A 72089-nucleotide genomic window follows, 5' to 3' on the forward strand; every position below is an offset into this window, starting at 1 on the left:
ATTATTTGAGTGTCCATTGAAGATTCTCACCACACTTAAGTGATACACACACATAGAAACCCCGATGTAACTACATGAATCCCCACAATTCCAAAATCCAAGCACATAATCATTAACCTTGCTTGAGTTACCAACATGTTGCTCAAACGATTTCCTCTTTTACGAGAAAGGGTTGTGTTTGTCTCTCTTACACTTGTACTGTAAATTATCTCTTAAGCTACCACTTAAGTTTTGGAGATTAATTAATATAGTTATTACACACAGCTTGAGGGAGATTCCACTTGAATGATATTTAGCTTGCGATAGCACCCGTTTTCGAAATATAGAGAAGAAAATGAATGAGGTTAGCATCCAAATTTCTTTATTTTGCAACATATATACTTCCTCTGCATTTTATTCAGCTCCCAAATAATTCATAACAATAGTTATATTTCATATTATCATGCCTTAAAATCAAAGAAACACATATAAATTAATCTAACCTTTCAACAATCACACCTTTCACAGATCTAAACAACTAATCCATTGATTAAATGTCACTATTAGTTCTCCTTTATCAGAATGTAGGGTGCCTACTAGTTAAAAGTTTCTTTTTACACCTCATTCGTTCTTTTTTTCTATTCTACCCTCATGCTTCTTTTTCTCTTTTCACAGTGTAATGATGCCCTTGCCATTTTGCTATAAGTAATTATTAATAAGTCAATAAGTAATTATATAACAATCATAATTGGTCTGATAATTTGATTTAAGATATAGGATTTAATATTCTTATTCTCCTCCTTCTCATATTGCGATAAATTTTATGTTCATTTTACTTATGAATTTTACTATCATAATTTATCCATAATTTTTATCATGAAATAATCAAAATTCAAAATAAATTACAAAATTTTAGAATCCATTTTATCACAAAATTTACCTGTAAATTACTAAAATATCTAATTACTTAAAAATTTATTGACAGATTATCAACAAAAATATTTATGGAGAAGTTCTAAATTACCGATTGATTTTATTGACAAATATAAATTATAAATTATGCACAAAATTTACAAATAAATCTATCGCTTACAAAAATATCCATTAATAATAAAAATTCTAAAATGTTTTTATAAAATTTGTTGATAAAATCTACTACAAACTTTTATCCATGAAATCAATTTTGTCCATAATACAATGCTTTCAATACGAAATTTATTTATTCTAAATAAGAATATTGTAAAATGTTTGTTTAATAGTGCAAATGTTCTTATTTTATTTTCTTTTATTGAAAAAGGAATGTAGCTCGGTACAATTGAGTGGAAAATAGAGATCCGTGTGGTGTGATACAGTGGTTGAACTATTATTGTATCAAAAATTGTAAATAGTAAAGCTCGAACATTTTTTTTTTCTTAACGAGAATGTAAATATTTAATATAGGTATTATTATTATTATTATCATTTTACTTTTCATATGTTAATGATTTTTTTTATGTTATACTATTTATAAGCTGATAGGGTTCTTCTCAATAGGGAAAAAAGTTGTAAAGATTATGAATAAGGGTTAATTTTCTTTCTATGTTTATTTTAATGATTAATTTTTATCATACAATTACTCAGTCGGTGCATATATCTAACTGTCCATTAAAGTTTATCAAAATTCGTTAGTTCTAAACCTCATTTCAAGAAAACAAACATCAATTTTAATCAATGCAAATAATATATTTATTGATTAAAATATTACACAAAAATATAAAGCCACTGGCTAAAAATATACATGTAAAAAATTTAGAATTATTTACAAATGTTTACAATTTATAATAGAAAATATTTAATAAATGTTTGCATGTTAGAATTTGATAATAAGTTTTTTTTTTCAAAAGCATTAGAGTATTTATTATCGTGGTATGTAAATTTCATACAAAAAATGCAACACATATTTCTATTATGTTTAATAAACATATTAAAAAGTGTACTTTATTAAAAAAATTAATTTTTTTATTATAAAATAGTCAAAATTTATATTTATTTTGATTTTTATATTTACATATATAATTAAATTTTAAGAATTTAATATATTAAATATTATTTATTATATTGTTATTATATTTTTTATGTAAGTATTATTCCAAAATTTATACAAAGATAATAACTTAAGCATCAAAAATCTTAAAAGCTTTACTCCAATTTTGTATTAAGTTGAGTCTAAACTAACAATTAAAACATCATAAATAAAGTAGATTGAATCTCACTGAACTAGTCATGTGAGTGACCAGTCATTACAAGCAATTCAAACTGATAATTTTCAATAAAGAGACTAAAATGTGAGCAGTAAAAAGAAGACTGGAATGGAAATGTGCACTTTCTGGAAGAAAAACAAAAACACACGACAAGAGACGGGTCAACGTTGCCTTGTGTCACCTAACTTTCCAGAGAATCCTAACACGAGCTGTAGGGTTATTATCAAAATAAAATAGAAAAAATATACATTTCTAAATGAACATATATTATTATTATTATTATTATTATTTTTATTTAACCAATACTATTTGCAGCTGTTGTCAAATTTTTCTGCTTGCCGTCTGAGACGGACCTAGGAACAAGCAACAACAAATTTGAATCATCCCTCACGTCATCGTATATACGTTAAGAATTAAATATAACATTATTTATCCCATTCTTTTCTATTTTTTTATCATGTCACTTATTGTATTCATCGATAGTTCTGCTTTTCATTGGTATTTTAGAAAGATGTAGATGTTTATCCCATTCTAGATGGATTTAAATGGTAGAAAATGAAAAGGAAAAGGAAAAAAATAAAAAAAGTAATGTAAATAATTAATATAGTAGAATATAAAATATTAAAGAAAACATGTTTTGAGATACCCATTTGTTGTAGAAAGAAGTAAGGAGATTCGGGATCAAATTAATCCAAATTGTAATAAAAAAAAACCTGGTAAAGAGGTCAAATACAGTTTCAAAGTGACTTTTTTAATCTAACTTTTTTCTATTTGATCAATTTAATTTGACTTTTGGTGTGAAATCACCAACACGTTATCAAAGATTCTAATGATATGTAATACCATATTAAATTATCAACAACTGGGTAATATAAACAAATATGACTAAGAGAGGATTTTAGTATTTGATTATATTATATAGGTGTATTGTAATTATATTTATCAAAACGTGGAAATAAATTTTATATTACAGTTTTCTAGGTACAATATTATCTTTTTTTAGGAAAAGTATTATGTAATTTATTAATGAATATGAGAGCAAAGTATAATATACTAATAAATATAAAAGTAATAATATTTTTTCATTTAAGATTAATCAAAATTTTACGAAAATAAAAAACACAAAATGATTAAAAAATCAAACACCGAATATTCAAATTTTATATTTAATCAAAATTTACTCTATGTAAATTTTATATTTAATTAGAATAATTTTTTTAACCAAACAGCCAGGAAAAGGCACTGAGAATTAGTACGAAAATGTCTCGTAGAATATTATTACCCTTTACCATTTTCAATTCACACATAGAAATCAACCCAGCTTGCAAAATTTGTTGCTTTATGAAACACACTTTGAGATCAACATGCAACCTTCTTCACCATAAAACCAAAGCTCCAGCCTTGTTTTATCCTAACTTGAAAGAAACACACCTCTCTAATTTCTTCACATGGCTTCCCACAACCTCAAAATCCATGAACAGTGCACTGTTGCGCCTCCCTCTGCACCCCAAACATCCCTCCCTCTCGTATTTTTCGACCTGTTCTGGCTCAGGTTTCATCCTGTAGAACGCATCTTCTTCTATTCCCTCCCTGTAACCCATTCAAACCCATCCATTTTCTTCGCCCAAGTTGTTCCGAAGCTCAAAAATTCACTCTCTCACACCCTCCAACACTTTTCCCCTCTCGCCGGCAACGTCCTGTGGCCCCATGGTTCTTCAAACCCCGTCGTTCAGTACAACCCAGGCGACGCTGTTTCAGTGGTGCTTGCAGAATCCGAAGCCGACTTCGACCACGCGTTGGACAACGCACCTAAAGACGCATCAGAGTCACGTTGTTTGGTGCCCCACTTGGAATCTTCGGATTCTCATGCCTCTGTTATGGCTCTCCAAATCACTCTGTTCCCTAATAGAGGGTTCGCCATAGGAATCACCACCCACCACGCCGTCCTTGACGGAAAATCTTCAACTCTTTTCATCAAAGCCTGGGCTTCTCTGTGTAAAACCAATGATGATTACTCTGAGTCATCACCATCCTTGGCTCCAGAATTGGAGCCGTTCTTTGACAGAACAGTCATCAAAAGCCCAAGTGAGTTAGGGTTCGACTTAGGAATCGATTTGGCTGAGATGTTAACCAAATTGTTCCCAAGTGAAAACAGCGACGGAAGATGCTTGAAGCTTCTACCTTTCCCTCCAAGATTGGAAGAACATGTTCGAGGGACATTCGTGCTCACGGGACCTGATTTGGAGAGAATAAAGAATAGGGTGCTGTCCAAGTGGGACAGTGTAGACATAGTTGAAGCAGAATCAAACTCAAAACCAACCAAACTGTCAACTTTTGTTCTAACTTGCGCTTATACTTTTGTTTGCATTGCCAAGGCCTGGCACAGAGTTGAAAAGGAGAAAAATAAGTTTGCTAGTGGGTTTACTATGGATTGCAGGGCCAGGTTGGAGCCTCCAATTCCTGAAAACTACTTTGGGAACTGTGTGTGGGGGAGTATGGTGGATGCGAAGCCATCGGCATTTCTAGAGGAAGAAGGGTTGGTTAATATTGCGAAAAGTACTCATAGTAAAATAAAAGAGATGCTAGATAAGGGTGTTTTTCATGGGATAGGTAATGCGGCTCCTAGATATGCAGCTTTGGCAAAGGAGGGAGTTGAACTCTTTGGAATTGCAGGGTCTAACCGTTTTGGGGTTTATGAGAATGATTTTGGTTGGGGAAAGCCTTCAAAGGTGGAGATAGCATCGGTGGATAGAGCCATAACAATTGGATTGGCAGAAAACAGAGATGAGAAAGTCGGTGTTGAAATTGGGATTGTTCTGAAGAGACCAGTGATGGAACTGTTTGCCACTTTGTTTCGTGGAGGGTTGTCAGATGAGTGATTAACACTGGAATGGAACATGTCATTTTTTCATCACAAAACCAAATGTCTTGTGCATTTGCTACAAAAAATCTCTTTGGTTTTCTTATTAAATGATAGACATGAAGAAGGTGAATACATGGATTTCCGGAGATAGAGAGGAGATACTAGTTGTTCTTTATTTAAAATAGAAGTAGTTGTTCTTAATTTAAACAGAAGTGAAAAAATCTTATGTAATATTTATGAAAGGTTATACATAATATATGATGAATAATTTATTTTTAATAGATAAAATTGTTAAATTATAAATTTGTTTTTATGGTCAAAATGATTATGAAGTATAATATAATTATTACTACTATTATTATAATTAGAAGTAAAACACAAAATAGCTTATATGATTTACCTCTCAAACCCAAACACACAGAGAATAAGTAGGGAGAACCGATTTTCTCTCAAACTACCGATAGTATGGATTCTCATGTGGTGAAATCGATTCCCTCCCTCTACATGCAGACCTCACACCGGTTTCCTCTACACTTGGTTTCTCCAGCTCTCTCTACTCCTCCATAATATATGATGAATAATTTATTTTTAATAGCAACATGTTGTTAATGATAATCAGAAATTAAATGTGGGTGTCAACTTACCTTGGTAACCAATATCTGGTTAATCATGACTGTTTTTCAAATCTGTTGAGAACCTTAGGGCACATAGAACCTTGATACAAACTCATTTTTGTCCTGTTCGTAGCCCATATCTTCATGATGTAAACCCTAATGTTCTAACATATTGATAGGTGGCTTACACCTACTACTAACTAGCACACTGTTGAACCCCTCACACATATTGTTGACAAGAGTGTTAGATTGTGATCTAGGACTGAATCTAGATCTTGACCAAAACCTGGAAGATTAAAATGTCAATAAATATAAATGTCAAAGCAAATATAACAGTAAAAGCACAATAAGGTTTGGAGAAAAGTGATTACATACCTAGGTGGAATTGCAATCAAGTATTTAAATGCGCCTACATTTATCTCTTTAGTTTTTCTCATTTCAGCCTCCCATAGTTGTGGATATGTGGTTATTGCTACCCTCCACATCATACGTTTAAGGTCTTTTTCAGGAAATTTCTTTCTAAAGTTGGAATACAAATGTCTAACACAAAATCTTTGGTCTACCCCAGGTAGAAGATCTTGAATTGTTGGCAAAAGTCCCTACAATTTCAAATACTCATGTCAGCTAACTTATTTGTGATGTAGGTTGTAATTAACATTTGTTATGAGTGACTGACCTTTTTGTTGGTCTGAAATAAATGTACATGCTCCACAAACAACTTCCCCACCAAGGTCTGCAATGAGAAGCTCCAAGAACCAAGTCCAGGAGTCTTTGTTTTCTACCTCAACAACAACATATGCAATGGGAAGAATTTGTTCATTTCCATCTCTTCCAACTGCTGTTAGTAACTCCCCTCCATACTTGCCTTTCAAAAAGCATCCATCTAATCCAATGATGGGTCTACAACTAACGAAGTTATCTTTGAATGCTTTCAAGCATACATAAATTCTATTGAATATACACTCTTCATTACTATTTTCAACCTTTATTTTGACTGTTGAACCTGGATTTGCTCTCAGAAGTTCATGACCATAATCATAGATTCTTCTATATTGTTCCTTGAATGACCCCTCAACATTATATTTTGCCATGGCTCTTGTCCTAAAAGCCATATTTCTAGAGATTCCTACATTTCATTTCCTACTTACTTTGTCCCTAATGTCCATCACCTTCATATTAGGGTTCTCTCTGATAGATTTTTCCATCCTTTGACTCAACCACTTAGAAGTCATCAACTTCACATTACAAACTATATTACAACTATGATCATCAATAACTTTTTTTAGCTGCCATGACTTGGCAGCTGACCTGTAGGCACAATAAGCATACCATTTGCATTTACCCTAGCCCCCCAAACATTTTACACCAACCCTCTTTTTGTCATTCTTCATGAATTTCAAATTTCTTCCATTACTCAGTGCATAAGTCCTAATGGCCTCTGTAAATTCCTTTTTCTCCAGTGAAATAGGTTCCCACTTCCCATTTATAATCCATCAAACTTTTAGGCATGCTAAATGTGGGAAACAAAGTTCTCCGAATGGAATCATCATCGTCCTCACTGTCTAGATCACTATCCAACTCATCTGACACCCACTCAGTGTCAGACAAGCCACGAACATCATGCATGGAATCATCATCAGTTGTCTATGATGACTCACCTATTGGACTGCCAGGTTGTTCTTCCCTCACATTTCGTTTCAAAGTACCAATGTCACACTCAATGGTGACATCAACTAGACTTTCTTCACTCACAGACTCATCTACATCTTCATCCTCACCATGTTCACTCATAGACTCATCCTCAATCTCATCCTCTTCTACATCTTGCAGCTCAAAATCATTTACATCATTCAACCTCCTCTACATCATGTACTTCACCATCCTCCACATGTTCAATTTGTTTTGCAACTTCACAGTCACCCTCCTCCAATTCTGTTCCAACTTGAGCCTCAACCTCAGCCTCACAGTGACCCTCCTCCATTTCTGTTCCAACTTCAGGCTAAACATCAGCCTCACCCTCACCCTCAAACTCATCCTCATAGTGACCCTCAACATCACCATGAACCTCACCCTCAGGCTCACCCTCCACTTCTCTTGCAACATCAACTTCATCAGGCTCACCCTCCACCTCTCTTGCAACACCATGAACCTCACCCTCAGGCTCACCCTCCACTTGTCTTGCAACATCAACTTCATCAAGCTCACCCTCCACTTCTCTTGCAACATCAACTTCATCATTAACATCACCATCAACCCCATCACCATCAACCCAATCAATCATTTTTATTATTTGTGGTTCCATGGTATTATGAACCACGTACAAATGAACTTCATCATTTAACCTTGCTATATTCAGCATATGCATAGCACTCTTATCATCAGTCAATAATTCTAACCTATCTGGCACCACTGACTGACCTCCTAAACTGTACCAAAGTTCTTTTATGTCTATATAACTTAAGTCTTTAACTGAAGCTAATATTCCAAATTAGCACCACAGGTCTGGATCACAAGATCATTCTGTTATCTCGCCATCAAATTTAAAATTTCCATTCTCATCACTAACAAAATGACCACAATGATGGACCACAACTTTAATATGTTCAGCCATGCAATATTATAATTCAACCACAAGCTTTTAACACCTGTACATTAGGGGGAAATATTATTATTTCTCACTATTTACTAACTAAGTAAACAGTTAGACATCAACGAGACAGGGGAACAAACTAACATCCCCACTAAGGAAACACTCAGACAGAAAAGGTCACCACAACTTCTAAACAATTCATAAAGACACTTTTGGGACCACAACACTCTACACATTTCAACAAACAATGACATACCAATCTCGGGACCCATAACCCATACCAATCTCAGGACCCATAATAGAATAACAGTACCAAATCAACTATAACCTAAATGCACAAACATACCACTATCGGGACCACAACTGAAACAAATTCGGGACCACAACAAAGCATAAACAAAGCAACATAACTACATATTCGTAAAGGCAAAAAGCGGAAAACATAGGATACTAACCTTAACTGGCATCCACTTTCAATTTCGTTCCTCCACCACCACGTGATTGTCTTCGTCTTTGCAAAGTCAACCCAACCCTAATTCTCACACTCACTCACCACAACAAAATCCCTAACTCATGAAATCCCTAATTCCCATTTTAGTTTTTCTGTTTAACTTAAAAAAAAAAGCCAATCAACAGCAAAATCCCTCATTCCCTGCCACATATATTTTTTTTTCATTTTTTTCATATAACTATTATCCACGTATTTTAAATATTTTAAATTGAGTTCATTATCTGTGCACCATGTAATCAAAGGCAAAGACGTTACTGAAAAATTAATGGAGATGGCTTAATTGGCTCATTTTAACAAGTTTAAGGACTCGATTGAGACCGAAAAAACATGATAACCCACTTGAGATTGACACACAAATATGAAGACCAAACGAGGGTTTAAACCTTTTTCAAAAGTAATCATTCAGTGTGAATCATTTGTATTTGTAAGATTTGAATGTAATTCATGAAGTTAATTAGTGGGTATGTATGATGCATAGTATTAAATATTTTAGATGTATTAGTTTATTCTTTTGTTGTTAGTTTTACTTAGTATAATCTAAAGTTTTGAAATATATATATATATATATATATATATATATATATATATATATATATATATAATATTATCGGCTTGTGTGTGGTTGAATTACATTAATATAGAAGATATGAATGATTACGAAAGTAAAAATCTATTGTAATTAATAATTACTGCAAAATAATATATTTTTAAAAATATTTTTGGCTTAAAATTTTATGCGAAAATATAAAGCAACCGGCTGAAAATATACATGCAAAACAAAGGTTTAAAATTCATGATAGAAAACATTATAAAATGTTAGCGGTTAAAATTTGACAAGAAGTTTTTTCAGATATTAGTGCATTATACCGTGATAACTCCCTCCACACATGTGTAAACTCAACTAAAAACTCCACCACGTGGTTAGTAGTGATTCATGGAACAATATGCATTTACTCCAATTTTGTCTTCAGTTGTTGAGTATAATAAACAACGTAGATTCAACCTCACACAATTGGTCATGTCGGTGACCAGTCATTACATGCAATTCAAACTGGTAATTTGCAATAAATATACTAAAATGTGGACAAACAAAAAAAAGACTAAATATGAAAACGTGCGCCTTCTGGAAGAAAACGAAATACGACACCAAGGCTGTGTTCGCTTGTAGATTCAGATTGTATTGATCAAGCGAATTTGCGAGCGAAGAATGATTTCGAAATCGTGTTCTCATATATTGATTTGAGACGATGGAAAAGCGTGTTCAAACGAATTTGCGTTATTAGCACGACGCTCTAACCAACTAAGCTAATAAGCCAATTGTTTATTAAGTGCTATTTTTATTTAAAATATTTTATAATTAAACTAATTTTACTTATGCAAACTTCTGAGGTTGGATCTATGGGTTAAATTATTTTTTAATAGTTTAAATATTGGTATACTTCATTATAAATATATTAATCTAATAAAAAAATTATTTATTACTTAACAAATGACATTTATTTATTTTATTAATACATAGTTAATTATGACACTATCAAAATTAGTATTAACTCAAAAGTAACATAATAACTTTTAAAAAATGTTGAAAAATCAATTTCAATCCAAATCAATTTTAAAAGTGATTAAAAAATTATTTAACCCTCGTACTAATTATTAGCATGATATTCTGACAAAAAAATACTTTTAAAAATAAAATATTATAATAATATATGAAATTTATGATGAAATTTGAGAGTTTTTTTTAATTCAGCTAGTAAAAAGAATAAAAAAAATAAAAACATCATTAAATAAGAGCAAAACAAAAAACATAGTTTTAGTATAACTATTTAATTATAAAAAAAATTGAATAAAGTAGTGTCTTTTTCTTTTCCTTCGTTTGAAAGTGAAACACTGTGTAACGAGAAAAGAGAGCGATGATTTGTGCAGCGAAGGTGTTCGTTTGGATGGATTTGCGAGCGACGAAATGCAGTGATTTGCGAGATGGGGTTATTTTTTCCATCTCGCTGATATGAGGAGATTTGCGTTGATTTCTTCCCAAATTACGTGTATGCCCTCGTGATTATGTTAAATATCGCGAAGGAAGGAAGAAGCGTGTATTGTTCGATGTGTAGCAAGGGAGTTGATCGAAGGTTGTTGGATGTGGTTGAGAAGAAAAAGAATGGGGTTGATTGCAGCTTGGTGTTGAGGACAACATGATAGATAAAACTGAAGTAGTTGCGCTTGAAGAAGAGGTGGTTCATGGGCGTGTATTCGGTTCCACAAATCTGGTAACCGGCTCCAGTGGTGAGAAAAAAATGAAGATGGAGTTGTATTCTGTTATTCCACTCTTTCAAGAAATTGCAGAGAAGAATGTATTCAGTTCTACGTTCTTCTCTTCGGTTCCAGCTTTGAAAAATGTGTTGTATTCGGTTCTGGTTAATGCGTTCTCCACTCACCGCCGCGGAAACCGCCACCTTCGCCAAGCTTGTCGCTGACAACACCCTCTCCGCGCACCTCCCAGACTTTTGCTCTGCCGCGCACTTGTTCTGTTATTCCAAATCTCTCCCTTTCTCTTCCGAACGCGTAAGTAGAGACGCCAAATTTGCTGTCTACAACAACAGAAACTTCTCCAACTACGGGACGAGTCGACTCGGTGTACTCCACTCGTTCAAGAACTACTCTGACAACCAGCGTGAAAACGTCCCCCAAAACGACTTCCGCCAATACAGTAAAGCCTCCACAAACCATATTGAGAACACGATATATCTCTCCCTGGAGCTTTCGAATCGCACCCATTGATCACGCTTCTCACTTCACCCAATGCCAAAGTGATGGTCCAATTGCTCTTTGATTCGGGTTTTAGGGTTTTTTTTTTCTGCACTCGCTTGTTTGCCTGCTTGCTTGCTCAAAGGATGCGAAGATTCTACCACGACATCACCGTTTCATGTATAAACTCTATTTTATTATTCGTATTAAAGGAGGTTAATTTTTTTATTTTTTCAAACAAAGTTTAGTATAATTAAATAAATATGAATCACTAATTTTTAAATTGTGGATCTAGTTTTTTTTACCATAAAATTTATTAAATATTTTACATTTTTACTCCTTTAATTTTTTTTTTATTTTTAGTCTATCCCATTAACTTTTAAAAGTTTATTTTGATGCTTTAAATTGTAAATTGGTTTATCTTGGTGTTTTTGGTAATACATATAATTTTTTAATTTATATTAATTTACTACTTGATAGTAAATTATATTACAAACAAATACTACATTTAAAAATAAATTTATTTTATGAACTTATAATTTTTTTACTTTTTAAATTTATTTTTAATTATTATTTTTAATTTTTTACTCTTTATAAACATTTTTACAATTAAATATAACATTAACAAATAATATTTTATATTATTTTAATAACTAGGGGCATTTTAGTAATCTTTAATTTCTACCAATTAAACTAATTTTTTAAATCTGTCACATCAATCAAATCCTACACTAATTCTCACAGATTTTACTTTCAAATCCACTCTCAATTACCCACAAATCCACTCAAAAAAACAACAACAAAAATTACTCTCAAATCTACTTAAATCCATTCAAATCATCTTCCACAAATCCCTAGAAAAGAAAAAAAACAAGAGACAAGTCAACTTTAGCTTGTAGGACCAATCCTTTCAGAGAATCCTAACAAGATAGGTATGGTTATTACCAAAATAAAATAGCAAGAAATATACTTTTTCTAAATGAACATATAATAATACTATTACTTTTTTTATTTAACCAATATTTGTAGCAGTTGTCGATTTTTCCTGCTTGCCTGTCTGACGGAACAAGTTGCATCGCTACAGCAAAATTTTAATCATCCTTCACGTCATTGTAAGTTAAGCATTAAATATAAACATTATTTATTTCATTTTTCTGCTTTTTTTTTATGTTATCACTTATTGGTTTTAGTAATTAATGTACATAGTTAATATAGCAAAATGTTAAATAAATTATTTTGAGATACCCCATTTATTTTTTAGTTGGGATCTAATTAATCCAAAATATAATATAAAAAAAACTGGAATAAGATCAAATACAGTTTAAAAGTGAAATTTTTTAATTTCATTTTTTCCTATTTGATTCAGTTAGTTTGGCTTTTGGTTTACAATCAGCCACGGAATCAAATCACTGATTCCATAGATATGTAATATTATGTATTTTAAATTAATCAACAACTAAGTAATATAAAATAAAAAATATAACCATGAGAGGATTTTAGTATTTGATTACATGATTAGATATGTTTTTAACTTTTAAATTTAAATATAAAATTAAAAAATTTGATTATATCTAAACTAAAATTTGATCTTAAATTTTAAAAATAAATAAATATATTTTTTTAGTTAAAATTGTAAAAACTTATAAAATCGTCTTTTTAAAACAGCTAGTGTAGCTTAACCAGTGAGACTTAAATATTTTAATATTAAAAATTCAAAGTATTAATAGAAATTTTATAAAACGAATTTCATTATTTCAAGTTATACTATCTTTTTAAAAACAATTTCCTCTACAATTCTTTCTTCTCTCTAGGTGTTCTACCTGCTGGGTCATCTTGAGAGAATGCCAAAGTGATCACTGCAACAAGGTTTTATAATCCAGTCGAAAAATTATTGCAAAAGAGTAAGTTAGTTTCTACTATTTTTCTCTACTTTTCATGTTTTTCAATGCATGTGAGAAATTTTCCACTACATATGTCATTTAAGATTTCATCTAAGTGGTTCTAACCACGTATCCTAATCATGACATGTGCTTTGTAGGTACAACTCGCTTAATTGAAGAAGTGGTTTGTAGTATGTTTAATCTGTTGTTATACATACATATATATATATATATATATATATATATATATATATATATATATATATATATATATATATATATATATATATATATATATAGACACACACACGTAAATGGGTAAAAAGTTGTGAAATTGGTTTAAAATGGGGTTTTGATAGATAAAACTCTTATAAAGGAATCAATATAGAAGTAAACTTGGTGTTTAGAGCATGTATTGAGGTCATTTGAGACTTGATTAACATCTTAGTACACTTAAAATATGACTTGTAACTTGTATAATATGATATCTTGATTTTTGAAGTGTGGTTGATATGATGCATTTCATTTTCGGCCAAATGAGAAAAATTGTATTCAATTTTGGATATAAACATGTTTTTGAATCAATCGTAATGTCAAGGATACCATTTTGGTTATTTGGATATGCTTTAGGGATAACCAAATTAGGAAAACCATGTTGTGAAAAATTGATATGAATAATCGATTATCAGACTTGATAATCAATTATTTCCCTCAAAATTACATCTTTTGCTAAAAAACTCTCTGGAATAATTGATTATCAAATCTGATAATCAATTTTGTAGTAGGTATTATGATGATAATCAATAATCAGACCTGATAATTGATTATTTCATTAGGTATTGTTGTATTTGCCTAAAAGTCTCTAGAATATTCTATTATTAGGCCTGAAAATCGATTATCCCATAAGAAAATGGATATTTATGGTTTGTGAACATATTTATGTATATGTTTAAGGAGGATGAATTCGATGGTACATATGATGCTTCATGAAATGCAATTTCGATATTAATGTATGGTATAATTGTTGAAACATGATATGGTGGTTGTGATTATATGTATAATTTTAATACATATGAATGTTTTGTGAATGATAAACATGGATGTGTGTATGGATTAAGTATGATGTGAAAAGAATTCCATAGGAAAATCTTTATGGTTGTTGTGTTGTGTTATGTATTGAAGTAGGGACTTCGGGATTGAGGGATAATTCTAACACTTTCAATAACTTTCAATCTTAAGTAGAGATGAGTGATTATGTTGTAGAGAGAAGCAAGAGGTTCAACTATGGTCACTAGTTTCGGTCATAGATGTTTGACAAATTAACCTTGGTGTGTGAAAGTTTGATGGAATGGTAGTATGGTTTGAACAAGTTGTTTCACCACACACGGGACAAGTCCCCTATGAGTCTGACATCAATACATGTATCCGGATAGTCAAAGTTTAAGAATGTGATATTTTTTTTTCCAAAATGTATATATGTTATTTTGGCACTTTAGCTTACCCTTCTGTTTTTTTTTTCTATTGTATGTGTGTTTGTTTTCTCTTTTGCAATGATCACCTTAATGATGTGAGCTTAGGAGGTGTTTTTGGTGAGCATGACCTAGCTGGTGGCAGAGTTGAAACTTAGAGTAAGATGTTTTGCCGTTCCTTCTTGGTTTTTTAAAATCTATACTACACTTTTGGTTCGGTGTAGTATATCTCCTTATAGTGTAAGACAATGTGTGTGTCTATATATATATATATATATATATATATATATATATATATATATATATATATATTATTTGGGATAATTGTAATGGTAGTTTATATGTCTTTTTTTTATTCAACTGTTGTGTTTTATTAAAAATGTAATATATCTTATAATAGTTTAATACTATGAAAATTGAGATGTTACATTTTTGTATTAGAGTAGTTCGTCTTAGGATAATCTTACGATTGTGGGTTTGTCATGTCTTTTCAAGTTTAAATAGTAGAGTTTATATATTAAACTTGATGAATTGGGGATAGAAAATATCTTTACAAGAGTAACGAGGGTTTACAATGAGAATTATATCATAGATAATTTTTCTTTTGTAATTTTGAAGATTGAAAATAAGTAAGATTAATGGGTTGAGTATTGTTTTTATAGTTATTCTTGTCATATTCTTAAATTTCTGACGGTGTTAAGAGCTCTTAGTTATGTTTTGGTTAGTATATTAGTCTTTAAGGTAGAATGATGACTTTTATTTGTGCAAACAGAATTATGATACCTAAGCTTTCTCATTTCACAAATTCAGATGTGCTTAGTTTGGTAAAGATGATAGAATCCTTTGTAACAGCAATTAAACTAAAAAAATATATATTAATTTATTTTTTGAATCTTCAAATCAAAATGTATCAAAAACATATTTAAAAACTGATTATATTATATACATGTGTATTATAGACGTATTTATCTAAGGAAAATGATACTTGAACAACCATTTTTGACAACATTTAGACACGCGCACACGTGTCTAAATTTGAGTGGTCCAGTTGGAAAAATTAAATGAAAATGGACCACTCAAATTTAGACACGTGTGCGCGTGTCTAAATGTTGTCAAAAATGGTTGTTCAAGTGTCATTTTCCTTTATCTAAACATGAAAAAAAAGTTATATTATAGATTTCTAACCACAATATTATCTTCCTTTACGAAAAATATGTTATTATATAATTTATTTATGAATAAGAAAGCAACATTAAAATATGATATAATAATAAATATAAAAAGCAAAATAATTTTTTAACATTAATTAAAATCGTGAAAAAAAACACAAAATATCCAAAAGTCAACCATCAAATATGGAAATTTTATATTTAACTAAAATTTAGTCTATCTAAATTTTATACTTAATTAAAATATTCTTTTTAACAAAAGAAATTTCAATTAGTCGTATAGTTCCTATTTTGGTGAACGTCTAACAAGTTACTTTCCATTTTAAAACTATTTAAATGTAAATATTTTTATAACAAATATAAATATTTAAAATTAATATATTATTAAAAATAAATTAATTCATATTATTTATAATAATAATAAATTTGGTCATTTTCTTAATCGATCAAATTTATCATTTGTATTTATACTCATATTTATACTAAAATTTAGTGGTTCAAATTCAGATAAATAAAAGAAATTATTTTTATTAAATATATTAATATTATATATATATATATATATATATATAATAATTTTTTTATTCGTAAAGAAACGATATTATTTATTCTAATAAAAATTGAAACTATATTAAATAAAAAATATATAAAAAAATTAAATTAAAATAAAGACAATAACATTTCATACCTACTCTAACAACGTATCTAAAGTTAAAATTTTTAAAAAATTAAAAAACTCATATATTAATTAATGATATTAACACCATTAATAATTTTTTTCCAAAAAAACTTAATTGATATAATGTTTCAAAATTTAAAACATAATTACATTTTTTTAAAAATCAGAGCAACTTAACACACTCTGCCAATGGGAACCATTCGACTAAATAAAAACAAAAAACAAAAAACCAAAAAAAAAACTAAACCAGACACCTAACGTTCAGGAAAAAACTATTGGACACTGAGAATTACATACGGATTCCTTGTCTTAAAGATGAACCGTACCATTTCAATTGAGATCTAGAAATCAACCCAGCTTGCAAAATTTGTTGGTTTATGACAGAGCAATAATACACATTTTCACCTCATCCTCCATCACCATAAAACCAAAGCTCCAGCCTTGTTTTATCCAATCTTGAAAGAAACACACCTCTCTACTTTCTTCACATGGCTTCCCACAACCTCAAAATCCATGAACAGTGCACTGTTGCTCCTCCCTCTGCACCCCAAACATCCCTCCCTCTCGTATTCTTTGACCTGTTCTGGCTCAGGTTTCATCCTATAGAACGCATCTTCTTCTATTCCCTTCCTGTAACCCATTCAAACCCATCCATCTTCTTCGCCCAAGTTGTTCCAAAGCTCAAAACTTCACTCTCTCACACCCTCCAACACTTTTCCCCTCTCGCCGGCAACGTCCTGTGGCCCAATGGCTCTTCCAACCCCGTCGTTCAGTACACCCCAGGCGACGCTGTTTCAGTGGTGCTTGCAGAATCCGAAGCCGACTTCGACCACGCGTTGGACAACGCACCTAAAGACGCATCAGAGTCACGTTTTTTGGTGCCTCACTTGGAATCCTCTGATTCTCATGCCTCTGTTATGGCTCTCCAAATCACTCTGTTCCCTAACAGAGGGTTCGCCATAGGAATCACCACTCACCACGCCGTCCTCGACGGAAAATCTTCAACTATCTTCATCAAAGCTTGGGCTTCTCTGTGCAAAACCAATGATGATTACTCTGAGTCATCACCATCTTTGGCTCCAGAATTGGAGCCTTTCTTTGACAGAACAGTCATCAAAACCCCGAGTGAGTTAGGGTTCAACGCATCACTCGATATTGCTGAGCTCGCAACCAAAAATATCCCAGGTGAAAACAGCGACAGCAGATGCTTGAAGCTTCTACCTTTCCCTCCAAGATTGGAGGATGAGGTTCGAGGGACATTCGTGCTAACGGGAGCAGATTTGGGGAGATTAAAGAATAGGGTGCTGTCCAAGTGGGACAGTGTAGACACAGTTGAAGCAGAATCAAACTCAAACTCAACGATTTGTTCAAAACAAACCAAAGTGTCGACTTTTGTTCTAACTTGCGCTTATGCTTTTGTTTGCATTGCCAAAGCCTGGAACGGAGTTGAAAAGGACAAAAATAAGTTTGCTTGTGGGTTCATTGTGGATTGCAGGGCCAGGTTGGAGCCTCCAATTCCTGAAAACTACTTTGGGAACTGTGTATGGGGGAAGATGGTGGTTGATAAGCCATCGGCATTTATAGAGAAAGAAGGGTTTGTTATTATTGCGAAAAGTATTCATAGTAAAATAAAAGAGATATTAGATAAGGGTGTTTTTCATGAAGCAGATCTAGTTGCTTCTCGATATGCAGCTATGGCAGAACAGGGAGTTCAGATGTTAGGAACTGCGGGGTCTAACCGTTTTGGGGTTTATGAGAATGATTTTGGTTGGGGAAAGCCTTCAAAGGTGGAGATAGCATCGGTGGATAGAGCCCTAACAATTGGATTGGCAGAGAACAGAGATGAGAAAGTCGGTGTTGAATTTGGGATTGTTCTGAAGAGACCAGTGATGGAACTATTTGCCACTTTGTTTCGTGGAGGATTGTCAGATGAGTGATTCAACGTGGCATATCTGAAATTGAAGAAACTCCTCACAAACTTCCCCTTTTCTTCTTTATCACAAAATCAAAAGTCTTCTGCATTTGCTTCAAAAATTCTGTGAGTTTCGCCATCATATATTTACTTTTTTTCAATTGTCTAAATTACCGAAATATTATCTTTCTGCATTCCTATTTTATATAAAAAGTGAAGTAAAAATATCCATACTTAATCATTGATATAATTATTTTTTATTTATACCAATCATATATCATTTCTCTCTATAAATAAAATGGTGGTCCAGTAACATTTTTCTCTCCAAATCACAACCGTTTGTAGATCTGTATCTATGGTTTTCATTTTGATAGGTTATGAAGTGTACAAAGGATTCTTCTGTGAAAATAATAACCTTTTCTTCTTTTTCTTATGTTTCTCTTAGTTAAAAGTTTAATAAAACAAAAGAGAAACAATTTTTTTTTTTCAAAAGTAAACTCGTTTCGTAATAATTTATTTAAATTATATCAAATAATCATCAAATGAGATATAGACCAAATGATTAATCTTACTTGGATCATTTATCGAATCTTCAACGATTAGTCGGTCAACGAGATCAGTCACCTTAAAACAAACCGATCGGCTGTGAATAAACATAATCAATTTTAATATTAATAGAGTGAAGAGTAATTATCTACAATTAAACTGTGATTTGTGATTAGGTTGATGATAATAAAAAGTTTCCTCTGAAAGTTGTAATGAACTACCAACATTAACATTAAAATGACCTGTATATACTAATTAAAATCATTCTGTTGGATTTAAAACTCTTGTTTTACTTTTTGACATGTTCATTGACTACATACGAAAAACTTTTACAAAATATGTAACATATATGTTAAATAGTACGTAATTGTTAGGACATAATAATTTATACATTAGCATATCAAAAGATTGAGTTGATGCAGATAAATTTTTGTGATATAGGATGTCACATACAATATAGGATGTCACGTAAACATAACCATTTTAAAATAAACGCATACTTTAAGTATTAGTTTTGGTAATAACTAAAGCAAAATAAGATCTATAACTTCGATTTTGGATCAATCGAAGTCATAGACCTTTATATTAAAAAATATTTTAAATAAATTAGACTTATTAATCGAAACATAAAAAACTTTTGGATGAGTTTCATAAGTCATCAATGTCACCGTCCTTCTCAGATTTTAAGTAATTATTTAATTTTAAGAATCTATGGCAATGATTCTTGGGTGGAGTGTTGTCATATATCCTTAAAATTAAGGTTTGATTACTCGAGTAGTCGTCACTTTTAAGGCAGTGTGTTTATTTGGTCTCCGCTCTTAAAAAAATGTCAATTTCGTCTTCAATTATGTAAATGTACATCAATCAGGTTCATTTGTGTTCACGCTATGTAAATAACTCACATTAACTTATTGGACATGTTGTGGTGCCGTGACATTTATTTTCTGACGTGTAACCCATAAGCACTCTGATGTGGAAATTTGGGGTTAAGACTTAGAAACAAAAACTAATTAGTGAATGTTTACAAATTGCGGTTCCAACAGTGAAAAAAAGAAGCAATTTTACAAGACTCGCATATTTCCTATTGAGAAATTTCAATTTGCTAGAGAGATTATTGCCAACCTATTTGAAATCACCAAGAACCTTCCTTCTAGGAAAGAGAGGTTGAGATTTACTTGGAAAAAGAGATTTTCCAATAGTAGTAACAACTATTGAACAACGAAATGGAGAGAACCTACCTAACTACTTCATTTCACTAGAGTAATTATACTTGATTCATTGGTCTTTTTTTTTTTCCTTAGATTAAGTCTGTTTGGTGATGCAACTCTTGACCTTGATTGTTATCGTTCTCTTCCACCTTAGAACAAGCTTCAAACTCCTCCATTAAAAAGACATGTGAAAAACACCATTGCAGAATACATTTACACATTTTGACTTGTTGTAAATATGTTTTTCTACAACCACGTGTTTTGTCACATCACCACATTGTTAACGTTATTTCTGAAAAATTAATGAAATATACTTAATTGATGCATATTAACACATTTAAGGACAAACTTGATACTTTTTTAAGAATAAGGACCAAGTAAACATATTGTCCTGAAAATGGAGACCACCCGAACAATTAAAATTAAATAATTATTTAAAATTTGATAAATTTTATGATAGTAGTTGCTTGTAAATCTATTTTCTAAAACTCAAAATTATTTTCTTTTTTTTTATTTTGTATTTATTATTTTGGCTGAAGCAAAATCTTTAACTTTTTGTTTTGATTCTTGACCTAAGCTAAAATCTCTCTTTTTTTTCTTTACTTAATTTTAATATGTTTCTGTTTCAATAGGGATTTTATGAGACCGAGACACTAATCTTTGATTTGTGCGTTCTGCCCGTCTGTTTTCAATTTAGACCGATCAGTCACCTTCAACATTGGCCACTCGGTGAACTTCAGTCTTGACTGCTCGGCCACCCTCTTGGAAAAAGAGGGGAGGTACCTGTAAAAGGCACTCTGACGCTCAAGTTAGGAGCGGTTTTATAAACTGTTTGTTACAGTTAAATATTGAACTCTTGATCGGACGTAAATAGAGCGTAGTGGAGTATGAGTTTCATCCCCTTACCTCAAGCCTAAACTCTTATTTATAGAGTTCAAAGGAATTTAACCAATTAATTTACCTCTTAATGGTCATTAATGCAAACCTTAATTGTCTAACGGTAGCCGTTGCCACATTTATTTGTGCATTAAATCTGCTCAACAGTTGTCGGGATCGAACGGCTGAGAAGCCTATCGAGACCAACCGGCTGAGAAGCCTGTCGAGACCAACCGGACTGAGAAGCCTGTCGAGACCAATCGGTTGAGAAGCCTGTCGAGACCAATCGGCTGAGAAGCCTGTCGAGACTGGCCGGCTGAGAAGCTGGTAGGCTGATACTGATCGGTAGCCTGCGAGTCCATAGTAACATAAGCCCCCCAAGTCCGAGTTAATCGTTCGGCTTTAGCCTAACGGTTAACTATAGGACATATGAGTTACAAGGAGGTTGTTCTCGTTGTATTGAGGAGTTTGCTCTCCGTGTGCTGCAAGTCGTTATATCCTATTTGGGCCGAACAGTTTCATGTATTGAATCTGGCTGCATACTTGACATAGTCCTTATTATTAGAGCTTCCTAGTTGATGAGAGTGAAAACCCGTTTGGTCGAGAGGGATTTTCCTCTCGGTCTGACATCAACTCTAGTGGTCGAGAGGGATTTATCTCTTTGCCAAGAGGAATTTCCCACTCGGTCTTTCACTTCAACTTTGATGAGACGGATTTACCTCTCGGTGGAGTGGGATTTACCACTCGGTCTTTGGCTTCAACTTTGACGAGAGGGTTTTACCTCTCGTCCGAGTGGGATTTATCGCTCGATCTTTTCTTCAATCTGGACGAGAGGGCTTTACCTCTTAGCCAAGAGGACTTTACCTCTTGGTCTTTAACTGTTAGCAAAAATCAAAGATGAAGTTTTGATGATGAACAGATTTGCACAAGTCAAGATCCATAAAGACAAATTGAAGATCTCTGTATTTTATAAAGCTTTTATAATAATCAAAGTTGATGTAATAGTGCTCAAATATGTATTAGGGTTGATTCTTGTAATTTATATTTGATTTATTTAGTTAATCGATTATTCCTGAGAATAATCAATTAACACTAGCCGTTGGGGGTTTCAGATTTGAAAAACTAGCCGTTGTACTCATTATTAATCGATTAATATTTATGTTAATCGATTAAATGCGTTAGATGGCCCGTTTTCGAAGAATGGAAGGGTATTAGGCTGAGTCTATAAAATGGCTCACTCTTTATCTCAAAAATAACTCTTCCCTTGTGCAAAAGATCTCTGAACTCTTTGAGAACTCTGTGAGATTGTTGAAGCTAAAGAAACTCTTGTCTGCAAAGTCCTGAAGTGCTATTGCGGTGACAGAGGAATAGCTTGTTCATCCTTGGTGTGTCCGAGGAAGTGCGTGGAAGAGAATCATCCTTCGTGAAGCATTCGAAGGAGGTGGTCATCCTTTGTGAAGATTCAAAGGAAGTGTAAGTTCGTCTCTTGTGGTTTCAAGAGAGGTGGTATCATCCTTTGTGAAGATTCAAAGGAAGTGTAAGTTCATCTCTTGTGGTTTCAAGAGAGGTGGTATTTCTAAACTCTTACAAATTGTTTTTCTTTGTGACTAATATTTGTAAGTGTTTTGTGTTAGTGAAAAAGGTTTATCTTGTTTGAGATAAGCGACTGGACGTAGGATCCTAGTGATCTGAACCAGGATAAAATCATCTGTGCAAATTTCTCTCAACCTTACTCTCTTTATTTGTCTTTATTATTTGCTTGGTAAGTTTAATTGAGTAGAAATTAAAAGGCACACGTTCGTATTAAAAACCCTCTTGGTTTGTTATTCCACGCTAACAATTCCGCTGCAGCGATTCTAACAATTGGTATCAGAGCTTGCTTTGATAGTCATTCAAATGGCAGGATCACATCAAACCTTTGCAGAGGGTGCATCAATCAATAGACCCCCACTATTCACAGGTGAGAACTATGCATTCTGGAAGGTAAGAATGCAAATATTTATTGAATCTATTGATTGTGAAATTTGGGATGTTATTGCATCTAGTTCTTCTGTTCCTACTAACAATATACAGGAAACAAAGCCCCGTGGTCAATGGACCATTGAAGAAAAGAAAAGAATTCAGAATGATGTAAAAGCTCAGAATATTATTGCATCAGCATTGACTGTTGATGAGTTCTACAGGGTTTCTGTCTGCAAAACTGCACAAGAAATGTGGGACGTACTCAGAGTAACACATGAAGGAACAGATGACGTAAAGAGGGCAAGGAAGAACTCCCTAATTCAAGAGTATGAAATGTTCCGGATGAAGCAAGGAGAAACAATTTCCGACGTTCAAAAACGCTTCACCAACATTGTCAATCATCTCATTGGACTGGGTAAGTCATTTGATACCGATGAACTTAACATTAAAATCTTGAAGTCTTTAGACAGGTCGTGGCAACCAAAGGTGACTGCAATCTCGGAGTCACAAAGCCTCAACACCATGACTATGGCGGCACTTTTTGGAAAGTTGAGAGAACATGAACTAGATCTTGGAAGACTTGATGAAGAAGAAGCAAAAGCCAAAAACAACAAGAAGAGTTTGGCATTAAATTCGGAGGTTGAAAGAAGCAAAGGTAAATCGGAAGATGAAGACTCAGACGAAGAGGAAAATTTGAGACTTATGATAAAAAGGCTCAACAGGTTCATGAAATCAAAAGACAAAGGAAGATTAAAATTCGAAAAGAAAGAAAATCAAGGATCTTCCTCACACTATAAATGTTATGGGTGCGGAGAAAGGGGGCACCTAAAAGCAGACTGCCCAAATCAAAAGAACAGTGAAGACAAAAAGGAGAAAAGATTCTTCAAGAAAAAGAAGGCCTACATTGCATGGGAAGATGACAACGAAACAATTTCCGATTTGAGCGAATCTGATGAAGAAGCAAACATTTGTTTAGTGGTGAATGACGACGCTGAAAGCCAAGTAAGTATATCTAGCGATTCTGATAATTATAGTCAAATTAGTGAAGATGAATTGCATGAAACTTATGCTGCTTTAATAGTAGAATCTGAAAAATTAGATAAAGCTCATAAGATATTGAAAAAGGATTTCAAAAATTTAAAATTAAATTTTGAAAATATTTCTGAAGAAAATAAAAATTTGAAATCAGACTTTGAAAATATTCTTGAAGAAAATAAAAATTTAAAATTAAATTTTGAAAGTATTTCTGAAGAAAATAAAAATTTGAAATCAGACTTTGAAAATATTCTTGAAGAAAATAAAAATTTAAAATTAAATTTTGAAAATATTTTTGAAGAAAATAAAGATTTGAAAAATAAAGTTTTAATTTTTGAAAAGGGTAAATTTACTAGTAGTGATGAATGTGCTTCTTGTGAAAATTTTAAGAAACTACTAGAACACACAACTTTAGGAGAATGTAGTAAAAATAACGAAAATAAGGTTGTTAAAAATAAGTATGTTCCTAAAATTAAAAATAAACATAATAATAGAACCCGTAGAACATGGGTAGAAAAAGGAACAACTTATAGGAACACAAACTTTGTATCATGCTTTTATTGTATGAAAAAGGGTCATACTTCAAATAAATGTAAAATTAAGCATTATGGTGTTCCAAGTGGTAGATTTGTTTGGGTTGTAAAATGATTTCTTTTTTCTAAATCTAACCCAAAGGACCCATACAAGTAGTTGGGTACCTATTGTTTAATATTTAGAATTTCTTTAAAACAAAATTTAAGAAAATTTTATTCCAAGGCCGATGAAACTATTTTTTTTGGATATCTTCTAATATACAAAGCATATATAGTTTTCAATCGGAAAACATTTGAAATAGAAGAATGTGTGCATGTTGTCTTTGATGAAATTGTAGACCTTGAGGCAAAACCTCTTGAGTCAGTTGAATTAGATGCAGGCAATGATGAAGATTTGTAGAAGACAACAAATGAAGCGAAGAATGATGACAATCCTCAAGATGAAGATCTAAACAAAATGTGAAAACAACCTAGAGGATTATCATTACGAAGTTGGAGGCATATCTAAAGGGGTAAACATTAGAAGAAATCTAAGAATCTTTAGAAATATCTTAGGATTGAATTTTTAAATGCGTTCCAGTTTTGCAATTTTGAAAAACTAGCCATATTTTTGTATGCTTTAAAATTCCTATCTTATATAGTTCAATGTATGTTTAAACAATGTTTTATAAGTTCTTCATCCTAAAATTATTTACTTTAAATATCCTATTGTGTATGTTTGAATGAATCTTTAAATTTGAAATATTTTTAACTCATATGCATACATGCTTTTATTAAGGGGGAGTATTATCTTAGGGGGAGAACATCAAACACACCTTTTTAATTATGATAAAAAAGGGGGAGAAAGTGTTTAAAGCTTATTTAAGCTTATTTGCTTATTTGTGTTTATTCACTAATGCACTTTTTCTTCCATAAGTTGTGTTTTATCCAGATTATTACTAAAAGCTTTAAATCAGAAGAATTTTTGATCATCATCAAAAAGGGGGAGAATGTTAGCAAAAATCAAAGATGAAGTTTTGATGATGAACAGATTTGCACAAGTCAAGATCCATAAAGACAAATTGAAGATCTCTGTATTTTATAAAGCTTTTATAATAATCAAAGTTGATGTAATAGTGCTCAAATATGTATTAGGGTTGATTCTTGTAATTTATATTTGATTTATTTAGTTAATCGATTATTCCTGAGAATAATCAATTAACACTAGCCGTTGGGGGTTTCAGATTTGAAAAACTAGCCGTTGTACTCATTATTAATCGATTAATATTTATGTTAATCGATTAAATGCGTTAGATGGCCCGTTTTCGAAGAATGGAAGGGTATTAGGCTGAGTCTATAAAATGGCTCACTCTTTATCTCAAAAATAACTCTTCCCTTGTGCAAAAGATCTCTGAACTCTTTGAGAACTCTGTGAGATTGTTGAAGCTAAAGAAACTCTTGTCTGCAAAGTCCTGAAGTGCTATTGCGGTGACAGAGGAATAGCTTGTTCATCCTTGGTGTGTCCGAGGAAGTGCGTGGAAGAGAATCATCCTTCGTGAAGCATTCGAAGGAGGTGGTCATCCTTTGTGAAGATTCAAAGGAAGTGTAAGTTCGTCTCTTGTGGTTTCAAGAGAGGTGGTATCATCCTTTGTGAAGATTCAAAGGAAGTGTAAGTTCATCTCTTGTGGTTTCAAGAGAGGTGGTATTTCTAAACTCTTACAAATTGTTTTTCTTTGTGACTAATATTTGTAAGTGTTTTGTGTTAGTGAAAAAGGTTTATCTTGTTTGAGATAAGCGACTGGACGTAGGATCCTAGTGATCTGAACCAGGATAAAATCATCTGTGCAAATTTCTCTCAACCTTACTCTCTTTATTTGTCTTTATTATTTGCTTGGTAAGTTTAATTGAGTAGAAATTAAAAGGCACACGTTCGTATTAAAAACCCTCTTGGTTTGTTATTCCACGCTAACAATTCCGCTGCAGCGATTCTAACATTAACTTCAACGAGAGGAGTTTACCTCTCGGTCGAGCGGGATTTACCTCTTGGCCGAGCGGGATTTACCGCTTGGTCTTTTTCTTCAATCTGGACGAGAGGGCTTTACCTCTCGGCCAAGAGGGCTTTACCTCTTGGTCTTTAACTTTGAGAGGAGTTTACCTCTCGGCCGAGCGGGATTTACCGCTCTGTCTTTCTCTTCAACTTTGACGAGAGGAATTTACCCTCGGCCGAGTGGGATTTACCGCTCGGTCTCTAACTTCAACGAGAGGAGTTTACCTCTCGGCCGAGCGGGATTTACCGCTCGTTCTTTTCTTCAATCTGAACGAGAGGGCTTTACCTCTCGGCCAAGAGGGCTTTACCTCTTGGTCTTTAACTTCAACGAGAGGAGTTTACCTCTCGGTCGAGCGGGATTTACCGTTCGGTCTTTGTCTTCAACTTTGACGAGAGGGATTTACCCTTCGGCCGAATGGGATTTATCACTCGGTCTTTAACTTCAAAGAGAGGAGTTTACCTCTCGGCCGAGCGGGATTTACCGCTCAGTCTTTTCTTCAATTTGGATGAGAGGGCTTTACCTCTCGGCCAAGAGGGTTTTGCCTCTTGGTCTTTAACATCAACGAGAGGAGTTTACCTCTTGACCGAGCGGGATTTTCCACTCGGTCTTTTTCTTCAATCTGGACGAGAGGGCTTTACCTCTCGGCCAAGAGGGCTTTACCTCTTGGTCTTTAACTTCAATTTGAGGAGTTTACCTCTCTGCCTAGCGGGATTTACCGCTCGGTCTTTAGTTTCAGACTCTTCTTGAGAGACTTTTTCGTTGAATATGAACTTCTTTAGCAACATGGGGAACGATTGACTGGGCATCGATTGCTTGGCCTTATTTATTCCACAATGAAAGCGTAAGACAATAACAAAAGTCTAAATGAAATGAAACTGAATTTAAACATGACATTAATAAAGTTTTGGATGTTTCTCCTCAATTGATAAATCCACGAACCGATCGTTCCCGATGACGACTGGGACTGCGACTATAGCCCCGCCCCCGCTCGTCCTTCCTACTCGCCCGTTCGGGGCTTCTTCGCGAATATCCTTCCCTGGGGAGGTTGTTTCTTGCTTCCTTTATATACCTACGGAGATGTCCTGCCCGAATAAGACTTTCTATTTCAGTTTTTAATGTTATGCAGTCTTCTGAAGTATGTCCATGATTTTGATGGTACCGGTAACTCTTCCTTTCATCTGCGTTTCTTGGAGATGGTTTCCTTCGAGGTGTGAGAAGTTCTGCGTTGATGGCTTCTTCGAGAACTTTTGCCCTAGGTGCATTGAGGGTTGTATAATGGTGAAACTTGAATGTTCGGGGAAGCTCCCCACTTTTATCGTTACCGTCGAACGGTTGCTTGCCGTCCTTTCTACTTCTGCCTACATCAGCCCCTTGTTGTCGCTTCCTTTGCGACAATCGCATTTCCTACATACGGATGAACTCAACTGCTCTTTCTTGGAGCTTTTCCATAGTTTTTGGTGGTCGTGCATACAATTTTTCCGCAAAATATCCTTGTCTCATACATGAAGGCAAATTGTTGATGATAAAAGATTGATCGATCTCTTAAACTCCCTGCGCGGTTTCAATATACCTTTTCATAAAAGCCTTCAAAGTTTCTCCTTTCTCCTGCTTAGTATTTACCAATTCCGCTGGTGTTATCTCCTATTTCCGATTGGATGCATATTGTCTTCTAAAGAGGTTTTCCACAGTAGCGAAGCAATCCACTGTGTTGGGAGAAAGAGTGTTATATTATTCCAATGCCTCTTAAGTGATAATGAGAAGGCTCTGCACATGTCCGGGTCGCTGTTTGTATAGAATGCCATTGCATTACCGAACGTCCTTAGGTGATTATCCGGATCAGCTGAACCATCATACTTATCCAATATGGGAGGAGTTTTTTCCGGCATTGGGGTTTGCATGATGGTCGCCGTAAAGGGAAATAAACTGGTAGGCCGAACGGTCTGCAGGGGTGTTGGTTCCCTTCTAGCCCGACCGTTCGGGTTGGCGTGATTATGGCTTGCTTTATTAGCATTCTCTCGATTTGAGACAGACCGCTCGGGAGGGACCCGTTCGGCCCTTAGTGCCCCCATCTCCTCTGCATGCCTCTGCTGTATCTCTTGATGTGCATGTGCCTGTGCTTGTATGGTCTGCGCTTGTGCCTCAATTTGGGCTTGTAACTCTCTGATTAAATCGCTAGTGCTCTGCTCTTCCATATTTCTTGTGGTCACCATTGGGTGTCTTCAGCTTGCTCTCATCCCCACGGTGGACGCCAAAATGTTTCAATAGGGATTTTGTGAGACCGAGACACTAACCTTTGACTTGTGCGTTCCGCCCGTCTGCTTCCAGTTTGGATCGATCAGTCACCTTCAGCACTGGTCGCTCGGTGAACTTCAGTCTTGACCGCTCGGTCACCCTCTTGGCAAAAGAAAGAGGTACCTGCAAAAGACACTACGACGCTCAAGTTAGGGCGTAGTGGAGTTTGAGTTTCATCCCCTTACCTAAAGCCTAAACTCTTATTTATAGAGTTCAAAGGAATCTGACCAATTAATTTACCTCTTAATGGCTATTAATGCAAACCTTAATTGTCTAACGGTAGCCATTGCCACATTTATTTGTGCATTAAATCTGCTCAATAGTTGTCAGGACCCCGAACGGCTGAGAAGCTTGTCGAGACCGATCAACTAAGAAACTGGTAAACTGATACCGATAGCATGCGAATCCATAGTAACAGTTTGTATTCAAAAACTATTATTTATTATCAAAATAACTATTGTAGTATACTTTTACAGTATACAGTGGTAAAAAATTGTAAGGAGTTTTCATTATGATGTGAAATTTTTCATTCTTATTCCATTTTCATACACGTTATAATATCTTTCAAAAAGTCAATAACAAGTGTTAGATGTAGAAAGGTTGAACAAGTGTGCATATACAATTCTTCTATTAAGAACAATCTCTTCCATTTTTTAAAAGTTGATACTTGTAAGTTATTCCTCCACTTAATGTTAAGTTCGTTTTAAAATATCCTTATATCATATTTATTAACCTAATTATGGTGCTTCATCTTTCGAATAAGAAATTGTATCACATGTTAGTTAAATTTTAGTAGTTTTTTTTTCTCTCTCTTTCTCCCGTTCCTCTCTCTATAACATATCTTTGTTTAAGACTTATGCTATATCATTAATATAACCTTTCAAAATTAAGTCTAATATAAAATTAAACTTATTCTTTAAATACTATAATAATTATAGAAACACCCACGCGCGTACATATAATTTTCTTACCATACTCATAATTTTCTTTCCAAATTCTGGAACGTTTACCAAAATGTACATGAAGGTTATAAAAATATATAAATAAAATTAGATAGCACCTTAATAATTGAATTTCAGTACTTATGTGCAAGATAAATTGCATATTTTCACATATTAATATAAAATTTATATCATATCAATACATTTCTAATTAAGAAAAGTGACAAGCACATACTACAAATCATTTTTAATATAAAACCGTTTCTGTAAAAAAAAATTAATATCAAACCGTTCCAGTAAGAAAATAAATGTCGATAATAAATATAAAGATTGAATAATTTAATTCAAAATTTATAAGAATGTTTCAAGCCCATAAAATTCAAGTGTCGTAGACTTGTATATGTCTTTTTATTTATAAATAAAGTAGTTAAATGTATCTTTTAAATAAAAAAATATTTTTTTAATTACAAAATAAAAAAAGAAAAATATAAACTTTCTTATCTTTTGTTAAAATATTTCTTAGATTACAATATAATTTAATTAAATCAAAATTTATTATAAGACTTCGGCCTAATTTCTAGATCTATAAGTTTTGGATAAATATTTGACGTTTTATCCATCTTCGAGTATAAGTCAAATTTTGGACAGTACATATCTCGCAATTTTGAGTTGAATTTTTAAGCTAATAATTTGGTAAAACCAATTTTCATAATATTTACTGCATAATCACTCGAGGTCACGTCAGCTTAGTAATAATACACATTTTCACCTCACCATGCTTCCTCGATCGCTCTAAAACTTAAGCTTCATCTTTGATTTATTCAATATTGAAAGAAACACACTCTGAACTTTCTTTACATGGCTTTCCACAACCTCAAAATCCATGAACAGTGCACTGTTGCTCCTCCCTCTGCACCCCAAACATCCCTCCCTCTCGTATTCTTCGACCTGTTCTGGCTCAGGTTTCATCCTGTAGAACGCATCTTCTTCTATTCCCTCCCCGTAACCCATTCAAACCCATCCATTTTCTTCACCCAAGTTGTTCCAAAGCTCAAAACTTCACTCTCTCACACCCTCCAACACTTTCCCCCTCTCGCCGGCAACGTCCTGTGGCCCAATGCTTCTTCCAACCCCGTCGTTCAGTACACCCCAGGCGACGCTGTTTCAGTGGTGCTTGCAGAATCCGAAGCCGATTTCGACCACGCGTTGGACAACGCACCCAAAGAAGCATCAGAGTCACGTTTCTTGGTGCCCCACTTGGAATCCTCTGATTCTCATGCCTCTGTTATGGCTCTCCAAATCACTCTGTTCCCTAACAGAGGGTTCGCCATAGGAATCACCACTCACCACGCCGTCCTTGACGGAAAATCTTTAACTCTTTTCATCAAAGCTTGGGCTTCTCTGTGTAAAACCATAGCAATCAGCACTCATGGTTCCTTTTAGTGTAGGCATTGATGTAGGAAGCTCAGTGAGGAGTAGCATAAAGTCTAGTCTAGGTGCTCTATCATGATCTAAGACGCGGAATGAACTAATCTTGTGTGTGTGATAGGGTAAAAACAATTGGCAATGGCTATGCACAGCAATAGAGGTCACCGTAAATGCATGACTCGCCATAGGTCGACATCAATACCTATATCCGGACTTTTCAAGTCTAGAATATGTATATATGCTATGGTTCTTATTTGATTTTAAAGTGAAATGTGTTGAATGCTGAATTATAATTACATGATTTGATTCTTTTACAATATTAGCTTATCTTTGATTATGTGTTTGTTTGTTTGTTTGTTTATCATCTTTTTGTTTGCAATGATCAACTTAATGGTGAGCACAGATAAGGATGTCTTGTAGTTTATCAAATGTAGGATGCAGACGAAACAGTGACATAGTTATGTTTTAATTCTCAAAGTATAAGTCTTCAATTTAGAAATCTCAAGTTCATCATCAATTATCATATTTGTAACATTTATTTTAGTAGTTTTATATTAGTAAAATAGAATGGTACAATCGTTTTAGTAAAAAAAATAATCTCCTAAATCGAAGAACAAATATAAAGATGAAATAATTTAACTCAAACTTAACATGCTTTAAGTAAAAAAAAAATCCATGTACCTTAAACTCACGTATATCTTTCTAGTTATAAATACAAATAATGTATTTTTCAAATAAGAAAATAATATTTCAATTATAAAATAAAAATAATAAAATATAAATTATTTTATTTTTTTTAAATATTTCCTATATTATAAGATTCCTTAATTAAATCAAAACTTGCCTAATTGATAGGTTTATAGGTCTTGGATCGACTTGTGAGCATTCTATTCACTTTCAAGTATCGGGTCAGATCTCAAACAATCAAAACGGAACACAACCCCAACTTAAAGTTGAAGTGTTAGAGGCATAAAGACCGAAAAAGTTTGTGAAATCCATTTTGGATACTTCCTTGCCAAACTTTTTCACTTGTTTTGTTTTAACTAGTTATCTTGTCTTATAAGTTTTAAATTTGATATCATCTCTTTGCACGTAGTCATTGTCGTAGAAAAGTTGACAAAATCACAAACCCTATTTCTTGAGGCTTGTAGATAACCGTCCTTAAGGACTTACTCACGATATATTGTGCAAGTGTCCAAGGATACAACAGAAACTTCTCATAAATTTCTGAGGATCTCGGAACTAGCAAGGAACTTTAAAGAGAATAAAAGAATAAACCTATGATATAAAAAGGATAAGAAAAGAAAGGAAGAAAACTAAGAAGATAGCTTGAGAAATAAAGTTTACTTTTGAAAGGAGAAGAAAAAGCTTGATTTGGTGTGTTTTTTGGAATGGAGAAAATGCTCTATTTATAGAGCACAAACTTGATAAAAAATCGTTGCTACAATAATGAATAATAAAAATTGAACGTGACACTTATGAATTTTAGTAAGAGAAAAAAAATTGAGCACTTATGAACGTTAATAAGAAAATAAATTGTTGGTCAACGTTTAAAAACTAACATTTCTTTTGCAATAAGTTCTTATTTTACAACAATTCTCCACATATTGCAAAAGAAAGATAAGAAACTTTTATCTTGGGTTTCATAGGTTGTAATGCATTAGAGTTGGTATATCAAGCTATATGAATCAGTCTTAGATCAAGAAACCTAACATAGAGTATAGTTGGTATAGCAAATTATATGAAGCAAAAACACTTGACGTGTGTTAGAGGTTTATCAATCATAATACACCCCCACAATCCTTGTTGTTATCTTTATGTTGCGTTTATTAGCCATGTGTGTGCCCGATATTCATGAGTGCTCTAGAGATCATGCCAAGATCTCATGCAAACGTCCTTACTCGACACTTATATATGTGATTTCATCAAAAGTATGTTGTAAATCATACACCACCCATAAGGATATGAAAATCATAAAGAAAACAATTAAAGCTAAAATTCTTTCACCACATAGAATTTTAATAACAAAATTTAACTTATCATAATGCAGTCTCAAGCACTTTCATACACATCATAAGAATTGACATAATTGATTAAAATAAATTTAGTGTTATCAGAACTAACAAATGACTTGTTTTTACCCATATGAGCCTTATTCATGGGATCTCCAATCACAAAGGTTGGGTGACCATAACTTGTTTGTTTGCAAGTGGCTTAAGTTTCATTCCCCTCGATGTTTGTAATATCATTTGTCTTCCTAGGGGTTTTGTTAGAGGAGTTGCTAGGTTCGTTATGACTTCACATAATTAATGGAAATAGTTCCACTCTTTAGCTATAACTATTAACAATTGGAAATCATAGTGTATTGACACCGATGTGGTTGGTTTCATTCCTAATGGAATGTTTGCTAAGAAGTTTTTCAACCACTTAGCCTCACTACCAACCATCTCAAGAGCGACAAACTCATATTTCAATTTTGATCTTGCAATAATTGTTTGCCTAGCTGATCTCCATTTTATTGTACCACCATCAAGTATGAATACATAACCACTAGTGAATTTTGTCTCATCTGAATCAGAGATCCAGTTAGCATCATTGTACCCTTCTAGTACAACGGGAAATCCACTATATTCAATGACATAATCTATTGAACCTCTTAAGTATCTCATAAGCCTGCAAAGTGCATCCCAATATTATTGATTTGGACATTAAGTGTACCTACTTAGTCTACCTACTACATAAGAAATATCAGATCTAGAAAAGCACATCAAGTGTAGTAAGCTACCAATCATCTAGGCATATTGAGGCCGAGATATAGATTCTCCTCTATTTTTTATTAATTTAGAGTTAGCATCAAAAGGGGTAATCACGGGTTTGAAATCATAATACCCAAACTACTTAAAAAGTTTCTCAATGTATTATTATTGGGATAATAATATATTATCTCCTTTTCTTATGATTCTAACACCTAAAATTACATTGGTTTCACCCATGTATTTCATTTCAAAGTTCGATCCTAGAAACAATTTAGTTCTAACGACAATTTCATTACATGTACCAAAAAATAACATGTAATCCAGATACAAACATATAATGACACAATCACCATTTTCATAAATATCATATTAATACCAAGTATAACAACAAGTGAACACTCTTCTCCAAAGAGTCCAGATGTTTCATTATCACATATATATAGTTCAAGTAATGTATATCTCAAAACACCATTACACACATCATCTCAGCATCAATACTTTCGCAATGGATTTTCAGAATATGTAATAGTTTTAATAACAATGATGCCTAAATAACACATAACAATATCTCCCAACAACTTGCTCCAGGTTAAACCAAATCATAATCAACCCCAACATTCCTTGCACATGTACATATTTTCCCCCACATTGAACATTGATACATCTTATTAAAACTGTTTTATGAGAAATAAAGTAAAAGGTGCATATCAATCAGCATACCTTCCTTCCAAGACTCAATACATGTTTCAATAAACCATAAGCACATAAATATACAATTATCTTTTCCACTCAACAACATTTAACTATCCCACAATCCAAAGTAAATCATTATTAAGGCTAGAACGATTACACCTAAATTGAATTCAACCTTAGCTCATAATAATCAAACAACGGGTAAAACCATTAACCTATTTTCATAATAGTTTCTTGTCCATCAAATCACTCATATACATCAATTTAATACCAAATAATGTAATGAACGAGAAAAATATTTAAGGCTTAATTACTTTGTTGGTCTCCACATTCAGAGTTTTGTATCTTTTTAGTACGTGCTTTTAAAAATGTCTCTATTTGGTCCCAATGTATTATAATTTGCATCAATTAAGTTAACTTCGTGGTGATGTGACTATGAAATCTGATCTTTTTCTTCTCTATCCTCTGCTCTTCCTGCAATATAATGTATCTACTTAAATGTATCTACATGTTAAATGTTTTTGAAAAAGTTAAATGTTGCAGGAAGAGCAAAGGAGAGAGAAGAAAAAGATTAGATTTCATAGTCACGTTATCACGAAGTTAACTCCGTTTATGCCAATTTAGCAGAAGGGATTTGATTGGTGAAAATTATACCACATTGGGACCAAATAGAGACATTTTTAGAAACGGTTACTAAAGAAACATAAAACTCTGAATTTGGGGACCAAGAAAGCAATTAAGCCAATATTTAATTTCAAGCATTCAGAGATGTGAAACAATATAATTCAGATAACTCAATCCATAATTAAACATCATATGAACAGAAATTCGGTTCACAAGAGATCACGGTTTTTCAACTTATTATAACCATTTCTATTATCAAACCAAACTTATGATTGAGCTTTGTATTTCATGAACCCAGATCATGTTTTAAAATAATGGAACCATGCAACATATTCCAAACAAACCGTGAACAATTATAATCCCAGGTTATGGTTCAACCCAAATGAATACAAACCCTATTTTATTATTAGACTCATTTAATCAATAATTATCATACTCGCAAGATACAATTCAACGAAAACATCATTTAATGACAAAGTTAGCTTGAGTAATAAACCCAACATATAAAGAAGATAAGAAAAGAATGGAAGAAAACTAAGAAGATAACTTGAGGAATAAAGTTTCCTTTTAATGGGAGTAGAGAAAGCTTCATTTGGTATGCTTTTTTAACGCAGAAAATGTTTTATTTATCGAGCATAAACTTGGTCAAAAATCATTCCCACAATAACAAATAATAAAAATTGACCGTTGACACTTATGAATTTTAGTGAGAGAAAAAGAAATTGTGCAAAAACACTGATGAGAAAACAAAACTATTGGTTAATGTTTAAAAACTAACATTTCTTTTACAATAAATTCTTATTTTACAACAATAGCTTAGTTTCCACTCTATTGCTCCACTTTTTTTCACACTGTCTTCGGGTCAGTTTTACCCCTTTTGTTAAATTCGATCTACCTTTAATTACATAACAATGTAGTTTGATTTATTTTACTTTCAAAATAAACAACTTCTTAATTTTGTTTTAATTCACTAATAAAAAAATCTTTAATAGACTTGATCGAAAGTGACATTTTAGGTCAATCCATAATTAAGGTGAAGGTGAGTCAGTCGCTTTAAACGAACATCCTGCCTCCAAATAAAGTTTGAAGTCTCTTAAACAATAACTAATTATCTGTTATAGAGTTGATTGAAACTATTTTCATATCATATAGATTTAATGTTTAAAACAATATAATCTAATTTCAAATTTCTACCAACAAAATTAAACCTGAATAGTCAATCATTCACCTTACAATTTACTACCAATAATTATCATAAACTTTTCATTTACTACCAATAACTATCATAAATTTTTCATTATGTATTAATAAATGAAAATTTTTTCAATATTTTTTGTACTTTTTCATATAAAATGAAAACTATTATTTTCATATAATTTTTTAAACTATTTAATTAGTAAAATCAATTAAAATACTATTTATGATATCAATTTCATTTATTATATTTAAAACTGAAATTAATAATAATAATTACAACGATACAATCTAATTTTGATTATATCTACTACATAATAATTCAATTATTTTATTATTTTTATATATAAAAAAAAATAATAATAAAATAAACAACTCGTGCGTAGCGTTTGACTCGAGGTCACCTTAGCTTAGTAATAATACACATTTTCACCTCGACATGCATCCTCTGTCACTATAAAACCAAAGCGTTTATCCAATCCTGAAATAACACACACTCTGTACTTTCTTCACATGGCTTCCCACAACCTCAAAATCCATGAAAAGTGCACTGTTGCTCCTCCCTCTGCACCCCAAACATCCCTCCCTCTCGTATTCTTCGACCTGATCTGGATCAGGATTCATCCTGTAGAACGCATCTTCTTCTATTCCCTCCCCGTAACCCATTCAAGCCCATCCATTTTCTTCACCCAAGTTGTTCCAAAGCTCAAAACTTCACTCTCTCACACCCTCCAACACTTTCCCCCTCTCGCCGGCAACGTCATGTGGCCCAATGGTTCTTCCCACCCGGTCGTTCAGTACACCCCAGGCGACGCTGTTTCAGTGGTGCTTGCAGAATCCGAAGCCGATTTCGACCACGCGTTGGATAACGCACCCAAAGAAGCCTCAGAATCACGTTGCTTGGTGCCCCACTTAGAATCCTCTGATTCTCATGCCTCTATTATGGCTCTCCAAATCACTCTGTTCCCTAACAGAGGGTTCGCCCTAGGAATCAGCACTCACCACGCCATCCTTGACGGAAAATCTTCAACTCTTTTCATCAAAGCTTGGGCTTCTCTGTGTAAAACAAATGATGATGACTCTGTGTCGTCACCATCTTTGGCTCCAGAATTGGAGCCTTTCTTTGACAGAACAGTCATAAAAAACCCGAGTGGGTTAGGGGTAGACGAATCACTCGAGTATGCTCAGCGCTTAACCAAAAGGTTCCCAGGTGAAAACAGCGACAAAAGATGCTTGAAGCTTCTACCTTTTCGTCCAAGATTGGAGGATCATGTTCGAGGGACATTCGAGCTGACGGGAGCAGATTTGGAGAGATTAAAGAATAGGGTGCTGTCCAAGTGGGACAGCGTAGACATAATTGAAGCAGAATCAAACTCAAACTCAACGGTTTTTTCAAAACCAACCAGACTGTCGACTTTTGTTCTAACCTGCGCATATACTGTGGTTTGTATTGCAAAGGCCATGCACGGAGTTGAAAAGGAGAAAAATAAGTTTGGTTGGGGGTTCACCGTGGATTGCAGGGCCAGGATGGAACCTCCAATTCCTGAAAACTACTTTGGGAACTGTTTAATGGGGAGTTTGGCGGATGTTAAGCCATCGGCATTTATAGAGAAGGAAGGGTTTGTTATTATTGCGAAAAGTATTCATAATAAAATAAAAGAGATATCAGATAATGGTGTTTTTCATAAAGGAGATGAAACTGGTCGTAGATATGCAGCTTTGGCACAAGAGAGAGCTGAAATATTAGGAACTTCGGGGTCTAACCGTTTTGGGGTTTATCAGTTTGATTTTGGTTGGGGAAAGCCTTCAAAGGTGGAGATAACATCGGTGGATAGAGCCCTAACAATTGGATTGGCAGACCACAGAAATGCGAAAGGCGGTGTTGAAATTGGGATTGTTCTGAAGAGACCAGTGATGGAATTATTTGGCACTTTGTTTCGTGGAGGATTGTCAGATGAGTGATTCAAATGGTGTTCCAGTAACCTTTTTCTCTCCAAATCATAGACGTCTGTTTGCCTGAATGATATAGGAAATCAAGAAGGAAGCCTCGTGGCAGCCAATTGCTTAGTTTCGTAATTCTGTCTTTATTAATAGTTTCGTAATTCTGTCTTTATTAAAATTCTGTTGCTGTTATCTTATGATTATTAGTTGTTTCAATTAACTGGAGTGAGTTTGGTATGACTTTTCTGGTTGAATAAGAATCTTCTTCTCTCAACTCACCTTTCATAACTTAGGATTTATTCTTGAATCTCTAAGATTTGAGTTCTTCTAATAACTGTCTCTATCCTTATAACCTCCGTCATCACTGTATCTCTGGTTTTCATTTTGACGGGTTATGAAGTGTACCAATGATTCTTCTGTTAAGATAATAACTTTTTCTTCTTCTTTTCTTTCTATTAGTTAAAGTTTAATACAACAAAAAGAAATAAATATTTCTTTTTAAAATAAACTCGTTCCATAATAATTTGCATAAATAAAATTCTTTTCATTTTAATTTCGAAAATAGGCATGTTTTTTATTTATGTTAAAAATTCGGTTTTCGAACAACTACTTGAAATAGCTCCCACTCCACTTTTTTGTTTTTTCAATTTTAGAACCAAAATTAAAATAATGAAACTAGAATTTGACTTCCTGGCAAGTTAAATTCTCGGTGTATTCTCATGTTGAAATATCAGTAGGAATTTGATTTTTAAAAAGCAGAAATTTTCAAATTGTAAAAAAAAAGGAAAAGAAAAACTCGTGGTACGTAAAATTAACTATTATCTTGAGAAGCCCTCCCCAAAAATCAAATTCTCAACCTATGAACGATAAATGTGTTTAATTTAAAATTGAATGAAAATAAATTTATGGGTTAAATATGTTTTTATCCCTTTTAGTGAAATTTGGAATTAGTCCCTCTTTAAAACTTTGGCCTAATTTAGTCCCCAAACTTTAAAAATGTGTGAATTTAGTCCTTTGAACTAAATTTTGTTAGGTTTATTTGATGTTTCAAACACATTTCTCAGTTAACATTTGAAGCAAAAATGTGTCAAAATTTGGTTAAAAGGACTAAATTCACACATTTCTAAAGTTTGGGGACTAAATTAGTCCAAAGTTTTGAAGAGGAACTAATTCCAATTTTCACTAAAAATTAAGGGATAAAAAACATATTTAATCCTAAATTTATTTAAGAAATTATTTTTGAAATATATACTTTTAAAAAGAATTCGAAAAAATAAAATATAGATTTGACTAGACCATAATAACCTATTAAAGTTTTTGGTTTTTAATTTGTGTATTAATAATATATTTGATTTTTCTTCTATCTATCTCTTTGGTAACTTTTTTATACCTCTTTTTTCTTTATCAAAATCTTTATTATATTTTCCACTTGTTTTAATATATTTTACCTTCTTCTTATCCTAGCTCCCAAAAATAAATCATAGAATAATGAAGAATCGACCGATATTTAATTTTATAATGGGTGACTAAGCACAAATTCACAAATTTGTTCTTTTGGATATCAAAATTGAGAATATTTATCTGAAGTTTTTTTAATTTTATTTATGTTTTTAATTAAGTGTATATTTAACTTGTTATACAATCTCCCAACTTTGAGTTGAAATGTTTGAGACATAAAGACGAAAAAGTATGTGAAGGTCATTTTGAATACTTTATTGTCAAAAAAATTTTATTTGTTTTTGTTTTAACTTAGTTGTTTATGCTAGACTGGAATGAGATAATTATTGTTCAAACGAACATCTGTTTTTTTCGTCTCCTAGTGACCAATTGGTTTGAGGGGTAAAATGCAGAATAGACTCTGATGCTTAAGTCAGAATTTTTTTTATGAAAAAGTCAGTTTACCTCAAAATTAAATATCGATTTATAGAGTTTCCAAACTAATTAATTTACCTCTTTCATTAATACTAATTTTAACCCGTCATCAATAATCATTACTGTATTGATTACACTTTAACTCTGTCCAACTATTATCGTGACCGAACGGCTATAAAATTATTTTAAGTAACTTAACCGTTCGATTCATTCGACTCAGTACACCTGTGAAACCGACCGGCAGGTCTAACCCTACAATAAGACTGTAGTAAGAGTAGTTTTAATTTTGGTATCATTTCTTTCCGGTAGTCACTTTAGTTTCTAGTTTATTGTTCCACTTTTTATAGGTAAGTTTCTCCCTTTTTTTTATTAAATTTGATGTATATCTTTATATACGTAACAATTTATGATCTCATTTATTTTACTTGCAAAATAAACAACATTTTAGTTTTGTTTTAGTTTACCAATAAACAACGTTAGGTTTAATTTAAAGTGACTTTTTAGGCTAGCCCACAATTAGATGGATTAGTCGTTTTAAACGAACATCCGGTTTAAAGTTTCTAATTTAGTTGGGTGATAATCCAACTAAACTATTTGTTTGAAAATGTTTTCATATCACATAAATTTAATGTTTACAAAAATGTAACCTAATTTCAAAGTTTTACTAATAAAATTAAATATATATCAATAACCACTCATTTACCTTATCATTTATTATCAATAACTATCATAACCTTTTCATTATATTTCATTAAATAAAAATTTTATTATTTTATTATTATTTTTTTATAAATGAAAACTACTATTTTTTTCATATAATCTTTTAAACTATTTATTTGTTAAAATCAATTAACAATACTATTTGTGATCTCAATTTCATTTATTATATTTAAAACTGAAATTAATAATAATAATTACAACGATACAATCTAATTTTGATTATATCTACTACATAATAATTCAATTATTTTATTATTTTTATATAAAAAATAAAAATAATTATTAAAAAAAATAATAATAAAATAAACAACTCGTGCGTAGCGTTTGACTCGAGGTCACCTTAGCTTAGTTATAATACACATTTTCACCTCGACATGCATCCTCTGTCACTATAAAACCAAAGCGTTTATCCAATCTTGAAAGAACACACACTCTGTACTTTCTTCACATGGCTTCCCACAACCTCAAAATCCATGAAAAGTGCACAGTTGCTCCTCCCTCTGCACCCCAAACATCCCTCCCTTTCGTATTCTTCGACCTGTTGTGGCTCAGGTTTCATCCGGTAGAACGCATTTTCTTCTATTCCCTCCCTGTAACCCATTCACACCCATCCATTTTCTTCACCCAAGTTGTTCCAAAGCTAAAAAATTCACTCTCTCACACACTCCAACACTTTTCCCCTCTCGCCGGCAACGTCCTTTGGCCCAATGCTTCTTCCAACCCCGTTGTTCAGTACACCCCAGGCGACGCTGTTTCAGTTGTGCTTGCAGAATCCGAAGCTGATTTCGACCACGCGTTGGACAATGCACCCAAAGAAGCATCAGAATCACGTTGCTTGGTGCCCCACTTGGAATCCTCTGATTCTCATGCCTCTGTTATGGCTCTCCAAATCACTCTGTTCCCTAACAGAGGGTTCGCCATAGGAATCACCACTCACCACGCCGTCCTTGACGGAAAATCTTTAACTCTTTTCATCAAAGCTTGGGCTTCTCTGTGTAAAACAAATGATGATGACTCTGTGTCATCACCATCTTTGGCTTCAGAACTGGAGCCTTTCTTTGACAGAACAGTCATCAAAACCCCGAGTGAGTTAGGGTTCAACTTACCACTCGGTTTGACTGAAAACAGCAACGGAAGATGCTTGAAGCTTCAACCTTTCCCTCCAAGATTGGAGGATCATGTTCGAGGGACATTCGTGCTCACGGGAGCAGATTTGGAGAGATTAAAGAATAGGGTGCTGTCCAAGTGGGACAGTGATAGGAATAAGAAAAGGTGGTTAGTGTATGAGAGAAGGAATAAGTGCAACTGACTATAACAAACTAACTGTCTAGGACAGTTAAGGGGGGGAGCGTGTAAGATTGTATAAATACTGGCTGGTTAGAAGAGTTATGGGTTGTTGATTGTTTAGATTGTTAACGGGTACTTACTTGTTGAAGAGGGTTATGCCTCTGGGTGCTGTTTGTACAAACCTTTTACTGTGAATACAATTGATTTCTTCCAATCTTTCTGTGTTTCTTGGAGTGAAAGTGAGAATTGATATTAGGTTCCCAAGTCTGGAACCTAACATTTGGTCCGACCTGCCGGATACCCAATCGGAGTGTTATCGCACGTAGAGATGGAGGGAAGAATGGTGGTAGTCGAAGGGCACTTAGAGGCGGTCGAAGTGGCAATAGCAGAGACGAAAGCTGATACGGGGGCGTTGCGACAAGAGACGGCGGCGATACGCCAGGATGTCCAGGCAATCTTGAAGGCGCTTGGAGAACGTCACCGCAATAACCACGGGAGGCAACAGGGGGAGAGTGAGTCGTCGGTGAACGATAATGGTGGTGGTCCAAGCGGCGGAGGGGGAAGAAATGGAGACGGTAACCAAGGAGGTATGAGCCAATGGAGGAAACGAGTCGAATTACCAGCCTTTGAGGGGGGCGAACCTTGGGTATGGATTGGCAGAGCAGAGAAGTTTTTCGAAGTACAGAAGGTGGCGGAGGAGGAGAAACTGGAACTGGCCTTTATCAGTATGGATGGCTACGCCGGAAGCTGGTTCCGATTCTGGCGAGAGAAAACCAAGAACCTTTCTTGGGATGGGTTGAAGAGAGCTCTTGGTATCCGTTTTGGAGGAGGAACACGAGGAACGGTGTATGAAAGGCTGTCAACCATACGACAGTCGGGACCGGTGGAGGAGTACATACGCGATTTTGAAGTTCTGGTGGGGCAGACGACCCAGATACCCGAGGAGCAGATCATGGGGTATTTCCTGTCCGGTCTGAGGGAAGAGGTGGGCTATCATGTCCGGCCACATGATCCACCGGATTTGATGACCGCCATGCGAGTGGCGAGGGATGTGGAGAAATTATGCACGAAGACCGGAGGAGGGTGGTTATCCAAGAATCAGAATTCTTGGGGGAAGGCGTCGGGTTCGGTGACGGTGCGAGGAGGAACGGCGGAAAGTGTGGGGTCTGTTAATAAAGACGCTACACAGGGACGGAATAAGGGGCTGGCTACTAGCGGCGGAGGTGATCGGACTGTTCGCAATCTACCTTACCCGGAGTATCTTAAACGAAGGGAAGAGGGTCGTTGTTTCAGATGCGGCGGACCCTTCAGTCCCGGCCATCGCTGCCCAGAGAGGGGCCTCAAAATGCTAATTGTGGTTGAGGAAGAGGAGGAGGTAGAAGGCGAAGAAGTGTCGGAGACGAGCCTTGCGACAATGGAGTTGTCGGCACTGTCCGCCGGAGGACTGACGACACCCAAGACAATGAAGTTACGAGGACACATCGGACAAAGAGAGGTATTAATTCTAATTGATAGTGGCGCGAGCCACAATTTCATTGATCGACGGTTGGTGGAGGAACTGCGGATGACGGTGACAAAAACACAGCCGTATTTGGTGAGTCTGGGGGACGGGCAGAGGAAGAGAATCAGTGGCTGTTGCGAAAAGGTAGCGTTGGAGATAGGAGAGGCTCAAGTTGTGGAACGTTTTTACATCTTCGAGCTCGGAGGGGTGGAGGTCATCTTAGGGGTAGAGTGGCTAGCAAAGCTTGGGGAGGTGACGGTGGACTGGAGAGTTTTAACGATGAAGTACAGACAAGGAGATAAGAGGATAATTGTACAAGGGGATCCCACGTTAGAGAGGAGGGTGGTGGGCCCCGAAGCTTTAAAAAAAATAGATGAGGTGGCAACATGTTTTTTGGTCTGGGAGTTGGGCCTGTGCGAGACCCATACAGGCAGCCCAAAGTGTTCAGGCCTTACGGAAAAACAGAAGCAGCAGATGGGGGATTTACTAGAACAACATGACGTGGTGTTCACGGAGCTTGAGGGGTTGCCACCTAGCAGGGAGACGGTGCATCAGATACACCTTAAAGAGGGAATTGGTCCGATCAATGTCAGGCCGTACCGATACCCACATGTAATGAAAGATGAGATCGAGCAGCAAGTTTCGGAGATGCTCCGATCGGGGGTGATCCGTCCGAGCCATAGCCCGTACTCCAGCCCAGTAATTTTAGTCAAGAAAAAAGATGGCAGTTGTCGTTTCTGCATAGACTACAGAGCCCTGAATAGAGCGACGGTGCCGGATAAGTTTCCCATACCGGTGATAGAAGAGCTGTTGGACGAGTTAGGGGGGGCTTCCTATTTTTCTAAGGTGGACTTGAAGGCCGGGTACCACCAAATCCGCATGGCCGAGAAGGATATCGAGAAGACGGCGTTCCGCACGCACCAGGGACATTACGAGTTTGTCGTGATGCCTTTCGGGCTCACCAACGCGCCGGCAACATTCCAGAGCACTATGAACCATCTCTTCAAGCCCTATTTGCGGAAGTTTGTGCTCGTATTCTTCGACGATATACTGGTCTACAGTCGAACTTGGGAGGAGCACTTGGAGCACGTTGGGAAAGTCCTGTCAACACTGAGACGGGATCAGTGGGTGGCCAATCGGAGGAAGTGTGAGTTCGGGCAAACCCAAGTCAAATACTTGGGACACATTATCTCTCACAAAGGCGTGGAGATGGACGATGAAAAGATAAAGGCGGTGGTGGATTGGGAACGGCCAAAATCAGTGAAGAGTGTGAGGGGATTTTTGGGTTTGTCGGGGTATTATCGAAGGTTCATCAGGGACTACGGCAAAATTGCCAGGCCTCTAACGGATCTATTGATGCACGTTGCTTGGTGCCCCACTTGGAATCCTCTGATTCTCATGCCTCTGTTATGGCTCTCCAAATCACTCTGTTCCCTAACAGAGGGTTCGCCATAGGAATCACCACTCACCACGCCGTCCTTGACGGAAAATCTTTAACTCTTTTCATCAAAGCTTGGGCTTCTCTGTGTAAAACAAATGATGATGACTCTGTGTCATCACCATCTTTGGCTTCAGAACTGGAGCCTTTCTTTGACAGAACAGTCATCAAAACCCCGAGTGAGTTAGGGTTCAACTTACCACTCGGTTTGACTGAAAACAGCAACGGAAGATGCTTGAAGCTTCAACCTTTCCCTCCAAGATTGGAGGATCATGTTCGAGGGACATTCGTGCTCACGGGAGCAGATTTGGAGAGATTAAAGAATAGGGTGCTGTCCAAGTGGGACAGTGATAGGAATAAGAAAAGGTGGTTAGTGTATGAGAGAAGGAATAAGTGCAACTGACTATAACAAACTAACTGTCTAGGACAGTTAAGGGGGGGAGCGTGTAAGATTGTATAAATACTGGCTGGTTAGAAGAGTTATGGGTTGTTGATTGTTTAGATTGTTAACGGGTACTTACCTGTTGAAGAGGGTTATGCCTCTGGGTGCTGTTTGTACAAACCTTTTACTGTGAATACAATTGATTTCTTCCAATCTTTCTGTGTTTCTTGGAGTGAAAGTGAGAATTGATATTAGGTTCCCAAGTCTGGAACCTAACAGACAGTGTAGACATAGTGGAAGCAGAATCAAACTCAAACTCAACGGTTTCTTCAAAACCAACCAAACTGTCGACTTTTGTTTCAACTTGCGCTTATGCTTTTGTTTGCATTGCCAAAGCCTGGCACGGAATTGAAAAGGAGAAAAATAAGTTTGCTTGTGGGTTCAATGTGGATTGCAGGGCCAGGATGGAGCCTCCAATTCCTGAAAACTACTTTGGGAACTGTGTATGGGGGAAGATGGTGGTTGATAAGCCATCGGCATTTATAGAGAAAGAAGGGTTTGTTATTATTGCGAAAAGTATTCATAGTAAAATAAAAGAGATATTAGATAAGGGTGTTTTTCATGAAGCAGATGATCTTGGTCGTATATATGCAGCTTTGGTAAAAGAGAGAGTTGAAATGTTAGGAATTGCGGGGTCTAACCGTTTTGGGGTTTATGAGAATGATTTTGGTTGGGGAAAGCCTTCAAAGGTGGAGATAGCATCGGTGGATAGAGCCCTAACAATTGGATTGGCAGAGAACAGAGATGCGAAAGGCGGTGTTGAAATTGGGATTGTTCTGAAGAGACCAGTGATGGAATTATTTGGCACTTTGTTTCGTGGAGGATTGTCAAATGAGTGATTCAAACGGTGTTCCAGTAACATTTTCCTCTCAAAATCATAACCGTCTGTTTACCTGTATCTCTGGTTTTAATTTTGATGCCTAATAAAGTGTATCCAATGTTTCTTCTAAGAGAATAATAACTTTTTGTTCTTCTTCTCTTTCTATGAGTTAAAGTTTAATAAAACAAAGAGAAATAAATAAGGATTTCCTTTTAAAAATAAACTCGTCTCATAATAATTTACTTAAATAAAATTGTTTTTCGAATATATATTATAAAAAAGAATTCGAAAAATAAAATATAGACTTGACTAAACTATAATAACCTATTTAAGTTTTGTTGATTTTAATTTGTGTATTAATATATTTGATTTTTCTTGTATCTATCTGTTAGGTAACTTTTTTATAACTCTTTTTTCATATCAAATTTTTTATTATATTTTTCACTTGCTTTAATATTTTTTACCCCTCCTCTTATCCTAGTTCCCTAAGAGAAATAATAGAATAAAAACTAAAAGAAATAATAGATACATATATCACTATAAAAATATGCAATGTTATTTTAACGTCAGCGAGGTTTTAACTCTGGAAAATACAATTTCTGGAGTTATAAAAATTCCTGAAAGAAAACTACGTGGTTAAATGATTATCACGGTTTTAGAAAAATCACCTGAATTGTCAAGCGGATTGCGAAAACCACCGAAATTGATAGAGATTTTGGAAAAACCGTCGGAATTAGCAGGGATTTTTCAAAAACCGTCAGGATTGGCCGGAGTTTTATTAAAATTGTCAGAATTTACTAGTACAATAAGGGGAAACGACAACGATTATTTTTGCTTATACGCAGCGGTTCTCGAATTGAGGCATATGCAGGCGATACTTTTTGTCTCGGGTGGGAACCGAGACATAAAAGGAGAGGATTTAACCTCGGTTCAACCTTAACCGAAGCAGTAGAATTTTTGATTTTTTTAAATTTTTTTCGTAGGACTTTATGTCTCGGTTGTAGCTTGAACCGAGACAATATGTCTCACTCTACTGCCTCGGTTGTAGCTTGAACTGAGGCAGTAGAATCCTTTTTTTTCTTCATTCGCAAGTCTTTCTGCTTCGGGTGTGACTATAACAGAGGCCATAACGGGCCTTTATACCTCGGGTATGACCTCAACCGAGGCATATACCCCTGTTTTTTTTTAAATGAGGTCCGTTTTTGCAACATTTCCAACTACAGAAACAAACCTGCATATATTTTTATAGCCAGAACAGTCCAGAATAATCCAGAAACATATATTTTGAATGAAAATTATATTAAAACATAAATATATTCAATGGAATCATAAATCAACTTCTTAGAAGCTTAAATCAATTCAATGTAATCATAAATCAAGTTTGAAGCATAAATCAATGCAATGTACAAAGTTAAACTAATAATAATGTAGAAAAGCATAAAACAACTTAGAAACATAAACTTAGAACTTATATCCTAATATCTACTACATACTATTATATAAATGAATTACATATTTAGCTAGTGTTTTCCTCACAAGTTGAATTGACTTCTCTAGAATTGGAGCAGTCCTATTAAATCTTTGCATAAAACACAATGATTTCAATTAGTGTATATGAAATCTAAACTATAGAGAAAATAAAATTCAAACCTAAATATTACCGTTTTCCATCCACTGGTGTAATGTGCACGAATAATGGTCATCATCCAAAACATGACGTAGTAACCACATTCATATGACCTCATTTGTCTATTACACTACAATATATCATCATAATTATAAAATGTTAAGTAACATCATTTGAATGGAACCAAATGTAACAAAGTATGAACTAAAATACCAAACCTTAAGGGCAACCCATGCAAGCTTTTTAGTTGTAGTAGTAGATCTCCCAGATAACATCATATGTGTTGCAAGAGAACTATTAAAAAAAATTGCTTTAGCATACATTTATACAACAAAGAAAGTTGAAACATTGAGTCTTACCAATCTACTACATGTCTAAGAGTGCTGAGAGGAGACTTGTGCAATGAACAAAACCAAACAGCAGTGTTCTCCGGTATGGAGATCACAAGTAGCTGCCATTGACACTTGAAATTGGTAATAACTTCATTGTCATATACCAAAATTAATAAATGAAACTTTAAAGTTAACAAATTTCACTTACCCATGTATATAAGGGAGAAAATATATCTCCTTTCCCATTCCAAAGCAGGTGGTGATGTATGTTTGGATATCATCAAATTTATTTCTTTCATGAGTCATAGAGGGGTCAATGAATCCATGTACATTGTTGAACCCCTTCTTGTTACTAACATCAAACATATACCTAAAATGAAGAAATAATCTGATATAAGTAACTTGATAAAAAATAATTATATAAAAAAGTTTGCATAAACTTACATCATCCACAGCTGAATGAGTGTAATATTAATTTATTCTCTCCCCGAAGCAAGCTCCCTAACATCTTAATGATGCAAGTACAATAGGATCTGAGCTTCTCTTCCAAATGTAGTAGAATCCCAGTGTACATTCATCGGCGCATCTGAAATGATTTTAACAAGCTCGTCTAACACACCAAGAGGGTCGTCCTCAGATAAATGAGTCTTCTTCGATCTAGGACTTACCTCTTGACCTATCTGCTGTTACATGCAAAAATGGTTATGTTATAACGTCAATTAAAAGTAAATATTAAAATTGAGAAGTATATAGTACGAGTGTTTACCGGGGGATCAGATACATCACCAACCAAATGTCTAGGTCAGGCGACAAAGGACTTAAATGCCTCATCAAAGTTTCTGAAGCAAAGGCATCAAATATTTCAACCCCATCGACCCACAACAACTTCAAGTCTTCAACTAGTGGCAAGAGATAAATATCGATGTCATTTCCAGGCTGCTTTGGACCAGATATCAACATTGACAACATAATGTACTTTCTTTTCATGCACAATCCAGGAGATAAGTTGTAAATTATCAGTATAACGGGCCAACAATTGTAATTGGTACTTAAATTACCAAATGGGTTCATTCGATCAGTAGCTAAGCCAAACCTAAGATTTCTACATTCTTCACCAAATTGGGGGAATTCTTGATCAATATTTTTCCATTGCTTTGAATCAGCTGGATGACGAAGCAGCCCATCAGTTGTTCTCTCATCTGCATGCCATCTTAGGTTTTTAGCGTCTTTGGGATTCGCGAACAAACGCTTAAGCCTGGCCACGAGTGAAAGGTACCACACTACTTTCAAAGCAGAACCATTCTTTTCTGTGTGACCACTATCTTCACCATTGTTTTTTTGACTTGTATCGTGATAACCCACATTTTGGACACTTTATCAAAACTTCATTCTCAATCCTATATAATATGCAATCATTCGGACATGCATGTATCCGTTTATACTCCATACCCATCTGTTTATGCAATCATTCCGTCTGGCAGCATTTCATTCAACAACGACAATAATTCTGTAAAACTTTTATCAGTCCATCCATTGGTTGCCTTTAAATTCATGAGCCTTAACACCGCTGACAACCGTGTGAACTTAGTTGAACTGGCATACAAAGGAGTCTCTGCATCAGTGGACATCGTTTCATACACATGTGATTGGGCAAAAGCTTTTGCGCCAACATCACGGATCATGTCCTCTAAGTTATCTTCTTCCGATCGATCTTCCATATCCATGGTGGAATCATATACATTTTCAGTTGGACAAACAATTGGAAAGTCTGTTGCCTCGCCGTGCCATATCCATGTTGTATAATTTCGTATGAAACCATCACAGATAAGATGTTCTCTAATATCGGTTGCATTCAACTTCCTCCCATTCAAACAGTTCACACAGGGACATCTAAACTTGACTTCATCATCATCATTTGTACTCACATTACGTTGCGCAAACTCTATAAATTCTTGTACCCCTCTCTCGTACTCAGTGCTGATGCGTGGTAAATTAATCCACCCTCGATCCGTATGCATGTTTACTGAAATTGTTTACACAATTTCAATAATCTTGAATGATCACTTGGATAGTGTTTGTATTCAAGGTGTGACATTATCCCATTCAAGAAGATTCACTTTTTTCAGTTTATTAAACATAACAATTTTAAACAACATATCTTAAATTTCATGAAATTTTGCCAGCATTTCGCATTGGTCTTCAGGTTACACAAAATGAAAGTGATTATAAATCACACTCAAATATTCACCCGAAGATCAATACAAAACACAATTATAAAATTTCATGAAATTTAAGACATGTATATTAAAATTGATATGTATTAATAAACTATGAAAAAGTTATTACTTCTTAAATTGTCCAACCGGACAATTCAAGATTCAATACTTGTAAATTATTATTACCATCTCCTCTCTTTTCATTTGGAAAAGATACATTTCTTCAAAAATCTCTGGAGATAGTAAATAATTTTTGTATTGAATCTCAAACGGGAAACTAAGGCTAATTCACAACAACAATATATATTCAAGCAAACAAATAATTACATATGCAACACGCAATATAGTCAAGCAAACAATATATTCAAGCAAACAAGTTCATATTAAAAGGAAAATTTTAAGAATAGAAACTTGGGAGTGTGAAAGTCAGTCAACTATCGAGAATGTCCGCCAACTATCGAGAATGTTCGCGTATAAAACCTCACCACAACAGTACAATATCTAGACAAAAACAAACAACACATTAATTAGTTTCATAATTTCTAACCTTAAAGTTTATTTCATTACCAAATCAAGATTATGTTCCTATATCCTGAATTCAAATTTATACACTAATTTACATTATCAACAAATTCAATAAAAATAATTCAAAATTATACCATACCTAATTCAAATATTATATAAAACCTAATTCGAAATTTATATAAAACCTAATTCAAGAAATTAAAACAAACCTAATTCAAAATTTACATACACAAATTATATAAAATCTTATTCAACCAATTATAATACAAACACAACTAATAAAAAAAAACACATGTAGATACATAAATTTTCCCATCACCACGCCTATCATCATCAGTACATACACAAATTTTCCCATCACCACGCATATCATCATTAGTACATACACAAATTTACATATCCTATCATCATCATCAAAAAACTTACCACTAAGAACCAAGACAACTCGGACAAGAGACGAAGAACCAAGACAACATGAAGTCCATCGATGTAGTCCAGCGGTGCAAGGGCAAAGGAGGACCGTGGCAGTGAGAACAAGGCAAGGACGTCTTGATAACGTGGAGGCGAGGCAGCGGCGCAAGGCGCTGACAGCAACGCAGCAGCAGAAGCGATGCAGCTATTTGAGTTTTTCTGCAAGAAGAGGCACCGTGAGCACACTATAGTGGGGGCGACGGAGCGGCGACCCTGTAGCGGTGGTAAAGGCGGACCGACGACCCTGAGCGGTGGCGCTAGCGAAGGAAGACTGGCAGCGACGACAGGGAGTAAAAACAGCAGAGGAAGAAACGAGTGCGCGTAGGGTAATTTGGTTTGGGGTGAAAATATAAAGGAATTATGCCTCGGTTTTAATCTGAACCAAGGTCATAACACGCTACTGCCTCGGGTGTTCCAATAAATCGATGCCTAAACTGATAACACTCTAGATTTACATATTTTTCTTTGTTAAAAATCATTTCTTAGATTTCTTTAGTTTTTAATTTCTTAGAATTAGATTAGTTTTATGTTTTTCTTTTAATTCTTTAGTTTTATAAAATTTTAGTTAAAAAGAGGTTTTTAGGTGTAATTTTTAGCTTTTGTTAATAATTAGGAAATTAGTATTTTTTTTTTTCTGAAATTTTTTTATATAAAAATGTTTTGCTGTAATTGCTAATTTCTCTTATGGTTCTTAATTGTTGTTTGATTTTACAGATTGGGCCAACATTTGGGCCATAATAGAAGTTGATTGAGAGGTGTTGAATTGGAATGAGTGGCTGGAATGGAAATTGGGCTGCAACCTTGGAATGATTGGAAAGCAATTGGGCCACGACAATGCTTAGATGATTCAATTTGAAAGTGGCTGCTGACAGGATTGGTTTGAAGAGGACTAGCTGCAACTTAAGTGGAACGACGCCGTATTGATGAGTCTGGGCAGCAGCTTCCTAGGGGTAATTCGCACTCATGCTTCATTTGGAAAATGGGAAAAACAAGCTGGAGCATTTGAAGAAACAAACACCGTGAGCTAGGGCTTGGAGAGAATGAGTGAAGAAGAGTTGAAGAGAGGAGAACATCACCTGCCCGGAGAAGACGACTGGAGCTGACCAGTGAGAAAGAAGAGCTGACCGGAGCTGCCACGTGGAGAGCACGAAGCGTCACAGCAAGGTTCTCCATCTCCCATTTTTTCTTTTTCCCCTTTCCTTTTCCCTCTTTCGTTTTCTTTTGTTTTTCTGACCCTATAAAAAGGGCTTTCACCTTGTAAATAAACACTTCTTCATATACTTTGAGATACATCTCTCTGTGCATAGTTCTAAGCTCTTTAGGTTAGGGTTCCTTTCCGATTTCGTAGAATTAGAGTTCTCGACTTTTGGATTTTGTTGAGACGATCGCGAGGGTGACAGGCCGCGAGAGTCTTGGTGATTTCCGGTAGTTTGTAAAATTTTCTTTTCATGTTAATAAAGTTGAGTTTTGTGTTCTTGTTCTGTTCTTGTTTATGTTTCTATTTTGTTCTTTGTTTTTGATTTCTGTACTTGTTATGTGTTGAGAAAATGATTTGGATTCTGTAACTCTGCACTTCTATGGTTCCGTTTGGAATTAAATGTCTCCGTAGTGAGCATTCTTCATCGAGATGTCTTCTCGAGACAGAGAACAGTCCAATGCATAAAAATTGATTCAAATATGTGTTTCTTGAATTTGTTTGTGCATTTTAGATTGATGAATAGGTTAATGAACATTGATTGGAAAAATTAGTGGAAAGAGTCAATTTAAAGTTCTGAAATATGACTTAGAATATCCTGTATTGGAATTCATATTATCAGGATGTCTTCCTGAGAGCTCTAAGCACTCTTTTATTCATATCAATGTACATTCACCTATGAAATCAATTCTGTCTTTGCTTTCGATAGTGATAGTTGAAGTTCAGTTTGAGTTTTGATGTTCCAGTTGTTCACTTTGAGTATTTTAGAATTTATGATGTGCTTTACTTCTGTTTCAGCCTTTACATTCTTGTTGATATGATGCTTTTCAATCTTGAGTTTTAAGTTCTTTTCAATTTGGTTTTATTTCTGATTTTTTTTCCAGTTTTAGTATATAGGTTTTGTTTTGGATATAAATAGGTTTAATCTCTTCATTACTTTAGTTTAGGTTTTATTTCTTTATTTTCTTCCTTCTTTTATTTTAAAACAGATTTCGCTTTTCCTAATTTTTTTTATTTCTTTGTTTTCATTTTAAACGTCCCCACCTGTTTAGTAGTAGTTAGTAAGTAAATAATTAGTAAATAAATACAAGACTTAACTCTACACTTTAATCTTAATTTTAGCCGAGTCCTAGGATTGATTCTCTGGTTGTCCTATACTACATTAGTGGGGACCAGATTTTGTTCTGTTTTTGCGCGATGAAAAACAGTTTAACAAATGGCTCCGTTGCCGGGGACTCGGCGAATTAAGTCTTATAGTGTTAGGTTAGTCTTGTTTAGGTCTGTTTTCTTACTTGCATTTCTGTCTGTGTTCATATGACTTAAGTTTAGGAGTGTAGAGTTAGCCTTGTTTACATATAGCTTGTACAATTTTTCTTTTCTTTCATAGATTTTTCTTTGAGTTTTGTAATATAGGATTTAGTGTTCTGATTGGTTTTCTTCCAGTAAGCCTTGGGTAAGCATGAGTTACTATTCTCCATATGATAATTTCTCTTTCCCTTATAATGCTCAACCACAAGGCTTTGACCCGTTCTATGAGTCTTTTCCTGAGAATTTCATGCAGCAACCCCCACCCTATTTTCATCCAATTTGTGAGCAGCAACCTTGGAACCAATATGAGGAGCCAAAGCAAGAGGATTTCCAGTCACTGCAGCCATGGCAGGACCAATTCTGTGATCAAGCGCAACAAGATTTGCCATCAACAGACTTTCAAGAAATGACTAATCAAGTGGCTCAATTGGTATCTACTATTAAGAAGCTGATAGGGAGAGCTGAAGAGGAGAAAGGGGCAGAAACCAATGGAGCACCACTGATGGTAGCTGCTGCCCCAGAGTTTCAAGTGATTAAGTGTCCAACCACCTCTGTAATTGTATACGCTAATCCTTCTTTCACTGATTCACATTCTGTTTTAAATTCTGTTAATGATAATTCCAATTCTCTGATGAGTGGTGATTGTATGAATGCATCTGTTGATTCTGAATCTGTATGTGAACTTTATGTTGGTGATGAGAGTACTGAACCTCATTCTGAAATTGATTGTATTGTTGATTTGAACTCTGATTTGAAAATTGAACCTGCTGAACTTGAAGTACAAATTGATTTCAGAAAGTCTAAAGAGTATTCGAAAAAAATGAGGGAAGCTGCCAACCATGTTTTGGTGCTTCAGTACTATGAAATGGATTTTAATGCTGATGTGTGTGAGCCTGAAATTGATTTCAATGTGTTTGATCATATGCATGATGTGCCTGTAGAAGTTGTTGATTTTACTCCTTGCTTTGATCATTCTAATATCATAAATTCAGCACTTTCCATTGATAGAGTTCATATACCTGCATCTAGTGTTTCTGATGACTGCACAGATTTAAATGCACTTCTTGATGATGACTCAGATGCTCATGATGATAGACATGCAGTTTTTGATGATGTGAAAATTGATATGACTGATTTTGAAAATGCTTGTACTGAATTAGGATTAGAACTTGAACTTGAACTTGAACTTGAACTTGAGTTTGCTGAGTTCTTAAATTCTTTGGAACTAGGCAATGAAAAACTCACTGGTTGTACATGCCTTGGGGTTGGTTGTGAAATTTGTAAAGAAATAAATTCTGCCATATGTTCTGCTTCTAACCATTTTGCAGGTGCCAAGGAAGAGTTCATTATGTGCAAGATGAATGGAAATGACTCTGATGAAGCCACTGATTTTGCTGAGAACACAGGTTTTGGTTTGCAACCTGAGCAGGTTTATTCTAAACTTGACATTCTTATTCATGTGCCTGAGGTTCAAATTAATTTTGATGCTTCTGATCTTTTAAGATGTGAACCAATAAAACCTGCGTTGGATCCTGCTACTGATATGCATGCACACACTCACATTTTGGATTCAATATTTGTTGTAGAAAACATGGATATTCCTGATGTTGTTGATTATGTGGGCACTGATCTTGACAACATTTTCTATGATAGTTTGGATGATGCATCTGCTGAATCTGTTGAGATTGACATAAAGACAACTTTGGTGGAGGCAGGAGATGGTGTTAGTGCTGCTCAAAGAACCTGGAACTTACAAGACCAGCAACAGTTGAATGAAGAGCTTTGGTTGCTGCAGAAAGGTGCTTGGAGAGTGCAGAACCAGCAACCAGTCTTAGATGGAGAGCTGTTGTTCTTGCAGCAGAGAGCTAGAAAGGAGGAATGCAATGCAACCATGGATACACTGCTGAAGAGAGTGGCTGGGCATGAGAGACTAAAACCAATAAGCCAATTCTCTTCCTTTTTCTCTAATTGTAGTTATAGGTTTTTTCTTATAGTTAGTGTAGTCTTAGTAAGTATAATAAATAGTAGTGTAGAACATATGTTGTTTTTTATAAAAATAAAGAAAATCAATTTTGACTTGTGGCCAATCTAAACAACTTTTCTTTTCTTTTAGTTTTGTAGTTTTAGTTTTTTGTGTTTTTCCTAATTCTGTTCTGTATATGTCTTGTTCAATCTGTGTTTTCTCAATTCCAATTTTTGTATAATTCTGATTTCTATGCTATTTTCATTTTGATTCCTGTGTTGTAAATAATTGTGCATCTATGCTGTTTAGGAACCTTTCTACTCACACATTGAGGACAATGTGCCTCTTAAGTGTGGGGGTGGGAAGGTATAGGTTGGTTTAAATTTTTTTGTTTTGATGTATATAGCTTTGTTAGCATCTGTTTTTGAGTAAAATAGGGGTAAATTTTTGATTTCTGAGCTGTTTTTCTTTGACTTAGGTCTGGTTTAGTTTTAAATACCTAGAGTAGTTTCCCATTCTTGTTTTAGTCTGTAAATACCTATTTTTGTTACTGATCTGTTTTAGTTTAGTTTTTAGCTTTGTTGTTAATAGTTCTTTAGGTTTTTACAGTTCATTCATTTTCTGGTTTATGTTGTTTTAGCTTAGGTTCTTTTGCTGTTTTTTTAATCTGTTTTAGAACTTCTTTTAGGTCCCTTTTCTTTTCTTCTTTCTATTATTTTCTCTTCCTTATGTTAGTTACTTGTTCTGTTTTAAGCTCTTGATTCGTTTCATGCTTTGTTTTAAGTTTTCAATTAGGATTTAGTTCATAATTAGGGTCTATTTTCTTTCTGCTATTGTTTTTAAAATTTTTCTGAATTTGTTTAGCTTTTTCTTTTTCAATTCTTTAGTTAATCTGTCATTGTTTAGATAGCTTATAGGAATAGTTTAGTTTATAATTCTGTCAATATATTAGGTAGTTAGGACTGATTTGAGGTTCCTTTCATCGTTTTGATTTTGATTGTCTTGTCTTCAGTTCTTGTTCAATTCTTTGGATCTGTTGCAGCTTGTAAATAAAAATTTCTTTAGGATTTGCTGTTTTAAGATTTCTTTTCATTACATAGGTTTGTATTTTTAGTCTTTAGCTAGAATTCCTTTTAGATTCGTTTTGTTTTAACTACTGTTATTAGTTTCTTCCTACGCTTCTGTTGTGTTAGTTTAGATTCTTTCCTTTTTCTTTTACTGTTTTGTTTTGTAGAACTTTAGTTTAGGTTCTTTTAGGTTGCATTCTGTTTTGTCTTAGTTATCTAGGTTGTAAATAGAGTTTAGGTAAATCCGTTAAGCATTTTTAGGTGCTTTTAAGTTCTGTTTTATGCTTATCTTCATTCCTTGCTGATTTCATTCAAATTTTTGCTTTATTTCCTTAGATTAGAATTGTCAAGAGTAGACTTAGCTTTGGATTTAGGCAGAAGTAGTTGTAGCATCAATTTTTACAGTCTTTAGTTCATTTCAATTCAGTAGTTTTTGCATAGGATGAGTAGCAAGTCAGTTTTAACAAATTTTAAACCTTGAGAGATTTTGGGCCAGTTTTTGTCTTTCTTGTGTGATAACATGCATGTTTAATTTGTCATTCTGATTTTGCATTGATTCTTTGTGATGTGCTTGATCTTGGTAACTTTAAATATGATGTAGGCATCCTTCATTTTTCTAGTTTAGCTTATCCATTTCATTCCTTACCATTGCACCTTATATTGAGCCATAGCCTCTTTTCTTTGTTTTCCATCCATTTCAAGCCATTTCCCCCAACCAATCATTCCTTAGAGACTTGTGAGATGTAGGGAGAAGTCTAGAACTTGGTGAGTGCATGAAAAAAGAGTGAGGCCAGAAGAAAAAAAGAAAAAAAATTGTGTTGAAAAAAAAAATCTGGTTTGGTTGAAAAAGAAAGAAACATGTCTGGAAATGAGAAAAATCAGAAAAAGAAATTGAAAAAGAGACCTGGAATGAATGAAATAGAAAGAGAACCAGAGAAAAAGAAAGAAAAAAAAAATCATCTGGCCAAAGTTTGAGAAAAAGAGTATGTCCTGAGTTCTAGTTTTATCCCTTTTTCTTCACATTTCTCTACTCATTTCAGTTCCCATTCTTTCCTGTTTTTCCATTTCATTCCATGAACATTACAAGCCAATTAAAGACCTATTGATTTAGAGAAGCCTTGAGTCAAGCGCTGTCATTTAGAGTCTTTTCAAAGTTGTGAATGGTAGTTGGCATGACATGATTGAGTGAAACAGGATTGCCCCTAAACACTTGAGTGATTTGAGTGCATACACTACACCCTGTGAGGTTGAGACTGACTGCTACTTGTTCATATGTTTGCTTTGCTGAGTTAGATTGGATTAAGCTGTTATAATGCTTGCTGGAATTGCTGGTGTTTGAATCTAAAGTTGAGAATTCTTTTGGTACAGTTCTGATTTGATGAAATAGCTAGAAATGGTTTGATTTTGCAGGTTTGAATAAGCTGAAATAGGATTTAGAAGTTTCTTGTTGTGTGTCTTGAGTCTTTTCTTTTTAGATCGAGTCTTTGCTTTTGCTTTGTCTTTTTAGTTTGTCCCTGCCCAGGAGGGCAGTTGTCTAAGTGTGGGGGTGTGATAACACTCTAGATTTACATATTTTTCTTTGTTAAAAATCATTTCTTAGATTTCTTTAGTTTTTAATTTCTTAGAATTAGATTAGTTTTATGTTTTTCTTTTAATTCTTTAGTTTTATAAAATTTTAGTTAAAAAGAGGTTTTTAGGTGTAATTTTTAGCTTTTGTTAATAATTAGGAAATTAGTATTTTTTTTTTTTCTGAATTTTTTTTATATAAAAATGTTTTGCTGTAATTGCTAATTTCTCTTATGGTTCTTAATTGTTGTTTGATTTTACAGATTGGGCCAACATTTGGGCCATAATAGAAGTTGATTGAGAGGTGTTGAATTGGAATGAGTGGCTGGAATGGAAATTGGGCTGCAACCTTGGAATGATTGGAAAGCAATTGGGCCACGACAATGCTTAGATGATTCAATTTGAAAGTGGCTGCTGACAGGATTGGTTTGAAGAGGACTAGCTGCAACTTAAGTGGAACGACGCCGTATTGATGAGTCTGGGCAGCAGCTTCCTAGGGGTAATTCGCACTCATGCTTCATTTGGAAAATGGGAAAAACAAGCTGGAGCATTTGAAGAAACAAACACCGTGAGCTAGGGCTTGGAGAGAATGAGTGAAGAAGAGTTGAAGAGAGGAGAACATCACCTGCCCGGAGAAGACGACTGGAGCTGACCAGTGAGAAAGAAGAGCTGACCGGAGCTGCCACGTGGAGAGCACGAAGCGTCACAGCAAGGTTCTCCATCTCCCATTTTTTCTTTTTCCCCTTTCCTTTTCCCTCTTTCGTTTTCTTTTGTTTTTCTGACCCTATAAAAAGGGCTTTCACCTTGTAAATAAACACTTCTTCATATACTTTGAGATACATCTCTCTGTGCATAGTTCTAAGCTCTTTAGGTTAGGGTTCCTTTCCGATTTCGTAGAATTAGAGTTCTCGACTTTTGGATTTTGTTGAGACGATCGCGAGGGTGACAGGCCGCGAGAGTCTTGGTGATTTCCGGTAGTTTGTAAAATTTTCTTTTCATGTTAATAAAGTTGAGTTTTGTGTTCTTGTTCTGTTCTTGTTTATGTTTCTATTTTGTTCTTTGTTTTTGATTTCTGTACTTGTTATGTGTTGAGAAAATGATTTGGATTCTGTAACTCTGCACTTCTATGGTTCCGTTTGGAATTAAATGTCTCCGTAGTGAGCATTCTTCATCGAGATGTCTTCTCGAGACAGAGAACAGTCCAATGCATAAAAATTGATTCAAATATGTGTTTCTTGAATTTGTTTGTGCATTTTAGATTGATGAATAGGTTAATGAACATTGATTGGAAAAATTAGTGGAAAGAGTCAATTTAAAGTTCTGAAATATGACTTAGAATATCCTGTATTGGAATTCATATTATCAGGATGTCTTCCTGAGAGCTCTAAGCACTCTTTTATTCATATCAATGTACATTCACCTATGAAATCAATTCTGTCTTTGCTTTCGATAGTGATAGTTGAAGTTCAGTTTGAGTTTTGATGTTCCAGTTGTTCACTTTGAGTATTTTAGAATTTATGATGTGCTTTACTTCTGTTTCAGCCTTTACATTCTTGTTGATATGATGCTTTTCAATCTTGAGTTTTAAGTTCTTTTCAATTTGGTTTTATTTCTGATTTTTTTTCCAGTTTTAGTATATAGGTTTTGTTTTGGATATAAATAGGTTTAATCTCTTCATTACTTTAGTTTAGGTTTTATTTCTTTATTTTCTTCCTTCTTTTATTTTAAAACAGATTTCGCTTTTCCTAATTTTTTTTATTTCTTTGTTTTCATTTTAAACGTCCCCACCTGTTTAGTAGTAGTTAGTAAGTAAATAATTAGTAAATAAATACAAGACTTAACTCTACACTTTAATCTTAATTTTAGCCGAGTCCTAGGATTGATTCTCTGGTTGTCCTATACTACATTAGTGGGGACCAGATTTTGTTCTGTTTTTGCGCGATGAAAAACAGTTTAACATAAACCCATAGTATACACCTCGGGTATCAACAAAATCGATGGCTAAAAGCATCACCATTTCCACGTGGAAAATTTCAGGCGAAACAGGCAGAGTGGCAGGGTGACAGGTGAAAGGTGCAGAGAATTCTGCTTCGGTTGCTGAAAATAACCGATGCCTAAACCCATAGTATACACCTCGAGTCTCAGCAAACCGATGCCTAAAAGCATCACCAGGTCCACCTGGAAAAAATTACAGGCGAAACAGGCAGCGTGGTAGGGTGGCAAGTGAAAGGTGCAGAGCATTCTGCTTTGGTTGCTGAAAATAACCAATGCCTAAACCCAATTTCAGAATGCTGACAACAAAATTTCAGTTGAGGCAGGAAATTGCAAAACCATAGGCATCGGTTTTTCACTTTAACCGAGGTAATTTATCCTTTATTCTTCGGTTCTGGACGAACCAATGCCTATAAATTGGCTTAAATTGCAAATTTGCCATCGCGTTTGCATATACTTTGATTTTTGGGGAACCGAAATGTAATGCCCGATTTCTTATCCCCATATTCCACTAGTGATTGGCAGAGGTTTTGCAAAAACCGTCGAGATTGACAAAGGATTTTGCAAAAACCGTCGGAATTCACTGGAGTTTTCAAAAGTCGTCGAAATTCACAAGAATTTATACAAAACCGTCCTATTTTCACAATTTTTGTTCATCTTTATCATCTTTATTCACGACATCATCTCTATTCCCAAAAATATAAATGATATACCATTTGTTGGAAATAATATTTTATATTCATTTTCATAAAACAAGACTAAATAGTTTATAATAATATAAAAAGTAAACACAATTTTTAATAATAATTTGTGAACACAAAACATATTATAATCTTTATTTTTTTAATAAATAAAAAATAAAAGGGGGAACAAATAATTTTTGCAACCTGAGTTGACTTGTTAGCCGTTGTTTTTGAAGGAAAGAAAGGTATCAATACATGTACTATATATCAGCCATTGTGAATAATATAACATAATGAACTGAACTAAATTATGAATAATACAAGCAAAAGTAGAAGATCAAGGAATCAAATTAATGATCGAGGTATCTCCTGATACAAACTATGAAGTATGTAAGATTATATATAACAAGGCCGGAGGTGGAGGATGCAGTTCAAAAAATCAATAATATTGATGATTTAGTCGTCACTTGAGCCCCTCTGCATCCATTAAAAAGTACTGGTTGATCAATTGTACCTCTGACCTATTAAGTCAAGCCATGCGACAAGATCATAAAAATTAAAGGTACAAATTTTTAAAATTAAAAATTAAAGGTACAAATTTTAATCTTTTACACAAACCAACGGATTCTTAAAAACAACCAATTTTAAAATTAAAGGTACAAATTGAAAACGGAAACAGATTAGTCCAGGGCAAAGCGGTGGTAAAGAATCATCAGTGGAACAATCTTTATTCAAACTCTATTTACCTTTTAACCAAATCAGATTAGTCAGAGACGACTATGTCTATGAAAAAACTAAATTCAAATAGTTCCTAATTATCTGCATTCAAGAATACATTCAATTGTACTACAATTATTTCATTCAACTAATTCACTTCCAAATGACATGTTTCAAGGTAAAACTCTATTCATATTCTATTCCAATGATCCCTCCCATCACACATTCTTTGCTATCAATAGCACCTGCAAAGATGACATCATACATTCTTTGTATTGGAAAGAATCACGATAAGAGTTTGCATTACAAGTTTATTCATGGAAATTCTTATAAGAAATTAAAGAGTTTGCTAGAAATTGCTATAATTTTCTATATTGAAATTTTAGTGGCTTAATCAGTACCTAGTTATTATTATTAATTTACTACAGAAAAGGGAAACACAGAAACAAGCATTCACTTAGAAACACTTATAAACTCGGCAGCACTAATTTGAAGGCAACAAATTGAAGCTTCATATGATAAACGCTAAAACGGGCACTGCAAGCACGTATTCATCACTTGAAAGCATACTTTATGATTCCAGGAAAATGGATATTCATGAAATAGTCTTCCCAATCAATCATTTTGGGGTCAAAGTAAAACAATTCAGTCTCTACTCCACTTTCTTTTCCCATTGACAACAACTTTTCTCTATTCAAATCATCAAATCTGTATACAAAACATGCATTCTCTAATCAATATCACTGTGTCAAAACAAGCTTTTTTTTTCGCCTCTAATAATTAACTTACACCCCATTGAAGAACAAGTAAGGCTTGTAAAGCTCAACCAATCTCGTGATTGTGCGGATCTTCCTATTGAAGTCCACACAAATTTTTCTGAAAATAATGGCACGAAGCTGCATTCACCAGCTCCAGTCCCTATCAAATGCACACAATATTTACAACATTTCTGTCTCATGATGTTTTTACTTTGGATGAATTATAGAAATTAAGGATTTGAAGTAATTAACCTTTAAAACCATCACTAGCTAAGTTCTTACTCTGCAGCTGCTTCACATCCATTATTTGACCACCCACAGAACTAGTGAGTTCTTTTTCTGCTATTCTCGAGTTGTTTTAAAGACAATTTCTCCAGCTATAGTTTCGACTCCTTCACATGTTTTAATTAGTTAACTTCTTCAAGAGTTAAAGCAATGCAAGGTCTTTAGAATTGAAACTATGCACAGTTATGTGAATCTTTTTACCACTAATACTTTGTACGTACTCTTCAACCAATGTGTTAAGCTTTCAACAAAAATAAAAACCCAGAATTAAACCTCCATTAAAATACATTATTTTTGTAGTGTATACATATACATACATATATACATATACATATACATACATACATATATATATATATATATATATATATATATATATATATAAGAAAAAAATTTAAAATAATTTTATGAAAATAATTTGACATAAAAATAGTTTTTAAAATATAAATTATAAATAAAATAAATTTTTAATTAGAGTTAAAATAGAAAAATAAATTAGTTATCTGAATTTAAATTATTTATTAAATTTTTATAATATAGGAATTTACATTAAATTAACTTTATTTTTTTAATTTTTTAATTTTTTAATTTTAATTATTTACTTTATTATAACAGGTGAAAACACACTCTTATGCATGTATATTATTGTTTCTTATAACAATAAAATTATTATTATTTTTATTATTACTATTAAAAATTAAATATAAATAATTTTTATTACTCTAATGAAAATCAGTTTTATTTATTTTGTAAGCAGTTTTATTATAAAAATGATTAAGTTTGAAAAAGGGTTAAATAAAACAAAGTCAAATTCAAAAAAAATATTTGTTATCTCATTTTAACCATGTTCAATTACCATTAAAATCATCACACATTTAATATGAAGAACAATTAACTCAAAGAGAACATAAAAAATGTTACTATAATTATATAATCATATAACACCAAAATATATATACAAGGATTTTTATACTACTAAAAATTATTGCACTATAATCATATAACACCAAAATATATATACAAGAATTTTTATACTACTAAGAATTATTACATTGAAAATAAAAGTGTAACTAGTACAAAAATACTGTATAATGTCGGTGTTTTTCGGCATTTCACGTTGAATTCGAAGTCAACGTCATATCGGGAGACGTTAAATTGATGTCGAATATAGAACAATTCGACGTTAACAGTAAAGCAAATTAACGACATTAATCAATTTTTATTAATTAATTGTGATCTTTTTTACAACTCTACGAGACCTGAAAAACAGAAAAACAACAGATTTCAATTTTTTGTATTTTATAAAGCATGAACTTTGAATGTGTAGTGTAGTATCAACAACAAACAACAATAACAAACAACAACAAACAACAATAACAAACAACAAACAAGTTCAATCAAAAAACAACAACAAACAAGTTCAACCAAACAACAATAACAAACAAGTTCAACAAAAAAAACAACAAACAAGTTCAACAAATAAGTTCTTCAAAACGAAAATGAAAACTAACCTTTAAAATCTGGATTCGTCGGAATAAAGTGTTGCTACCCGTGAGAGAGAAAACAGAATGCACCTATGAAGGACAAGAACATGAAAATAATCGATCAAAACAAACGAAAATCATATCTAAAGTAATTAATTAACATACATTTGTAACAAATGAAAGAAAGATTACATGTGATGGTCGTCAAACTTCGTTCCAGAAAAGTTTGAGCAGAGAAGAGGGTCTCATGCTAAGATGAAGTGAATGAATTTTCAATCTCCCACTCAAATTTTTATTGAATTCACTAACCTTTTAATGTCTAATGCTGGGGCATTCGAAGTTTTATATCCTTTTGAAGTCTAATTATAGGGCAACATCATACGTAAATACGTTTTCACCTTCGTGCCAAGCATTTTTGCAAAATTTACCCAATATAACAAATTGACGTCAAATTACAATTCTAAACGACTTCTAATAATTGCATTTATTTACAAAAATGTCACCGGTCATTTTTAACGTTGACTATTCAGTGGTTGGATATTGAACGTGTGACGTTATACGCTTTTTTTGCACTAATTAGAGTTTATATATATATATATATTCATAATTATCGTCCTACTTTATGCTTCTTGCTATGTTACCAACCACTTATTTTACAGAAATATTTTTATTTACTCACACCATTTAAGTGATCATTGCAAATAAAAAAAATAAATAAACAAACAAACATAGAAGGGAAAATTAATTTACCAAAAGAGGATTCATAGAATAGAAATATAAAGGCTTAAATGCTTACTTCGTCCCCATATTAAAAGGTTAATTTTTGTTTAGTACTCGGTTTTAAAAATGAAGACATTGGGTCCCTATGTTATGAAAAATATATGAATAAGGTCCACAAAGAAAGAACAAGTTCAACAAATCATCAAAGAAAAAGCTGAACAAGAGAGTAGAAAAAACTGAACAAGAAAGTAGAAAAAGCTGGACAACAGAAGAGAGAAGAGAAAAAGTACGGTCACGTCAGCATGGACTTAACGTTGTTGCTGTCAACTTAACGGACAGGACCTTATTCATACACTTTTCATGACATAAGGACCCAATGTCTTCATTTTTAAAACCGGGTACTAAACAGAAATTCACCTCTTAACATGAGGACGAAGTAAGCATTTAAGCCAAATATAAATGTTAACACATCAACAAAGGTATATCAACCAATTCTAAAGTATACAAATATTCATTCTAGACTTAACTATCGAGATACATGTATTGATATCAGACTCTAAAAGTTTTGCACTTGTAATGGTGAAACAACTTGCTCACACAAGGTTTGTCTGTTAACTATATTTGGCCAAGTTAAAAGTTCCTAGACTATGACCTCATGCTCCTTTCACCACATATCTTACCCTTCTCTACTTGAGATCGGATGGTTATTAGAGCGTCAGGATAACCTTTAAAACGAAATCTTTATATCAATAAATACACTACTTGAAACCGTTACAAAAACTTCTCCTTGAAATTCTTTTTACAACATACTTTATTCTTCCTTACAACCATATAATAATCCAGAAAGCATCACAATTTCACGCTAAACATACATGCCATAAAGTCACTACACCCTTATCATCCACACAATTATATATAATTTTCTCATATCAAATCATTCATCATCACATATCCATCCTACACTTATCCATCTAAATATAAAAATAATCTGAAGCCTATTGATTAACTTTTATTTCATCGAAAGTCAATTACTCACGCTTAATGCATCCCCCCCTCCTAGTGAAAACAAAATAGGAGACTTCATTCTAGTTGGCACCCAATGCCACAATGTTCATTCCCAACGACTTAAAGCGCATATAATGAAACATATTATATGCCTAATGACATCCAGTAGCCCTACCTTCTTCCTCAGCAACCAACACACTAGAAGCCAAAATCGTTGAGCTTGCTTAGCATGTTCAGGCTCCACTCAGTGATAAGGGAGAGTAGTGCTCTCTATAATATGCATTGTCACTTGCGCCTAATGCCTCTAAGTTCCTGCTACTGAGAATGTCTACCTTTTAGCTCAAAACCACTTCAAATAATATCACTTAATCCAAACATTAGATCAAACTCACAATCACTAGATTATAAACTAGATCAAGAACACAAAACAATTTTTAAAACAAACAATCTCTATCAACAATTGTAAATCATCTAAATGTACCAAATAAATCATTCATTTTTTCTCTAATCTAAACAATGTTTAATTGTTTCCTTACAACAATTTAAACGCTAATTTTATGTACTAGCTTCTCTTACTTGAAATTTGAGCCACTACCAAAACGAGTTATATTGCCGCTAAAGACCTTTAGTCACATAATGTAATATCTGTATGTAAAAAACTCAAATTATCGATTTAATTGCACTCTAACAATCCTAATCAAACTAAGATTCATCTTAAGTCATTGAACTTCACATACAACCCAACAACTCTTCATGTAACATATTTCACTAAAAAGTTTAAAAGAAGGATAAAAGATGAATTTATATTCTATTTAAGATTATGACCATATATGATTGTAACACTCTTCATCAGAACATTTATAACGTATTTCAACCATCAATCAAATGAAACATGAAGTGAAATATGTAAAAAGAAAATAGAAAAAGTTTTAAAAAGAATATGATGCTTATATAATGAAACTTGATTAATAGAAAACTTTATTTACAATCTCACTTTTAATAAAATTATTCGTATTTTTAAAATTACTATTACTTTTAAATTCAATAAATAGTTTATTAAAAATAATAAATAATATTCTAAAAATGAATAAACATATAATTTAAAATACATGTAATACAATAAATATACCTAAAAATGATTAATTATTAGAACACAAAATACGCGGACATTTAAATGCAATACTACTAAAAAAGTGTACATCCAGGTAAATATAATCCATTATTACTATTTTTTTTTATTTACATTTTTTTATAGTCAACACCTTTTATGGTTCGAAATAAATAACTTAAATATATAACTAACCATCTTTCTCGATTTTAATATTTTCAATATAATAATGAATACTTTAGAACTTAATTTTATTCATGAACATATACTTTTTAAACAAATACATCGCATAAATTTAAAAAAAAAAACAATTTTAATATTTATTTATAGTAAATGCATTTTAGTTGCTAAATGTGATAAATCTAGGGATTAAAGGTATGCTTTCTTATATTTATAAACATCCTAAATTGTTTGGCACGGGTTAGTAGAGATTCATTTAAGATTGTTTGAAAAGATGTTTTATTTTGGTTTAAATGATATGTGATGATTTATATGAAATTTATAAAAAAAAAAATTAGAGTGCAGGATAAGAAGAAAGTATTGAATTTACCGAAGTTAGTTTTAAACTATTCTGTTTATTAATGTTTTAATTTTTTATCATTTTCCCAATTATCTTTTTTTATCAAAAACTGATTATTTTTATAAAATATGCAATTTTGATATTATTCTAAAAAATATCTTATCAATCTTTCTTAATTCATTGAAGTGAATTATATAAGAGTGATTCTCCCTGCTCTTTTTTATTTTTTTTCTTATACCTTCAAAATTATAATTTTATCATTTTTATTAAAACTAACCAATTTTCAAAAATCAATTAAGAATTTTACGTATTTTTAAAATTATTAAAACTTTAATCGGCTAGACCTCGTTAATTTTTAAAAATTAAATTAAAATGTTGTCAATTTTCAAAAATTGGTTAAGATTTTAAGAATTTTTAAAATACGTAAAACTTTTAAACGATTTTCGATAACCATTAATAAAAAAATAAATAAAATTAGAATTATAGAGGTGAAAAAAAAGAAAAGAAAAAGCACTCTTATGTAAACGAATAGCTTTCTTACTTAAATCTGCCATCCAATCAATCCTGACCAACGTCTACAATTGTAATGTCCTTTTTCAGGTAGAAAACTTTGCGTCTTGAATATTACCATTCTTCTTCGTTTCTAGAAAGTCAAGTGACATAAACGTTTGACACGTAAAATAGATATATTCCTCACATTACATTATTTTGTCCAATTGAAAACACAACATCAAGAAAAGAGACGACGAAATAATTCTCTGCATATGTCGGCATAATTTTCTACATGAGTATTGATATTAAGGACAAAAACATCATTTTCTTTATTCAATGCAAACAATTTCGATTTTGTTAAAAGTTACACATATGAAGAATTTAAAATAAATACAAATTTTATTTTAAAAGTCAAATTTATAAAATTGAGTTAATTTAAGAACAACTTCTTGACCTAAATAAACGTAATTGGATTGTTGACACATCAAACAATGCACTATCATAAAAATATTGATTGTATTGTAGTGGAGAATGTTGAACATTAAACCTTTCGTTTAAGGTATAACCTATGTGGTGATAAAAAAAAGTTTAACACATCATTTGGTTTTTAGTTTGGGGCGTTGTATTCAAAGTCATCCTACCTTTGTCTCATATTTCGTTCAAAACGATTCAAGTTGATTCTTTTGGCTTATGACGTTAAAAACATAACTGTGCAATGATGTGACAATTGTGACCTGTCCATTTTTTTATGACGCGACAACTGTGACCCAATTGACGTGGCCAGAAACCCTAATTTTCCTAAGGCCAGAAACTCTTGTGCCACTACCGTGAAACCTTAGTCGTCGTCGTTGCCGTAGAACGAAACGCGCCACCACCAAACCCTCTAACCACCATGCCGTTGTCACCACCATCAACACAGACCTACAATTCGAAGTAGAGAAAAACAACAGAAAACCAAGAAATCAAACCCAGATCGCCTAATTCCAACAAAACCCTAGCCACCATGAAACCCTAAATCGTGTCGCCAGTAATCAGGGCAAAGTCTCCACCATGTGTCGCGCCTCACCACCATTAAGCAAGAATTGAATCGAAATCTCTAACCTGCAAACTAGAAATTTCAACCCAAATATGAACAAGAAAATTGCAATCGCAACACCTAGAAACCCAATTCACACCTACAACAAACCATAAACATACATTATCGCTACCCAAATCGCAAAAACCCTAGTTCGCAAGCAGCATCCATGGACACCAACCTGCAAATTGCACAAGCCAGAAATGCAGAAATAATGTGCCTTCATGCATCATGCAAGAAGCCTCTTCATGCGTCCCCCATCTTCATCTTCTTTGCATAGAGCAAAATTCCAGAACGAGAGCTTCTTCTTCGTTCATCACTGATCAAATGTGTTGCGCCACCATGGGCTACCGTGAGTCAAGGTGCAAAATCATAAAGGCTCTCTCATATAAACATTGCATAGGTCACATTTTCTTTGCTTCAAATTGTAGGTCTGTGTTGATGGTGGTGACGGCGACATGATGGCCTGAGGGTTTGGTGGTGGCGTGTTTCGTTCTGCGGCAGCGGTGACAACTAGGATTTCACGGTGGAGGCACAAGGATTTCTAGCCTTAGGGAAATTAGGGTTTCTAACCACATCAATTGGGTCACAGTTGTCGCGTCATAAAATATTGGAATTGAACCGTTTTTAACAAAATATGGGATAATAGTGAACTTTTTAAAAAAGTAGGACGACTTTGAACACAACGCCCCAAACTAGGAATCAAATGTAGACATTGAGTTCCGGTGTTATTAAAATTGTTTGACTTCGATCCTATCCGTTTAACAATATTAAAATTGATAACGTTAAAATTAGTATGTGTGAGAAGTGTGCAAATAAATATTGATGTCACATTTAGTTAACCTAAAATCAGTGGAAGTCAAACTGGAGAAATAAAATCATTAGGATTTTTAAACCAAGAAATAAAATCATTAGGAAAATTATGTGATATTTAAATTGGAGATTTTTGAATGCCGTCGGCGTGCAGAGTCGTCGGCTGCTCCCTTACCACACTCCACCTCGACCTCGGTTCCTCTCTTACCTGGCTCCTCTACAACTCCACCTATACCTCCTCCTCATCCCACCGCATCCCCTGCAACACCTCCTGTGTGAATCCTTTCCCTCTAACGCCTGCTCCAACGACACATGCGCCCTCTTCCCTGAAAACCCAACAATTTTGATAATACAGAAACCCAATAGAAAATTACTTATCAACATAGAGACCAAGTAAATATTTAAGTAAAAAAAAAAAACAGTAGGAAAATTACATGTAGAACCCGGTATCCAATTCTGGCTATGCAAAAGTAAAGCGACTAAAGTAAATGAAGTGAAAGATTCTTATTTTGCTTTGGCAAACTTTTATTGACGAGAGAGTAGAGAAAAGTCAAGATTGGAGAAGGCCGTTGAGAAAGAGAGACGCAAAAGTGTGCATTGCTTCTTTGGTGGACACAAAACCTATCTCAACCCCGTCACCATTTCTGCTATCTGATAAACAAAATGCGGCAGTTCTGTCTATAGTAGCTATCTCAACCTTCTTTGGTCTTCCCCAACCAAAGTCATTACTATAAGCATCAAACCTCGGTGACCCAGCAACGCCAATTATCTTCGTATCAACTTTGAAACCTTCAAGCAACCACTTTGACCAATTTTCCGCCCCGCTCAGCGCTCCCTCTTTCAGAGTTTCCAAACTCTCATTCAGTGCATCCACTGCCACAATGAGTCCATCCTCCCCCAATATCTCCTTTGTTTCAGCACTTGCAAGCCTCGCCCCTACACAGTTCCCAAAATACGTTGCGGGAAGTGGCGGCTCCAAACGACTCCTGCAGTCAATGTTCAAAGCCAACGTAACCATTTTGTTTTTTGTTTCCTCTGCTCTCACCCTGCAAACCCAAGCATAACCAACGGATAACACAAAAGTTGACAACCGGAGGTTGCTGCTGTTCCCTTTCTTCTTCGACACCACAATCTGCTTCAGCTTTTCAATATCTGAACGACCGAGATGAAACACGCCTCTGGTTGCATCGTCTGGGACTTGCAGATCCCAAGCTACGAGGCTTCTGTTGTTGGGTCCACCCTGTCTTAACCAATCGCTGACAAATTTTTGTTCTAAATGATTGGGGTCTTGGACTACCTCCCTGCCAAAAAACGGAGAGAGTTCAGGTGGCAGAGAAAAAGTTGATTGTGGTTGATCTCTGCAAAGATAAGCCCAGGCTT

At 34.0% G+C, this 72089-nt stretch overlaps 2 protein-coding genes and 4 pseudogenes across 3 annotated transcripts in view; 5 read left to right on the forward strand and 1 right to left on the reverse strand.

Annotated features, from left to right (window-relative positions):
• The first annotated feature begins 3543 nt into the window (after positions 1-3543).
• On the forward strand, positions 3544-5370 carry LOC124830641 (malonyl-CoA:anthocyanidin 5-O-glucoside-6''-O-malonyltransferase pseudogene; annotated as a pseudogene).
• An 11698-nt stretch (positions 5371-17068) lies between these two features.
• LOC124830640 (phenolic glucoside malonyltransferase 1 pseudogene) lies at positions 17069-18980 on the forward strand (annotated as a pseudogene).
• Positions 18981-30929: 11949 nt separating this feature from the next.
• Positions 30930-31514, forward strand: LOC124821312 (malonyl-CoA:anthocyanidin 5-O-glucoside-6''-O-malonyltransferase-like). The gene has a single exon (XM_047293180.2). The coding sequence runs from the start codon at positions 30930-30932 to the stop codon at positions 31512-31514; it is 585 nt and encodes a 194-aa protein (XP_047149136.1).
• Positions 31515-37243: 5729 nt separating this feature from the next.
• Positions 37244-38947, forward strand: LOC124821311 (phenolic glucoside malonyltransferase 1 pseudogene; annotated as a pseudogene).
• Positions 38948-41641: 2694 nt separating this feature from the next.
• On the forward strand, positions 41642-46945 carry LOC124825818 (phenolic glucoside malonyltransferase 1-like). Its single transcript, XM_088113921.1, has 2 exons — positions 41642-42552; positions 46187-46945. Exons 1-2 carry the CDS (start codon positions 41748-41750, stop codon positions 46804-46806), a joined length of 1425 nt encoding a protein of 474 aa, XP_087970047.1. The 5' UTR covers positions 41642-41747; the 3' UTR covers positions 46807-46945.
• A 23761-nt stretch (positions 46946-70706) lies between these two features.
• The window catches only part of LOC124819787 (phenolic glucoside malonyltransferase 1 pseudogene), a 2024-nt pseudogene continuing 641 nt past the window's right edge, over positions 70707-72089 (reverse strand). The window contains exons 1-2 of the transcript XR_015785674.1: positions 71144-72089; positions 70707-71035 (exon numbers count right to left, since the gene is read on the reverse strand). The exon at positions 71144-72089 is cut by the window's right edge and continues 641 nt beyond it. The product of XR_015785674.1 is annotated as a phenolic glucoside malonyltransferase 1 pseudogene (transcript). The remainder of the gene's footprint in view (positions 71036-71143) is intronic.

Source organism: Vigna umbellata, chromosome 4 (assembly GCF_029865625.1).
Source record: "Vigna umbellata cultivar VRB3 chromosome 4, Vumbellata_1.0, whole genome shotgun sequence".
Taxonomy (NCBI): domain Eukaryota; kingdom Viridiplantae; phylum Streptophyta; class Magnoliopsida; order Fabales; family Fabaceae; genus Vigna; species Vigna umbellata.

Bases quoted from the DNA above. Each gene is read 5' to 3' on its own strand.
- LOC124821312 (XM_047293180.2), top strand. From the start codon at position 30,930: ATGGCTTTCCACAACCTCAAAATCCATGAACAGTGCACTGTTGCTCCT.
- LOC124825818 (XM_088113921.1), top strand. From the start codon at position 41,748: ATGGCTTCCCACAACCTCAAAATCCATGAAAAGTGCACAGTTGCTCCT. The intron at 42,553-46,186 runs GTGATAGGAATA...GGAACCTAACAG, and splicing joins GGTGCTGTCCAAGTGGGACA to ACAGTGTAGACATAGTGGAA.